At 35.3% G+C, this 72,089-nt stretch overlaps 3 protein-coding genes and 1 long non-coding RNA gene across 5 annotated transcripts; 2 read left to right on the top strand and 2 right to left on the bottom strand.

Moving 5' to 3' along the window:
* Positions 1 to 21,807: 21,807 nt before the first annotated feature.
* LOC122297230 lies at positions 21,808 to 24,403 on the bottom strand. Of its 2 annotated transcripts, XR_006238697.1 has the most exons (3): positions 24,281 to 24,403; positions 23,002 to 23,869; positions 21,859 to 22,895 (listed from the first exon to the last, which is right to left on the bottom strand). It is a non-coding gene; the product is annotated as an uncharacterized LOC122297230 (long non-coding RNA). The 2 variants fall into 2 exon arrangements; XR_006238696.1 differs by having other exon boundaries at positions 21,808 to 23,869.
* A 216-nt stretch (positions 24,404 to 24,619) lies between these two features.
* On the bottom strand, positions 24,620 to 29,426 carry LOC122297048 (disease resistance protein RUN1-like). The gene is made up of 6 exons (XM_043106836.1): positions 28,915 to 29,426; positions 26,810 to 27,920; positions 26,005 to 26,289; positions 24,955 to 25,914; positions 24,679 to 24,867; positions 24,620 to 24,631 (listed from the first exon to the last, which is right to left on the bottom strand). Exons 1-6 carry the CDS (start codon positions 29,424 to 29,426, stop codon positions 24,620 to 24,622), a joined length of 3,069 nt encoding a protein of 1,022 aa, XP_042962770.1.
* Positions 29,427 to 40,447: 11,021 nt separating this feature from the next.
* LOC122297049 (UPF0481 protein At3g47200-like) lies at positions 40,448 to 41,575 on the top strand. Its single transcript, XM_043106838.1, has 2 exons — positions 40,448 to 41,026; positions 41,141 to 41,575. Exons 1-2 carry the CDS (start codon positions 40,448 to 40,450, stop codon positions 41,573 to 41,575), a joined length of 1,014 nt encoding a protein of 337 aa, XP_042962772.1.
* An 11,107-nt stretch (positions 41,576 to 52,682) lies between these two features.
* On the top strand, positions 52,683 to 54,281 carry LOC122297050 (putative UPF0481 protein At3g02645). Its single transcript, XM_043106839.1, has 2 exons — positions 52,683 to 53,255; positions 53,352 to 54,281. The coding sequence occupies exons 1-2, from the start codon at positions 52,683 to 52,685 to the stop codon at positions 54,279 to 54,281; spliced, it is 1,503 nt and encodes a 500-aa protein (XP_042962773.1).
* Positions 54,282 to 72,089: the final 17,808 nt, after the last annotated feature.

A 72,089-nucleotide genomic window follows, 5' to 3' on the forward strand; every position in this document is an offset into this window, starting at 1 on the left:
TTATAACATAACATTCGAACATATAACCAAATGTTCGAACGTACTCACTATCAAATGAACATAACGTTTGAATGTTTATGTTCCAAACCTCCGAATGTATCACTTGCATTTGAATGCTACGTCGTTAATATTCGAATTTCCTAAAAATGATGTCGTTAATACTCTTACATAGTAAAATAATATTAATTTTGAAATTCAGACACTTTAAAATTAAAGAAAAATTATTAAAATTTTTAAAATTATTAATAATATTTATGAATAAATTGTGTAAAACTTATTAATTAAGAGGTTGTCATTTTATCATCGCTGAATTAAAAAATGTTGCCCAGATGACTAACACAAGAGGGGGTTAAAATAATTGTATTAAAAAAAATAATAATTATAAAATCAAATATATAATATAAAATATAAACAAAATATGAAATAGTCATAAATATAAAGAGTAAGGGTAAGAGAGAAGCAAACTCAGTATGTTAACGAGGTTTGGCCCCACTGCCTACGTGTGACGCCCCCAAATCCCCACGCCCGAACACGGGGGAATCGAGACGTCCGGATGGTGACAACCCGGGTCACCATCCTATCGACGGGTGCCAAGTGTGTGCAAGGCAACATATGTGCACAAAGAAACACGCAGCGGATAACAAAAGTCATAACTAAGTACCAGAATTTTTTCTTAACGTAAAACAAGCTGTTTAAAACATACATAAATAAAATATTACAAAAACACAAATACAGTTTTAAACCGAATATAAAGCATAGCATCAGCAACCCGGCGGAGCCGCATCCTCGGGCTCAGCCTCCTCCTCTTCGTCCTCCAACTCTGCATCAAAAGCAACGGAACCAAAATGGTACCGCAGGTAAGTAAAACCCAAACACTACCAGATAAAAACACATAGAACTCAAATAATATGCATGAAACATGCCCAATGCACAAAGCCCATAAAACACGATTTTTCCACACACGCCAAAAAACCCATTTGGCCCAAAAACACATCCTTTCTGAAAAACATGCCAAAAGTCACATTTGGCCTTTATCCGACTCCAAACCATTATCCATTTTATCCGTATGCACCATGACCTCCCCTAGGGGTCATCCGCACACCCTGGCTCCAGTGCCACACCGCAGAGTACCACCACGCATGTGACACCTAACGAGCGATGCCCAGTTCCGTGCTCCGCACGTTCGTAGCCAAGCATCCTCTAGCCCTAACCAGTGAAGGGCCACGGAGTCGGTGCGTAGAGCGATGCCCGGTTCCGCGCTCGGCGCGTTCGTAGCCAAGCAACCCCTAGCCCCCGCTCCCGTCGTCTAGCGACAACCCAGGGGACATCACTCAGTTTATTTCGCTCCCGAGTGACCAGAGGAGCTCCACCGAGATAATACCCCATCCCGGCTTGGGGTCGTGATACACACGCACCCGTAAGTCCACTTACGCCAATAAACAAGCTTTTCACACTTAAACAAAAACACACGTGCATGCACCATGTAATGCCATAACAATGCATAATAAAATAATCCAACAACATAAATCAAATAAACAGGCAACTCCGTCCTCCATCCATCCGACCCCCGAACTCCTCAGACTCAGTCCGGAATCAACCAACCAGCAGATAAAATAATTGAATGAGCAATACATATTTAAATCTGAAAATAGGGTTTGGAAAATACTTACAGCGCTATATGGTATTTTTAGAAAGCTTGCGGCGTTGCAAATGGCGGAAGAAAAGCAACGTAACAGTGTAATTTACACTGTTGTCGTGGGTAATAAATTACCCATTTTCGAACGGGGACAAACCAAGGCACGAAATTGATAGGGAATGATCTTGAGATATTTATGAAGCTAAAGGAAATAAGTTTTGGCCGTGGGTTGTGGTGGAAATGGCGGTCGAAGGCCAAAAAGGGGCTGAACGGAGTTGAGCTCGTGGGAGTTGCTCCGACAACGGATCGAGGCCGAAAATGAGTGGTTTAGGTCAGCAAGAGGTTGGGGAAGAAGCTGTGAAAAGATGGTGGCCGGAGGTGGGGCGACGGCCCCGGAATCAGTGAAAAACCGTATGGCTTGGAGGAGCTCGTGGTGGCTAACGGTGGCTCGGATGGAGGTGAAACTTGGTGGGGATGTTCACCGGTGAGAGGGGAAGAAAACTGGGTGAGTGGTGTAGGCCACGCCGCCGGCGAGCGGCGGTTCTGGGCTGCGAAAGCAACCGGCGACAGGGGCAAAAATAGAGCAGGTGCAGCGACTTCCGGCGGCTCTCGAAAGCTAACAGCTGGTCCGATGGCTCTGAAAATTGGTGGGGATGATCTCTGGTGGAAGGGGAAGAGAATGGTGGTGATGGTGCACCAAACGGTGGCCGGACGGCGGAGAACTGGCCTGTCAAAGTGGCGGCGACGGGAATGAGAAAAAGGGGCAGCTATGCGTACGTGGGAGAGAAAGGAGAAGAAAGAAGAAGAAAAGAAAGAAAAAGAAAGAAAAAAAAGGAAAAAGAAAAGGAAAAAGGGAAAAAGAAAAAGAGGAAAGAAAAGAAATGAGGTCCAATCCTCACTCCGGAGACCAAAAACCGATCCGCCGAAAACGATTTTAAAAACCGTAAAACGACTAAAATAAATTAAACACATCAAATAAATTAAAACTAATTTAAAATACATTAATTTAAAATAAATAAACCAATATATTAATTAAATTAAAAACAACCCTTCAGTGAAAATATACGTAAAAACGGGTCATCACATCCTCCCCCCTTAAAAACAAATTTCATCCTCGAAATTTGCAAGATCAACCACCAGCGCCAAAAAGATACAGGATACAACTCTGAATATAACTGAGAGATACATATCATCGACAACTCCCAATAAATCCAATGGTTATTATCTTCACACCATAAATTACTAATATCCACGACGTCTCTGCTTTACCTTCTAAACTTTCATCTCATTCCAACTTTGGTAACTTAATAGCCACTTCCAAAGTTAACCATCCATAAACCAAATTGCACGATCAAAAGATTAATCTCCCATTAAAACTTCGAATCACTACTAATCCTTCAAAATCAACACAAAATATTGAACTTCTAAGAATCTCCAAAAATCATGCTTTCGCGCGCACTCTGATAACTCACCAACATACATAAAGGCTATATCCTCAAAAATTAATATCATGAAGTACAAGCTCAATCCACTCCTAACCACAAGAAAACGTTTACCACATTTTCATAGAAAATCATATGCTTCCAAAAACCACAAATCTCCACTCATTCCTCAGTTGGCCATCGCTGCCCTAAACGAAAACCAACATTCCGCAAAAATACATCCATTGATTGATGATGGAAACCAGTACTAATCAACCTCCAGGCCCCAATTTGCAAACACATAACATTATCCCAAAATACACCTGTCTCTTCTAAAGATAAGGAACATCTCCAAAAAGCCTAAATCCTTCCCAGCCAACCAACGAGAGCGCCTATAACCTCTATCCGATATCCCACACTTCAAGCTCATTTCCTATATTTTGAATAACATCTAATCTTGCAATAACTAACTCACCATAAACTACCATTGACTTCACCTAGACATAATCGAAACGCTCTTGGTAACTCACCCACCTACTTGTACTCTCAAAAACTCTAGTTTTAGCACAACTAATTTCTTCATAGCACTTCATAAATAAATCTCAAGACAGGCCATACTGTTTAAATCTTCAATCCATCAAAAACTATTAAACAACACTCATGGATCCTACTGCTTTATTACTTCATACACCACACATGGTGACCTAACGATCTCTTTCAAGTTAAATAACCATATCCCCAATTCTCCCAATTGAATACTTGATCTCCAAAGAAAAGTATAGCCTCACCAATTTAAATTCCTATGACTTCAAGTCGCAATTAATTGTCAAGATGAATACAACAGTCGTTTCAAACCATCATTCCAATGGGTAACCCGATTTGACTGTACATTCCGTTCAACTTACCAAACGACCCAGAGCCAAAATCTCTTGAATTTAATATTATCACACAGATTCCTCTTCAACTCCTACCAAGCCAAAAATTGCTGAAACTAGGACCAGCACTCCCCGGAATCCATACGCACTTACCATTACTACTCATCGATCTCATGCACTCTTAGCCAACACCAAAAATCATTCAAACGTACAAGTGATCCATTATCACATTTCCATCACCTAGAATTATATCCTCAACTCAACAAGACTCATTCCTGAATCTACTCAACTTATATCCTTAAATCAGCAACTAGCCATTGCTTAAAGTTTGGTACCGAGAATGACCTTAAACTTGTTAAGAATCCATTCCCAAAAGTCTACGGATCGTATAGCCTCAAATTCAATCGTATTCAATACCAACACAAAATCTAATATTTCCAACACCCTGATGGACCTATATCTTTCGAATCAATAGAATCATTTCCTAAAATCTGCCACTACAACCTCGGGTTAACAATAATTATTTTCTAAACTAGCTCGATATCTTCAATCCTCGAAGAAATACACGAAATAGACCATTACCACTAATCCTCAAAGAAATCTACTCTAGAAAAATTTTCATATCAATAACTCAACTCTAATCAACCCCATTTTAATGGTTACAAACTAATCACTCACAGAGTAGATCAAGCTACAGCACTAAGTCTGTAAAACTAAGAACTCAAATCCAATTATAAATCAGTCCTTCAATTTTGCAATTCTAAAACCTTAAATCAAACAAGAATCATCTTCCGGAACATCTAAGATCAAAGAACTTACATCCCATAAAAGAAAAATCGACTCTCAAATCCTTTAAATTCTAAAACATTAATAGATAATAAATCATTTTTTTGAAATTCTCAAGATTGGTAGCTTTAATCAAAAACATTCACCTTAAAAGCTTGTAAAATCTAAAGCCCCAATTGTCACCAAATTATCCATCCGAATCATGAAATCTAAAACTCGAAATTTAATTATTTTCCCCCCAAGGCTTGTCGAACCTAACACCTTAACTACCATAAACTTATTTTCCTAAAATCTATAAGGCCCCAAACTTTAAAACTTTAATGAAATTTCATAAAATCTATCCTTGAAATTTGTTGAACTTACAAACTACTACGCTATAGACCATTTCATAAACTCCTCGGAACTAAAGAACTCAATTATTCTACTTCCCTAAAAGATCACCCAGATCATGCCATGACTTTAGCATTCTAAGTCTCCGTAACCTTGCCTCCAACAGTACCAAGAGTCACTGCATACATTCGAGCCCGAGCTAAATGCCTCTGGTTAGTTCTACCACTGCGATGAGCTCCACGACTTTCTTGAACTCGACTAGGGCACTCACAAGCAAAATGCCCCGTCTGACCGCATTCAAAACATTGATTACTACCCAGACGACACTCACCCTCATGAGCTTTATTACATTTGCCACAAACTGGAACTCGGCCTCCCATACGCACTCCCGAGGCTGTTTATGGTCGAGTCCCGGCCCGCTGAACAAACTTCTGAGGCGAACCCGAACTACTTCCTTCACCAGTAAAACTCCGCCTCTTTTGTCCTGAAGGGGAGCCCATATTCAGATTATTCTCTCGCTCTACAAGAGTGACCACATCCACTAAATCCTGAAAAGTGGATATCCGGTGGCTGACCACCATTTGGCATATATCAAAACGTAGACCCTCCTGGAAACGCTCTGCTTGCATCTCCTCCGAGGCGATGAGGTGGGGAGCAAATCGTCCAAGTTCTATAAATTTTCGGGCGTACTGTTCCACTGTCATGCCCCCCCCCCATTGGACCAAATCTGAGAACTCTCTCGCCTTTTGCTTTCTTACCGATGCGGGAAAGAAGCGGTCATTAAACTCCTTCTTGAAGCGCTGCCAGGTTACAGCGGCAAAAGACCCCAATCCTTAAACAAAATTCCCTTAAACACATCCTTAAAGTTCGCTGAACCTACACTCTCCTATCCTATAGCCTCGTTACATAAATTCTACAAAACCTTGACCTCAATCATCTTAAGCGACTTAAAGCTAATCCCTCTCCTCATTGCTACGTAAGTTCTTGCCTTACAAAGATTGCCTAAACCATGACATTCCCTTCAAACCTCAACATCATACAAGCAAACCACATCGCTAAAAAATTCAAGCCTACTACACTAAATGTTCTTGCCTAATAATAGTATCCTCGATTATACCGTCTTCCTGCCACAACACAACATTTGATCCCCTTTAAGAAAAACAAATAAAACCAACAACATAAAACCAAAAACCCAAACCAAACCACATAACAAGAAAACATAAAAAAGAAACCAGCATGCAATAACACAACTAAATAAATACATACAAGCAAACGAGCCCAAACAAATAAAACAATTAAAACATATCAAACAGCAACTTTACTTAAAATAAATTTTAAAACACAACTTTAAAAACATTCTGGTACTACTTACGGGACATGTGGTTTTACCCAGAGCCAAACTGCTCTGATACCACCTGTGACGCCCCCAAATCCCCACGCCCGAACACGGGGGAATCGAGACGTCCGGATGGTGACAACCCGGGTCACCATCCTATCGACGGGTGCCAAGTGTGTCCAAGGCAACATATGTGCACAAAGAAACACACAGCGGATAACGAAAGTCATAACTAAGTACCAGAATTTTTTCTTAACGTAATACAAGCTGTTTAAAACATACATAAATAAAATATTACAAAAACACAAATACAGTTTTAAACCGAATATAAAGCATAGCATCAGCAACCCGGCGGAGCCGCATCCTCGGGCTCAGCCTCCTCCTCTTCGTCCTCCAACTCTGCACCAAAAGCTATGGAACCAAAATGGTACCGTAGGTAAGTAAAACCCAAACACTACCAGATAAAAACACATAGAACTCAAATAATATGCATGAAACATGCCCAATGCACAGAGCCCATAAAACACGATTTTTCCACACACGCCAAAAAACCCATTTGGCCCAAAAACACATCCTTTCCGAAAAACACGCCAAAAGTCACATTTGGCCTTTATCCGACTCCAAACCATTATCCATTTTATCCGTATGCACCATGACCTCCCCTAGGGGTCATCTGCACACCCTGGCTTCAGTGCCACACCGCAGAGTACCACCACGCATGTGACACCTAACGAGCGATGCCCAGTTTCGTGCCCCGCACGTTCGTAGCCAAGCATCCTCTAGCCCTCACCAGCGAAGGGCCACGGAGTCAGTGCGTAGAGCGATGCCCAGTTCCGCGCCCGGCGCGTTCGTAGCCAAGCAACCCCTAGCCCCCGCTCCCGTCGTCTAGCGACAACCCAGGGGACATCACTCAGTTTATTCCACTCCCGAGTGACCAGAGGAGCTCCACCGAGATAATACCCCATCCCGGCTTGGGGTCGTGATACACACGCACCCGTAAGTCCACTTACGCCAATAAACAAGCTTTTCACACTTAAACAAAAACACACGTGCATGCACCATGTAATGCCATAACAATGCATAATAAAATAATCCAAAAACATAAATCAAATAAACAGGCAACTCCGTCCTCCATCCATCCGACCCCCGAACTCCTCGGACTCAGTCCGGAATCAACCAACCAGCAGATAAAATAATTGAATGAGCAATATATATTTAAATCTGAAAATAGAGTTTGGAAAATACTTACAGCGCTATATGGTATTTTTAGAAAGCTTGCGGCGTTGCAAATGGCGGAAGAAAAGCAACGTAACAGTGTAATTTACACTGTTGCCGTGGGTAATAAATTACCCATTTTTGAACGGGGACAAACCAAGGCACGAAATTGATAGGGAATGGTCTTTAGATATTTATGAAGCTAAAGGAAATAAGTTTTGGCCGTGGGTGGTGGTGGAAATGGCGGTCGAAGGCCAAAAAGTGGCTGAACGGAGTTGAGCTCGTGGGAGCTGCTCCGGCAACGGATCGAGGCCGAAAATGGGTGGTTTAGGTCGGCAAGAGGTAGGGGAAGAAGCTGTGAAAAGATGGTGGCCGGAGGTGGTGCGACGGCGCCGAAATCGGTGAAAAACCGTATGGCTTGGAGGAGCTCGTGGTGGCTAACGGTGGCTCGGATGGAGGTGAAACTTGGTGGGGATGTTCACCGGTGAGAGGGGAAGAAAACTGGGTGGGTGGTGTAGGCCACGCCACCGGCGAGCGGCGGTTCTGGGCTGCGAAAGCAACCGGCGACAGGGGCAAAAACAGAGCAGGTGCAGCGACTTCCGGCGGCTCTCGAAAGCTAACGGCTGGTCCGATGGCTCTGAAAATTGGTGGGGATGATCTCTGGTGGAAGGGGAAGAGAATGGTGGTGATGGTGCACCAAACGGTGGCCGGACGGCAGAGAACTGGCCGGTCAAAGTGGTGGCGACGGGAATTAGAAAAAGGGGCAGCTATGCGTACGTGGGAGAGAAAGGAGAAGAAAGAAGAAGAAAAGAAAGAAAAAGAAAGAAAAAAAAGGAAAAAGAAAAGGAAAAAGGGAAAAAGAAAAAGAGGAAAGAAAAGAAATGAGGTCCAGTCGTCACTCCGGAGACCAAAAACCGATCCGCCGAAAACGATATTAAAAACCGTAAAACAACTAAAATAAATTAAACACATCAAATAAATTAAAACCAATTTAAAATACATTAATTTAATATAAATAAACCAATATATTAATTAAATTAAAAACAACCCTTCAGTGAAAATACACGTAAAAACGGGTCATCACACTACGTCCTCACCTCAAGCTATCCCTTGAGGATTCCCAAATTCATTATTCAACTTCCTTCAGGTGGAGATAGAAACCTATTACACCTTTGAACAATACCGCTACAAAGGATCCGTGTAGAACACCCTTTACACTTGTAATCACCTTACACGTGGTGATTCAACTATTTCCCGTGTAGAATACTTTCTACACGCATAAGGGTTATACACACCATTTTTCTGATACAAGAGCTGATAGTAGGTAGGTTATCAGAAAACACTCCTCAATGAGTGAAATAAGAACAATACAACGCAAACTATATCTCTCAAAATGAACAAGGATTAAAGCTCAATGCTTAGAGAAGAGAGAATGAAAGCTTTGAATGAATGTTGTATGCTCTTGATGTTGTAAATGTGAAGCTATCAAATGATCTATTTATAGGCATATGAGACTTCATATTCAAATTTAAAAAGATTAATATGTCAAAGACAACATCATTCACTTTTTCAAAAAATTCAAATAAAAGGTTCTTCCTTTTCAATTGTCAAAGACAACGTTATTCATTTTTCAAAAACTTCAAATCTAAACTTTTACTTTTGGCATATGACAAAAGGAGCACACTTTCCTTATTCAAAAATTCAAACCTAATCTTTTACTTTTTGCATATGACAAAAGGAGCACACTTTACTTTTCAAATTTTTCAAACAAAATCATCTACCTTTTATATAAGTCTAAAAAAGCATCAATCACTTTTGAAAATATTCAAATAAAACATACACATGTGAAAGATGACAATCAATCATCTTTAATATATTCAAAGTTCAACCATTTAATCAAGGTATGCACATATGAAAGATGACAATCAATCATCTTTCAAAATTTTCAAATTTAATTTTCAAAATATTCATGCACATGTGGAAAATGTATTTTAATGCTTTATGATAAAATATTAATTTTGAGCTTTAATCCTAATTTTAAATTTAAGAGATTTACAACATTACACTATGACTTTAATGTGAACTTGTTCCCTTCTTGCTCATGCTTATTTCCTTGATGTGCTTGACTCCATTGTGTAGACAACTTGAGCTTGAGACTCCTATATTCTTTGAATTCATTTGTTATCATCAAAATCCATGTGTAGATATATAATTACACAAAACTTGAAACCTTGGGTTCAACAATCTCCCCCTTTTTGATGATGAAAAATACTTGATAGAACCTGAAACCTGTATTAATACTTAAGCTCCTCCTGAGAATGTGCGTTAGTTTTTCAAGCAAAAGTATGAATATAATTCTAAGCATATATAACAAGTTTAGCAATTCAGACAATATTAATGTTCTAGTCTAACACTTATCCCCCTCTTGGCATCATTAAAAAATATCCGCAACAGTAAATGAACTGAAGAAAACGGTGCGTTAGTAGATACTGTAGATAGTTGAAAAAAAAAAATTGGATCCGTCCGTAACCCGACAAGTGTGGCTGGAGATTTGAAAAAATCGTCTGATGTTGTTGACAAACGAAATTGAAGGCTCCGAGTTTCTAAAAAAAATATCATTTTCACCGATCGGGGAAAAAAAATCACATTGCTCTCTGACTTGGATGATAGCTCGTCTGATTCTTTATGCTATCTCTATAAAATCAGTCTTAAAGTTCATCTAATCTGCATCAAATTTTCTTCTCATCTCTATAACTCATCTGTATTCCTTCAACATTCTCGTTTTAAGCCTTCTATTCTATTCTCAATGGCTCATTCTTTTAACATTTCTCTAGATCCATCCATGAGGCATTCTGTACCTCAACCTCCTGTCCTTTCTGCAGCTGTCATTGGTGCCATGTTGCAGCAAGAAAATAATAATTTGGCTAATAAGTCAGATTCTGATGCTATCTATGACTTGGTGAGTCTTGGGACTCGCTACTCTTCCTCTATTGTTACTTTTCTCCAGCGGCTACAAGCCAAAAATTATAAAGTTGAAAAGCTCAAAGAAGAAATTTTTGTACTTCAACGAATTGTTCAAGAGTCTCACATAAGGGAATGAATCATTCGGCAAAAGAATAAACAGTTGAAATCTTTATTAGATTCTTCATTCCACTTGCCGGTTCCCATGGATAAGAATGACATGATATTGTATGAAGAGAATAAGCGTCTCAAACATGAGGTTATGAATCTCAAGTTTATGTAAAATTATTTAAAAAATCTATCTCTATTTTTATTGACTATGGTCTATCTTTTAAGAGATATTCATAGCATGCATCATACCTATTTCTCTTCTGATCATACATAATCTATCTTCTGGTAAAGGTTTTGTGAAATTATCTGCTAACTGATCGTGTGTGTTTGTGAACTCTAGTACTATATCGCCTTTCTGCACATGATCTCGAAGAAAATGATATCTTATTTCAATATGCTTAGTTCTAGAATGTTGTATTGGGTTCTTGAAAAATTTATAGCACATGTATTATCACATTTGATTGGAATGTGGTTATACATGAGTTTAAAATCTTTAAGTTGTTGATTCATGTAGAGAACTTGAGCACAACAACTACCCGCAGCAACATATTCTGCCTCAGTAGTAGATAGTGCAACAGAATTTTATTTTTTACTAAACCAGGAAACTAGTGCATGACCTAAGAAATGACATGTTCCACTAGTGCTTTTTCGATCTATTTTACATCCAACATAATCTGCATCTGTGTAGCTGATTAGATTGAAAGATGTGTGCTTAGGGTACTATAACCCTAAGTTAATTGTACCACTAAGATATCTAAGAATGCGCTTAACTGCAATTAAATGTGATTCTTTTGGAGATGATTGAAAGCGAGCACATAAGCACACACTAAACATAATATCTGGTCTACTGGCTATTAAATATAATAAGCTACCAATCATACCTCAATATATTTTTGAGTCAACTGGCTTACCGGATTCATCTTTATCAAGTTTAGTTGATGGGCTCATTGGTGTTCCAATTTCCTTAACACTTTCTATCCCAAACTTCTTCAGTAATTCCTTAATATATTTTGATTGATTGATGAATGTCCCACTTTTTGCTTGCTTAATTTGCAATCCGAGAAAGAATGTAAGTTCTCTCATCATGTTCATCTCAAATTCTTCCTGCATAGTCTTAGTAAAAACTTGACACATATTTTCATTAATAACACCGAATATTATATCATCAACATAAATCTGAATCAAAAGAATATCATTATTTTCATATTTATTGAAAAAAGTTACGTCGATTTTTCCTCTTGAAAAACTTTTTTCAATCAAGAAACCGCTGAGTCTCTCGTACCAAGCTCTAGGAGCTTGTTTGAGTCCATATAGTGCTTTTGTGAGTTTGAAAACATGATTTAGGGAAATATAATTTTCGTGCTTTTGTGAGTTTGAAAACATGATTTGGGGAAATATAATTTTCAAAACTTGGAGGTTGCTCAACATATACCTCTTCATTTATAAAACCATTTAAGAAAGCACTTTTAACATCCATTTGAAAAAGTTTGAAATCTTTATAACAAGCATATGCAAGTAGCATTCGAATAGCTTCTAATCTTGCGACTGATGCATATGTCTCATCATAATCGATTCCTTCTTCTTGATTAAAACCTTGGGTTACAAGTCGAGCCTTATTTCTAGTAATGATTCCGGACTCATCTTTATTGTTTCTAAAAACCCATTTTGTTCCAATAATAGTATGATTTTTTGGTCTAGGAATAAGTATCCAAACATCATTTCTTTCAAATTGATTCAACTCTTCTTGCATAGCTAGAATCCAAAATTCATCAAGAAGTGCTTCATCAATATTTTTGGGTTCAATCTGAGATAGAAGAGCAGTATGATTGCAAATATTTCTAAGAGATGATCGAGTACTTACCCCTCGTGAAGGTTCTCCCAAAATTTGTTCCACTGGATGATCTTTCACAAATTTCCACTGTTTGGTTGCATATTGTATTAAATTTTGATGATCTTTCCTGATGGCTCCATGTTGAACTTCCTCTATTGTGTTCTCTTTGTTGAGATTGAGATTTTCCGTGTTAGTTATACCTCATGTTTCCTCATCAATAGATTTCTTTTAGAGTGGAGAATTAGATTCATCAAATACTACATGTATAGATTCTTGTATAGTCAAAGTCTTTTTATTGAATACTCTATAAGCTTTACTATTAGTAGAATACCCGAGAAATATACCTTCACCAGATTTTGCATCAAACTTGCCTAAATTATCCCTATCATTCAAAATAAAACATTAGCATCCAAATACATGAAAGTAATCAATGTTGGGCTTTTTCTCACTCCAAAGCTCATAGGGGGTTTTATCTAACTTAAACCTTAACATAACTCTATTTATAACATAACATGCAATACTTACCGCTTTGGTCCAAAAATAACTAGGCAAGTTATTCTCATTGAGTATTGTTCTTGCCATCTCTTGAAGAGATCTAATTTTCCTCTCTACTACCCCATTTTGTTGAGGAGTTTGAGGAGCAGAAAAATTATGCACAAAACCATTTTCATCACAAAAAGATTCAATATTTTTATTAACAAACTCTTTTCCCCTATCACTAGTATAGCCCTTTTCATTTTGAATTCTCTTGCATAACTTGGTAATTCCATTATGTGCCTCATCTTTATGAGCAAGAAAGATGACCCAAGTATATCTAGAGAAATCATCAACAATAACAAATGCATAATATTTTCCTCCTAGACTTGCAACTCTATTTGGTCCAAAAAGATCCATGTGTATTAGTTGTAATGGTCTAATAGTGGAAATATGTTTCTTGGTTTTAAAAGAAGTTTTTGTTTGTTTACCAAATTGACATGCATCACAAATTTTGTCTTTAAGAAAAATTATTTTTGGTAAACCTCTCACAAGATCATTTTTTGAAAGTTTGGAAATAAGTTCCATGTTGACATGACCTAATCTTCTATGCCATAGCCAACTAGTTTATTTTGAGCTGAAAAGCAAATAACATCTTGTGAGGTAATTTCTTCAAAATTGATTGTATAAATATTATTGTTTCTAAAAGTAATAAAACAAATATTACAATCATGATCATTCAAAATAATGCACTTATCCATTTTGAAAGTAACTGCATGTAAATCCTTTATCACATAATTGACTTATGCTCAAAAGATTATGTTTTAGACCTTCAACAAATAGAATATCTTCAATTATGAGAAAAGATTCATTACCAATTTTACCTATTCCCACGATCTTCCCTTTCGAGTTGTTTTCAAATGTCACGTGTTCTTCTTCTTTAGATCTAAGATCAAAGAACTTAGTCTTGTCTCCCGTCATGTGTCTTGAACATCCACTATCTAAAAACTACTTGTTTTTGCTTGTGGATGACTTCATGCATACCTATAAAAACAATTAAAATGATTTTTCTTGGCACCCAAGTTCTTTGGGTCCTTTATTTATTAGTATTAGAAAAAATAAGATTTTTAGGTACCCATATGGCCCTAATAGTTATTGTATAATTTCTTCTAATAGGACAAATATGATAATTATGACCATTTCTATTACAGAAATTGTAAATAGCATGTGACATATATGAAGAACTTGAATGATTATAATAATATCTTTTTTTTTTTGACAAAATTATTTTTATGAAAAGAATTTTGAATATTGGTCTTTGATGTAGAAGGATTATCAAAAAAATTTTATAAAATTTGTATTTTTGTTTTGGCATATATCTCAAACCTGCCTTGTCAAAAACACATCTTTGACTACCAAGAAGTTTATCAAAATTTCTTTTTCCATTCGTAAAGTTTTCAACAATATTTTCTAAATCGGTTTTTTTCTTATTCAACTTAAGATTTTCATCTTTCAAAATGATACTTTCTTTTCTTAAAATATCAATTTTGTTTGTTAAAGAAGAATTTTTCTTTTTCAAAGCAGTATATTTGATACCCAATTTTTCAAATTCCTCATAAACCTCTTCTAAAACATTTTGCAATTCTTCATATGAAGGATCTTCAATATTATCAAGATTTGTTACCTCAATGTCATATTTAGCCATAAGACAAAGATTTGCTGATTATCCATTGCTTGCTTCACTATCTGAGGTACTTGAATCATCATCTCATGTAGCTTTCATTGCTTTCTTGCCCTTGTTTCGATCTTTCTTTAGCAGAGGACAATCTGACTTGATATGACCAGGCTTATTGCATTTATAACAAATTAAAGTGTCATTTTTACCTGAATCTTTCTTGGAAAACTTTTTGAACGATTTTTTCGGAGGAGTTTTATTTCTCTTTAAGAACCTCTGAATTCTTCTTGTTATCATTGCAACTTCTTCATTTTTGTCTTCATTTTCCTCATCATCATCACTTTCACTTTCATGAGGAACAGCTTTAAATGCCAAGCTCTTCTTTGGCTTTCCTTCTTCTTCTCCTCTTTTCAATGTTTACTCATGGGTGATAAGTGATCCGATGAGTTCATTTACTTCGAGTTTCTTTAAGTCTCTAGCTTCAAGAATCGCTGTCACTTTTGATTCCCAGCATTTTGGTAGAAAGTTGAGAATTTTTCTTACTATCTCCACCTTAGAATAAATTTTGCCAAGAGCTGTCAAGTTGTTTATGATGTTAGTAAAACGAGTGTGCATACTAGAAATAGATTCATCATCATTCATCTTAAACATTTCATATTCATGAGTAAGAATATAAATTTTTGATTCTTTGACTTGCGAAGTTCCTTCATAAGTAACTTCCAAGTTATCCCAAATTTCTTTTGCCTTAGCACAAGTCATTATTCTATTAAACTCATTTCCATTCAGAGCATTAAATAATAAATTCATAGCAGTTAAATTCAAAGTATAAAGTCTATCGTCTTCACGATCAAACTCTTCTTCTTCCTGTTTGACCTTTACTCCATCAACCACTTTTGTTGGAATATAAGGTCCATTTACAATGCATTTCCAGATTTCTCGACATTGAGCCTGAAGGAATATTCTCATTCTAACTTTCTAGAATAAGTAATTATCTCCACAAAAGAGTGGAGGCCGACTGCTAGATTGACCTTCACCAAATGAAGCTGAAATGTTAGCCATAAGATCTTAACTCAAAAGATAGTTAATCTTATAATAGAGCTCTTAGCTCTGATACCAATTGTTGCCCAGATGACTAACACAAGAGGGGGGTGAATTGAGTTGTATTAAAAAAAAATAACAATTATAAAATCAAATATATAATATAAAATATAAACAAAATATGAAATAGTAATAAATATAAAGAGTAAGGGTAAGAGAGAAACAAACTCAGTATGTTAACAAGATTCGGCCCCACTGCCTACGTCCTCGCCTCAAGCTACCCCTTGAGGATTCCCAAATTCATTATTCAACTTCCTTCAGGTGGAGATAGAAACCTATTACACATTTGAACAACCCACTACAAAGGATCCGTGTAGAACACCCTCTACACTTGCAATCACCTTACACGTGGTGATTCAACTATTCCCCGTGTAGAATACTTTCTACACGCACAAGGGTTATACACACATTTTTTCTGATACAAGAGCTGATAGTGGGTAGGTTATCAGAAAACACTCTTCAATGAGTGAAATAAGAACAATACAGCGCAAGCTATATCTCTCAAAATGAACAAGGATTAAGGCTCAATGCTTAGAGAAGAGAGAATGAAAGCTTTGAATGAATGTTGTATGCTCTTGATGTTTTAAATGTGAAGCTATCAAATGATCTATTTATAGGCATATGAGACTTCATATTCAAATTTAAAAAGATTCACATGTCAAAGACACCATCATTCACTTTTTAAAAAAATTCAAATAAAAAGTTATTCCTTTTCAATTGTCAAAGACAACATCATTCATTTTTCAAAAACTTCAAACCTAATCTTTTACTTTTGGCATATGACAAAAGGAGCACACTTTCCTTTTTCAAAAATTCAAACCTAATCTTTTACTTTTTGCATATGACAAAAGGAGCACACTTTACTTTTCAAAATTTTCAAACAAAATCATCTACCTTTTGTATAAGTCTAAAAAAAAGCATAAATCACTTGTAAAAATATTCAAATAAAACATGCACATGTGAAAGATGACAATCAATCATCTTTAGGACTGTTCATCAGGGCCGGATTTTATCCGGCCCGGCCCGGAACCCGGATAACCGGGTTCCCGGTTATGGGTTTCGGCCCGGATTTGAACCGGGCCGAAACCCGGATTTATATAACCGCTGTACCCGGTCCGGACCCGGGTATGATACCCGGGTTATAATACGGAACCCGGTTATACCCGGGTGTATATAAACTGAAAAAAACCCTAGCCGTGACTCTGGAATCCGTCCCCTACCTCTCTCGCGCCGAACCCTCTCTGAGTCTCCCCGAAACCATAGCTATCGTCCCTAGCCATCGTCCCTCTCTGATTCTCTCAGAAAATCTAGCCGTCATCTTCATCATCGTGCCTCGTCGTCATCCTCGTGCCGATATATGTAAGTAGATGCTTCTGTAATGCTACCGTCTTCATCCTAGATGCTTTTGTTGGTTGATTATATTTTATCTTGTTTTGGTCATTTCGTGCCTATAGTTTCTCGTCTATGGTTGCCCATTTTGAAAATTTAAATGGGTTTGTTTAGCTTAGACTGCCGACAACATTCTTCTCTGTTTTTTATCTTGATTCTTCTCTGTTTTTTTTTTCTTCTCTGTTTGTTGGAAATCGATCACGATTAATCTGGGTTCATTATTTAACTATATATTTATTTATTTAAGAAAAATCGAGCAAACTCTCTTATCTGATCACATATATATATGAACTGCTCATGCTCAGAACCCGTACCAACAATGGAAGTTTAGTTTTAGAAACCCATGCATTTAATTAAAAATTTTAAGCATAGCATTGCATGTTCTTGGGCCATCCTTAATGGCTTTGGTACCAGATGGGTGGATCATCTGGGGGCTCTGGCCTCTGAATGTAATGTCTTTGTCACTCACTATACATGTACTGAGTGTTCTGAATGTAATGTAATGTCTTTGTCACTCAAGAAATCGTGGTGTGCTGAAAACATAGTAATGTCTTGTGGGGTTGGTGGCAATGTCTTGTTCCTTCAGATGACTACTCTTAACCTTTTTCTTAGACCCCCTCATTCTCTCTTTGTTTCTTTGTCACAACCTCATCATTCTGAGGCCAATTGGCTGAGAAATTAATTCTAGTTGATTGTGAGATGTGGAACAAGGGTAGCTCTTAAGTCACCTTGTGCTGGAAAGTATCCTTCCAAATTATTCTTAGTAAGATTTAAAGTCTTGTAGAATGCTATTTTCATCAAACAAGTTATAACCAAAGTTTAAAATTTCCAGATTCCTTAAGCTTGAAAGCTTTTCAAATCCTGCAAAATATTTCTTAAGAAATAAATGAGTTTAATAATTCATGAGTATTACACAAGACAAGAAACCTTTTTTTGAATATGTATTACATTTATTGCACATGCAGAAATATGTATTACACAAGACAAGAAACCTTTTTTTGTTGTTGTTTTGAAATGGATATGTTTCAGCCAGTAATACAAAAGAAAGAACAAAATTTAGAACAGTACAGATTGGCCCTTAGATTTGTTTATATAATGTTCGATTATTTATTTGCTGTGTTTGATTTTTTATTCTACTGTGTTTGTTACTCAATAACAGATGGAAGAAGATTCTGTGAGTTGTAATGTCGGTACAACTCAAGGGGTTGGTAGTGACTCCTTTTCTCTTTCAGTTGATGTGGAGGAGCATGAGAATCTACCAACTCCTTCATCCACATATACACAACAGCCTACCCATTCCATCCCACCTTTACCCAAAAGATCCAAGAAAACACCTAGTAACCAGTCAGTGGTTTGGGAACATTTAGAGTAAGTGAAACTTTTCTTTGTTATGTTTATCTATTAATTAATTCTCAATACTGAAGATATTGATGATTAATAATTATTATATGTTGATGCGTGTCTGCTTTTCCTCCATGTTGAAAAAATACAGCTTGCAAATACAGCTTGTATCTTGGATCTGTCTTGATACAAATACAGTAAGTGAATCTGTCTTGATACAAATACAGCTTGCAAGATTTCTAATTCCTCCATGTTTCTAGACTAGTTTTAAGCTCTTGTGTCCATGTTTATGTTGTAATGACCTAACTTAATCATATCCAGGAACCCAACTATTCCAGCACGTGCATAAGTTTATGTTTATGCATAAATTCCTCCATGTTTCTAGACTAGTTTTAAGCTCTTGTGTCCATGTTTATGTTGTAAACTATATAGGAATTAATTTAAAAGTCACATGTTAAGATGATTTTCTCAAGCATTTTTCTTTGTTCTTGGCTTTACTACTGTACGTACACAGTCCATGGCTTTTGCATGTATATGGAATTAAGTGCCTGCCTTCTTTTGTTGAGATCATTTCCAGAATGATATCATAATATTTTCTTCATAATTTAGATTTGGTTGACATTCATTGCCAAATCTTCTGGCCCCCCTTCTGCAATTGAAAATCTGTTCATTGAAATTAGCAGGTCGAGCAATGGAAGATCTCAGGAGTTCTCTCTACAATGAATGTTTTGGCTGAAGGTTTTGTGGGCTAGTGGTGGCATTGATTCAAGCTAATAGGCTGTCCCTTTTCTTTTTTCTTTTTTTTTTCTTTTTTTGGGAGTTTATGCTTGTAAGGAGTAAGCACAGGTTTTTGGCTTGATTTGAGCTAACAGCTGATAGTTTTAGATGCATTTTTTTCTTTATTCTTTTTGTTCTTTTTCTGGAAAGGGGGGTTTAAAATTTACCCCTTTAATTGTCTGCATGTACAAGAAGTGTAAAGCTTAACATTTAGTTTTGTATGTTCTACAGGTGATGGGAAGTAGGATTTATCTTCCCAATTTTTCATTTTTAAGGCATTCTATAGCTCCCAGTTTATAACTGGATTTACAAAAAAAAAAAAAAAAAAAAAAAAAAAATCCGGTTTTAACCCGGAACCCGGATTCCGGGTTTTTAAAAACCCGGATACATCCGGGTTTCGGACCGGGTCTCACCCGGCTTGATCCGGCCCGGGTTCCGGCCCGGATTTGAGATCCGGGTTCCGGTCCGGGTGTACCCGGGTTCCCGGGTTGGAACCCGGATGAACAGCCCTAATCATCTTTAATATATTCAAAGTTCAACCCTTTAATCAAGGTATGCACATGTGAAAGATGACAATCAATCATCTTTTAAAATTTTAAAATTTAATTTTCAAAATATTCATGCACATGTGGAAAATATATTTTAATGCTTTATGATAAAATATTAATTTTGAGCTTTAATCCTAATTTCAAATTTAAGAGATTTACAACATTACACTATGACTTTAATGTGAACTTGTTCCCTTCTTGCTCATGCTTATTTCCTTGATGTGCTTGACTCTATTGTATAGACAACTTGAGTTTGAGACTCCTTTATTCTTTGAATTCATTTGTTATCATCAAAATCCATGTGTAGATATATAATTACACAAAACTTGAAACCTTGGGTTAAAAAAAAAAAAAAAAGACCTTGCAATCCAACTTTTTAATTATTTCTTTTTTACTTTCAACATACCGTCCAAGCTGTGCACCATGATTAGGGTCAGGATTGTGTTAGTCAAGAGTACCGTAAGGTCCATAATTATTGCATCCACTAAGGTCCCACACCATCACATGGTATGCTTTTACTTTGTAGCTTAGCGACTGTATCCAAAGTTGAATTTATCATAAGATCCTGCTAATTGGAACAACATCCATTATTTGTGTATCCAAAGTATGATACAAGGAACTACTTTCTTCCATTGTCCGTGTGCCTATCCAAAGTATGAGCTGCCTTTATACCTCGATCTCCTTTATAATTTACTCGTCTAGCTCTGGTGCACGTCGCTTAAAAGTTCATGTGCCCATGACATAGAGCAGTCCACGTGGATAATTGTTAGGGCCCAACATAACGTTTAATATGAAAAAGCTTATGGTAGACTTGAATGGAGATTTTTATGGATATATTTGGCCTTTGGTTTTTCTTTTATACACTGATGGCATTGTTATCTTCTTTAGTCAATCCAATAAATCCTTGAAGAGTTTATCTGAAGTATTTAGTAAGTGGAAGGAAAAAATGCTCTTGTTTCTAGGAAACATATTATGCTGGATGAAACTGGTTTCTAAGGGATAATTTGTTTCCTTCTACATATCTTGGTGTACCTATTCTCATTAAAAGGAACAATGGGGGAAAATTAGTCTTGATTAAACATGTTTGATCAAGCATGCCAATTCATTTGCTCTCGGTACTTCTGAATGTGCCCAAATCAATTTTGAGTTTTATTACCATGCTCTTCTCAGACTTTTTCTCATTTGGGATATAGAGAAGGTGAGGTAAAGAAAAAATGGGTTTCTTGGGAAAAAGTATGTTAGTCTATTGATGAGAGAGGATTGGGTGTGAGGGAAAAGAGAGCATTACACATGAAGTCAGCTTGAAATTTTATATATGGGAGCTTGACGGTCGTTATGGCCCGTCTTTTTCAGCTCCAAACACCTGAATCCTTCAAAGAAGCAGCAGCCATCAAATATTGATGGCTGAAAAATTTGATGTGGTTGGCAAGAAGGTTTGAAACTTAAGAGGTCATGCCTTCATCCGAGTGGAATTTGGTTAAATTACAGGACCATTTAGGATCAGATTTGGCATCTCAGATTAATGCTATACCTTATTGTCCTCGAAGGGGGGAAGATACACCTGTAAAGGCTAATCTAATTTCTTGGTATAGATGGGCATGGTGTCAAGTTTTACCCACCAAGATCTTCGGATATATTGAAACTAATCAGATTGCAGTTTTTTTAGCTATAGAAGGTGCTGAAGGGAATTCAGCGCTATGTTTGGATAGGTCTAATCCACCTCATGATGTATGGGGTGGTTGATTTTAGAAAGAGCTGATTTAGAAAATTTTAGATGTAAATAAGTCTGTTTCAATATTTTGTTGTTCTGTATATGTTGCTCTCCAACTCGATGGGAGTTTTTAAATGAGGTAAGTGGTATTTGGTTTTTCAACAAGTGTTTTTAGCGGAAACTTGCTGTAGTATGGCTATAGAAGAAAATTTTCAGGGCAGCACAATACTTGAATTCATCATGCAAGTAACAAACTAATGGCTATAAGCAAACAAACAAAGTGAAAAGCCTATAAGCTAATTAATAGCATGAAGATTCCCCAACTTTTGTCAAAATTGACAGCTAGATCCAAATTGTTCAACCTTATAAATAACCAGAGAGAGAGAGAGAGAGAGAGATGGATGACAGTGGCAGTAGTGTGGTGGTCTTAAGATTCAGCTCTTTTACACGTACATGTCATTCTGTAACGTTCTTGATAATCAAGAACTGCTGAATACCACCCAGATTAACTACTCACAACACACAAGGCTAGAAAAGTAACAAAGAATTGTGCAACACACAAATGGTTTAAACTCCAGATTCCATGATGAATTTGAACTGGGAATTTTCGAGGAACTCCCAACCTCCAAGACTCAAGATTCTTATTCATGTCAAACAAGTTGAAGCTCTAACTCCAAATCTACCTTTGGATCATCATAGTCCTCTCCACCTAATCTGGAAGTTTGATGCCCCAAGTTTAAGAATCTCTCTTTTCTCCTGTGATTGAATTCAAATAGTGTTAGAATAGATAGATTACTAAAGTCTACAAAAGAAGACGTCCTTGAAAATAAAGACATGTTACATCAGTGCACATGTTGTACAGGTCCCTAAACCCAAAAGTTCATATCAATAGAGTGAGTTCCCATAATCCCTACCAACCAACATGAGCAATAATGCCACTACATATGCAACCCCACGAGTAGATTCATGGAGATCTTGACATCATATATGAAGCAAAAATGAAGTCTTAAGACCAGAGAGAACAAACAAAAATGAAAGGAAAATCTCACCTGAGAATCCAAAGATTCCAAAGAAATAGTAGCAACAAGGGCCAGCAGACCACTTGGGCTGCAAATGCTAAACTTGGAAATGCTATATATGTTGAATGGAGCTGACAGGTTTTGGCAAATATGATAAAACCGAAGTTGCTTCTTCAAACTTCTGCACAAGTGCTTCCATGTTCACTAAACGCTACCCCATATGAAAATTCAGTGTCTACTCATTCCTTTCTGGTTCAAAAATGAAACCAAGTATAAACTCGAACTAAGGGAATGGACAAGAAAGTGATTTTTCTAACCTTGTTATTCTTTGTGGATCACCAAAGCAAAGCAAATAATCATCCTAGAAAAGCAGATTATTAAAATCTATGAAAGAAGTACTGTGTCTAAGGAAATAAAGAACTATTAGTACTCTATAGGAAAAAACCAGATAGTGCAGAATTAACCACCTTACTCGAAAATAAACCACCATTTGAGCAATAATATGCTTGACAATCAATGCAGTTGTCCTCTTTCTCCATCAACATGGGCAATACTGGCAATACACATGCAACCTGAGTTGATTAAGGGAATTTGAACATCAAATAGTAACCAAATGACCACCTTTATTTCATTGGCAAAGACTAAATTAGGTCTAAAACATCATATTTCATTGCAAAGTATAAATTAGTATAAACATATATGCTCCATCATACACAAAGTTTATGGGCCTTATACTTTGTCATATAGCCATCTGATCATTTTTTATCTTCAACTTTTTGATAAGCTCTGGTTGAAATGCAGAGTGTATGGATTGCAACACTGCACACCCGTCAACAAACAGCATCCAGGCAAGGGTCTCATCATCATACTTCATAACCACCTTTTCATTCAAGTACTGATTCAGTTGCTTGATGTTCTTCGTAATTTTCCAGAGCAAAAATTCACTCGACCTGCCACTTTTCTCGACGAATTTGCTTGCCATGATGGATAGGACCGAGTGATACCACCATTGGCTCAAAGCACTTTTTGAAATTTTTGTGTCCACGCAGCAAGGCCGGAACCTTTTGTATTTTTGGCGTAGTCTTCTCAACTGAATTTTGGGTAATATTGGCCCCTGCTTCCTGTAGTTTCTCAAGATTTTCTTTCCTCATCTTGGACGTGGAACTCGCTTCCTCTTCACTTTCAATGATCTGCCCCCGTCTACTTGTTTCACCTACTTCTTCTCTGACAAAACTAACCTTCCTGGAGAGTGACTTCTTCTCTAATAAATTTATATGGCAATTAAAGTGTTGTAAGACTCACTTTACTTTATGTATCTATACGTCTCCACCTGATCTAGAATTAAATAAGGGAATTAAATCCTACAAGCAATGGCAAAAAAAGGCAGTCTTTGAATCATCGTACGTCTCCACCTGATCTTTTCATAAACTTAAGTATAAAGCAACCCAAATAATTATCCTAGAAAATAACAAACAGATGATTAAAATCTACAGAACAAGTCCGCCATAGTGTCCCTAAACCAACTTTTATGTGCTTGGCGACAATTTCTAGTATAGATCTATGACAGAGAGCACACGATCTTATATTTTCTTTTTTTCCTTTTTTTTTTTTTGAAAAATTCTATTCTATACAGAGAGCACACGATCTTATATGTAGTGTAAAAAATTTCATATAGAATTATTCTTTCCCAAAAACACACCTGAATGATATCCCAACCAAAACACAGTATGAACCGGGGTGACTTACTTGGGTTATCATTAAGTCAATTGCTGTTGAGGACTGTTTGGAACGTTGGCTTCATCCATTTTTCTTTCTCTTTTTGCTCTCGTTTCATTCTTGTATACCACCTTGGCTCTACAACTTGTATAAAACGGCAACGGAACTAAGCGATAAGGAGCACCGACACAAAATTGGACTTGCAAGTTGTCCAAAACCTTTTGCTCAAAAGATTGTAAATTGGAGTACCCCACCCATATATTAGATCCAATTCGTCCCTTGTTCTCGTTCCTCCAATGCTGACTAGCCAATTCTACCCCTTTCTGAACACCGCATACATGATTTGAGCCCTTACTGGTAATCTTAACATCATGAGAAATTCTGCACCACACACCAGCATTAGTCAAAAAGCGTACGACATATAATACAATTCCACTAATATCCTCCAAATAGTGTGGCCCCTCAATATCTATTGCCCATTCTTCTGTTCCCCTCCGTCGGGCATCATCATCAGGCCCTTTCTCCGTCTCATTATCTAAAAACTCATGAACATATTTGAACAAGTTTGGAATCTCATGATTTTCCGGAAACAAAGCAGCGTCGTAATCATAGAGTCCCTGTTAAATGTCAAATATCATCATCATCATCAATTTAATTTTGAGTCAAGCATACTATTAAAAATGAGATCACACATACATACATACCTTCCACAATAAAGGATTTTCCACTTTATCATTCCATATATTCTCATTCATTTTGTCGCAGCCTTCCAATTGAATGGAACGTAGCGATCTGATGTGGTTTCCATTGAATTCCAATATTTTTGATACTTCTGAAAATCTTTCTAGTGACTTGCATCCAGTAACATCTACTTCTATTATATTTGGAGGAAGCTCTGCTATTTCTTCGAGTTTATGACAATTTGTCAAGTCAAGACCAGTTAGTCTAACGAATTCTTTGATGTTCGTGGGAAGGCTAACAATATCAGTCTCTGATAAAGCTAACGAATGCAAGCTGGTCGAGGAATTAAACATGGTAAAGAAACAATATAGTGGAAAGAAATTTGATTCTGAATGGGAACAACTAATTTGAAGATTCGATACTCGTAATGCAGTGCTTGAATTTGATATATTGCCTTCCATTGTTGTAGAATCATTAGGCAGATCAAGGGATTGTCCATCATCCCTCATCATCTTCTTTACAAAATTTGTAACTCCCTCAAAAGAAAGACAGCCTAAATATTGCAACTGGATCAAAGCAATTGGGAGACGCATAAGGTTTTTGCAATTATATAGATATAATCGCTCAAGTCCAACAAGGTTCCCGATGGATAAAGGTAGTTCTTCTACTGCAGTGCCAGATAGATCCAATTCACGTAAAGCTTCTATTTTACACTCGATTTCAGGAAGATCACGAAGGCTTGAGCAATCATCAAGATCAAGGCGGCACAAAGATCTCAACTTAAGGCTTCTTGGAAGAATTTGGAGTTTAGAGCATCCACCAAAACACAATGTAGAAAGATATTCCAAAGATCCAACGGAATCATGCACCTTAACTAATCTTGTACAATATTGGAGAGTCAATTCCTTCAAATTAGGGGTGCTTGAAAGATCCGGAATTTCTTTTAAGTAACTACAAGACTTGAAAGCCATGGTCCTCAAATTCTATAAAAGAAAAGAAAATAATGTTGAATGGAGTTTACTAAATAACTTGAAGAAAAAAAAAAAATTATTGATGAATATAATTGTACATACCTTGGGCCTGAATATGTTCCCTAATTCCTTGATGATGCTATCATGCATTCTAAAGACAATGAGATTCTTCCCTTGAAAATGATTTGGCAAATATGGTAAAGGAAAGTTATACCAATCAAGGACTCTTAACTCGTCAGAGAGATAATTAGGTCCACAAGAAAATCGTGCATTACGATTTATAAAGAGCCTGAGGCTTTTCATATTTCGAAATGCTTTAGGATGCAAGCTTATTTCCTCATCACCTTCAGGTAAATTTATTACCATGCCTTCAATTTCGTTTCGCCCCTAATATAAGAGAATGCATATATAAAAGTGTTAGCAAAATTAGTGCATATATAAAGTCATTCATAAGTTACATGAATTTGCTAAAGTTAATAATTTTTGAGCTGACGGTATATTATTTCACAAAACATACTACTCTCTCGTTATCTTTTCATGCTATTTTCCAATACTAAATATTCACATGTTAAAATATAAAAGACTGTCTTTTATTTCCCAACTTATGTAAGTAAATGAGTACTCTTTTTAACTTTTCATAAAACAAACGCCAGCTAGAAGAGACAGTAGACACTACATTAAAAAATATGAAACAAAAAAGCTGGACATTTACATATGGTACTTAATTTAGGGATTCATCTTAATAAATAAACGAATTCTATTTATAACTACAAATTCATTCCTAATAATTAAAAGGATTTTTTTCCACTAGGACAGGTATTAATTCATAAGTCAATATTTTCCGGTACATTTCTCTTTATAAAAAGGAAATAAATGTAAAATCCAATAATTTCTTTGTGACTCTTACCTTATCTTCTTCCAACACTTTACGAACATCCTTGTGAAACCACAATCTGCTGCGTTTGCTAGGATCTTTGGATGATTTTTCTCGTTCAATTTCTCGACCCATATCTTGTAGCAAGTCATGCATCCAAACATATCCATCATTATTCGGCATAATAGTAATAAGACACTTGTCTATAAGCCTCTGAATACCAAGAATCGGAAAAAAACCGCAACTATCAAATATTTCCATGACCTTAGCCAAAGGTTCTCCTTTGAAGAAAAATGCAATATCAAGGAACATGTCTTTCTCATTATCTTCCAAACTATCATAACTTATTTGAAGTACTCTCTGAATGTTTTGGTTGGGAATGCTTTTATACTTGTCTAATGCACTTTTCCATTGATGTATACTTCGGCCTTTTAGATCCGAACCTAGCACTGTTAAAGCTAGTGGAAGACCTTGAGCATAGTTTGTTACTTGTTTGGAGAGATCAACAAAATCCTTCAACGGTTCTTTTTTCTCGAAAGCATACAAGCTGAATAGTTGAAGAGCTTCATTGTCTTCCAAATTCATCACCTCGTATTTTGAATCAACTTTAGAGTTATGTAGTATATGTTGATCTCTTGTTGTTATGATGACTCTACTTCCATAACCAAACCAAGCACGATCTCTAGCTAACTTTTCTAGTTGGACCAAGTCATCCACATCATCAAGAATTAGTAGAATCCTTTTAGATTGAAGTCTATGCCAAATTACACTGACTCCTCTATCGACATCATTAATATCGAATTTTGTTCCTAAAATCTCCGAAAGAAGTGTATTTTGTAGCTGAATCAGACCTCCTACTTGTTTTGAAGTTTCTCTAATATTTCTCAAGAAACAACTTCCTTCAAATTGAGAAGAAATTTGATTATAAATATCGTTTGCAATAGTTGTCTTACCAATTCCACCGGTTCCGAATATCCCTACCACACGTATAATATCATTCCTTTCGATACTTAAACGCTGATAAATGCCTCGTATACGAGATTCTATCCCAATTGGATGCTTGGCAACGCTTAAAGGCATTCGCTTTACTATTTTTTGGTTCACCCACATAATGATTTTTTGGATAAATTCGGACTCATCATCCCTATCAATAAAAAAGAAAAAAAAATTAAAGAGTCAGCCATTTCACACTAGGTAGATGACATATATTCAATGAACAGTACTACTTTGCCACCTGAGTAGCACCGCTCAAAGTGACCGCTAGTCACTTTTTTTCATATTTTTTTAATAGATTTAATTATTTTAAAAAATATATATATATACTAATATACTTAAAATCACTTTCTTAATCATTAAGTAAAAAAATATTTAGACTAATTTTGTATGTATTTATAACAAACTTTTTAACTAAAATTTTTCCCATTAATCTGAAATGTATAATTTAAAAGTATTTGTGAGTGTTTATATTTAGAAACAAATTGAAACTAAAAACCACTACTTATATTTTAAAGCTGTTTTTTATTTATTATTATTATTTCTTGTCATCAGTCCAAATCTTATTCTTCATATATATCACCCAAATAATAAACAATTCCCACCCTTTCCTTAGTTATTTTTTTCCAACTCAAATTCCATATATATTCCTCTATTCCTTAGCTTTTGCTTGCAATTAATCAAAAGACGTTACAAAGGGCAAAAAAGAAGAAAATCTATATATATATATATATATTTATCTGTTTCATGTTCTTCTATTTCTTCAATAAACTTTATGTGAAACTAATGTGGCAGTGGTAGTTGATACTAAATCCTTGTATCAGAAAGGATTTCTAAATTAATTTTACTATGTTTTGCATAAAAAGTTCAATTCCAAAAATAATCATAAACACAAAATATTCAGAATAATCCCATAATAAGAAAGGATTTCTACAATCTGACCATGTTTTGCATATAATTATTCAATGCAAAAAATAATCCCAAATATCAAATAGTTTTCTCTTTGTATGGTATTTTATCTTCACCCGTTCCCCCCATTTCAAATCTTGGATTTGTCTGATCAATTTTCTCCTTAAATATCCCAAATATATATAGCATCATATACGCATACACATGATGACAAAGTACATGTAGGCAAAGCTTACCGGAAGTTCGCTAATGGAAAACCAGACAAATCGGCTACTAATTTCAAAGCTGCCTTCCATTTCAGCATCTTTGCATTATCCTTGAGCTTATCTCCAAGTTTATTAAAGGATTCCCCAAAAATTCCTTTTTGATGCCGTACTTCTGATGGATCCACATGGTAAAAAATTGGTAGAAGAATTTGTTGCATTCTTTCCTTGCAATCAAGAATCTTCAATAGCTCATCTAAGCACCATCTAGATTCTGCATAGTTTTTAGAGAATACAATGATCGAAATCTGTGACTCTTCAATAGCTTTGAAAAGTGCAGGTGAAATTTTCTCTCCTCTTTCAAGATTGTTGTCTATATAAGTCTTGATTCCACTTTGACGCAAAGCATGATTTAGATGAGAAATAAAATTATGGCGAACATCTTCACCTCTAAAGCTCAAGAATACATCATGATTCCATGGAGAGATGGAAAGAGATGAAGAAGAGGAAGAAGCTCCTACTTGAAAGGCCATGAAATAAGTCATGCTCTCAAACTCTCAGTATCCACGATTACTAGTATTTACCAAGGGGTCCAATTATAGAATATAGATCAGTAGTGTTATGGCAAATAAATAGTGATAGAGAAGTGGGTGGAAACTTCGTGGCAATAACTTCGTGTCATGATCAGCTATATATACTTTATAATTTTTCCAGCCAGCAAATAGAATTCCAGTATTGGAATTGTTAATTACATATATATCAAGAATAGGATATATCCCTATCTCCTACCTACCTTAACATTTAACATGATTAATTTGATCTTTGTGGACAGGATCAAAACTTTAAAAATCAAGCCAACTAACACTAGCTACCTGCTGCTTTTTACTACAATTAACAAAGACTTAGAATAATTATAACTGAATTTTAAAACCACGAGCCCTAAGAGGTTGTTTGGATGTTGAGATGGCCGGTTTCATCTCATCTCTTCATATATTTTTTAATTTTAAATTTTTAAATTTTTCATCTAATAATTATCTAATCATTACAATTTTTCCAAACTTTCAAACAAAACACAAAAAACCATTCAATTTTTTCAAATTTCAAAACAAAAATTATATTTTAACAATATTTTAACTTTATAATATTTTTATTTAACTTTTTTTCTTTTTTTCTAAAATCTCATAATTCAAACCAATTCACTATTATTCACAGATTTTTTCATCTAATCATCTTATTCATGAAACATCCCCTAAAACTCTTGGGGACAATTGCATGCATGGTATATATCTTCCTAGCTTAAAACATAGCACTGTTGAGAAACCTATAACCTCCTTTTTTTTTAAGCCTTTAGCAACATATAAGTACCTCCTTGTTTTTTTTTTTTTTTTTACTCCTATTGGTTCTTTCTCTTTTTACTTTTTTCAAACAAATATGTGTGAATACGTAGAACCATAGTTGTCATATTGTGTCATGATTACTTCGATCTACTGTTGATCAATATCACTTAAAAACCTTATATATAATTGTGAGATCATGACTAGATAACATATTACAATTATATCTTTAATATTTATTGTCTCAATTGGGCATATTATATATAATATGTAAACATATAATGAAAGCAATGTCGACGCATTTCGAATAGTCATTTGAAACGGTCCTCCTTGGACTAGTTCGGAAGAAAGTTAAAATTAATCACTTATAAATATTATAAGAAAACTGTTTATTTGTAGCTAATTAATTCTTATTAAAATGATTATTTTTTATTAAAATGAATCTATTTTTATTACAAATAATTATTCGCATTGTAATTAGTTGCTTGTCATAAATGCTCATTCTTATTGTAGAATTAATCTGTGTAGCATTTGATCTTGCTTTTCACTATTAATCAATAGCCAATAAAATATTTGATTTGGGTCGGTATTTTTATTTTAAAAGGAGTTTTTATTATTTTAAACAGATCTTAAGATATATATCCGTAATTAATTACATGCAGGAGGAGGACGAAATTAATGGTACGGAAGAAATATTCTTTCATAATTATTAATTATACCCCTTTTTTTCTAATCATTAATTGTTAATTACACCCCTAATTAACTAACATATATAGATAATGGTTAATTCTAATTTCGCAGAAAGAGAATTTAAAACTACACACACGCAAGAGACCAAATTAACTAACTCCAAGTGTACGTACGTGAAAGCACAAAAGACAAAATTATGTAAATGTGGATTAATTCAAGCGTCTCTCGCCCTGTTGTTGGAGGTAAACTTGGTCATATATAATTTTTTAAGCAAGCATAGAGATTATTAGCAAGTAATTAAAGAGCGAAGACATGGATGTATCTCGTCCTTTTTTTTTTTGGTCAACTTATAAAGCATAGAGATAATTAGCAAGTAAAGAGAGAAGACATGAATAAAAGGAAACCCTAATATATATGTGGTTTTAAATGATGAGCAAATACGACCTCTCCTGAATTGAAGCTGCCTCCACTTGCTGAAATTTTGGGTTTTTAAGATCAAAGGAGGGGGAGAGTGGAAGAGCTATCACAGAAATCAATCCCAACAAACATGTTAATGGCGATTGCATGGCACGTACGCACATGACCCTCATGATTTATTTCATTTTATCTCTACTTTGTAATTATCTCTGTACATGCATCATGATTAGCTTTGATCAATTTCTAGTACGTATATATATTGTTAGACTTTTGGTTTTCCTAGGAAACCTTTGTCTTCTCTAAAGTGGTTCACTTCATCTAGGATGATACATTTCATCTATCAAGCATAGGTAATTGCCCTTCATAAATAAAGTGGTGACATTTGCTATTTTTTTATGGATGAAATAATGAGGGTAGCCTAAAGGTTGTAGGAGTAATAAATGAGGGTCCCTAGTCTTGCCTATATAAAGGGGCTTGTATTTTCTATTAGAACCACTCAAAAAGTTTTAAGGCAAAAGACTAGAAGTCTCTTCCCTACAAAATCTCTAGTCTCTTTTGTAGATTTGAAGTTTTCTAGTTATCAAGCACAAATGGCAGGAGGTAAAAGATCCTATAGATCTTTTTTATTCATTACAGCTTTTTCTTACATTTGGTATCAGAGCGGTTGCCTTTCAGCCTTGTGTTTGAATTATTAGTATTTCTTTTTGTTCGTATAATGGGCTTTTGAAATCTAGTTTTGTTTTTTGTCATAATCTATGTCGTGAGAGAAAAGCTGGGTCATGATTTCAAACTTTTGTGGGCTCAATTTCAAGTTCAATTCATATTGTTGGGCTTTTGGGCTAATTTATAGTTTTTTTTTTTAAGGAGATGTCCAGTTATATTTCTTTTAATAGTGAAGGTAATGCCACAGCATCCTTATTATTTAAAAGAATACATATTAAAAAAAAATTGGATTCTCATTGTAATTAAATCATAGGTTTTAAGGGTTTATCCATACAGGGAAATCTTTAATTTTTGTGATTTAATTAGTATAAGAAAATGATTTTCGGTATTAACAGTTAAAGTTATCTTCTACCTACAGGTGTAGATAGTTTTATTTGTTAATATTTGGAATAATTTGTCTTATAAATAAAGATGAGTAAATTTATGTTATTATGCAACATTTTCCTATAGAAAGGTTAAAATTTACTTGAATTCATAGCATTAAAGTTTTTCTTAGTTTTGCAGCTGTTGTACCACAATCCTTAGCGGATGGTGTTTATTTTATTCCAATGCTTGATGGCACTAATTTTTCTGACTGGAAAGATTCGGTTCAATTTACCTTGGGGAAAATGGACCTTGACTATGCACTCCGTGCGAAGCAACCACCTGCTGCCACGGATACGGATGCACAGGAAGTTATTGAAAATCGCCAATGGTGGGAGCGATCTAATCGCCTAAGTCTAATGCTCATAAAGTCTCGCATGAGTAAGAGCATTAGAGGTTCTATTGGCGATTGCGCTACAATTAAGGAATTAATACAAGCAATTGAAGAACAGTTTATTCGCTCTGACAAGGCTTTAGCTTGCACTCTTATCAAGCAATTCACTACTAAAGCCTTTGACAGTACTAAGGGTATGCGTGCATACATTATAGAAATGAGAGACATTATTTCTCAACTTAAGGGCTTAAAGATAGAGATATCTGAGCCATTCTTAGTCCATTTCATCCTTGACTCACTGCCATTTGAGTATGGACCTTTCAAGATCTCTTATAATACACATAAGGAAAACTGGTCAGTTACGGATCTTCTGACCATGTATGTGCAAGAAGAGGAAAAGATGAAGCATGATCGACCTGAAAGTGCAAATATGGTAGTGAATGATAAAGTTAAGACCGAGAAGGGCCAAAGTGGACCTCAAAAGAAAAGGAAGCATAATGTGCCATCAAAATCCAATGGATTTAATGGCAAAAAGGTGACCTACTTCTTTTGCAGAAAGAAGGAATCGTACGCTAATGGATATGGTAAGGAGCATGATTAGTAAATCTAATATGCAACTTTCCTTGTGGAGTGAAGCTCTTAAAACTGCAGTGTATATATTGAATAGGATTCCATCCAAATCTGTCTCTAAGACACCTTTCGAGTTGTGGAAAGGGTGGAAACCTAGTTTAAATCATATACACATATGGGGTTGTCCTGCTGAAGTTAGGATTTATAATCCTAACATAAAGAAGTTAGATCCAAGGACAACTAGCGGTTTTTTTATTGGGTATTCAAATAACTCCAAAGGATATAGATTTTATTGTCCCAATAATAGCCCTCGAATTGTTGAATCTAAAAATGTAAAATTTCTTGAGAATGTTGAACCTAGTGGGAGTGTGAATCCTCAAGAGGTCACTTTTGAGGAAACACCTGAACATGCTACTTTGCCTTCTTTTGGAGAAAGAATGGTTGTCTTAAGGCAAAATAGATTGCAAGATCATGTAATGACACCAATTCAAGTACAACATGTTCCCGTAAATGAGGTTCAATCTGAAGTTATTCTACATTTATAGTCTGAGCCAATTGAGTCATCTCCAAATGATAAAGTAATGGCTCTAAGAAGATCCTCAAGAATACGTAGGCCTGCTATTCCAGATGATTACATTGTATACCTAACTGAGTCGGATTTTGACATTGGACTTCCGGAAGACCCAATTACGTTTTCATAAGCCATGAGTGGAGATAAATCTACATTTTGGTTGGATGCCATGAAAAATGAGTTAGAATCCATTTATAAGAACCAAGTCTGGGATCTCGTCGAATTACCAGAAGGGGCGGCTACAGTTGGCTGCAAATGGGTTTTTAAAACCAAATGAGATTCTTCTGGTAATGTCGAACGATATAAGGCTAGACTTGTTGCTAAAGGATTCACTCAGAAGGAAGGCATTGATTATCATGAGAAGGATTCGTTGAGGATAATCATGGCTTTAGTAGCTCATTTTGATTTAGAGTTACATCAAATGGATGTGAAAACGGTTTTTCTTAATGGGGATTTTGATGAAGTGGTATACATGAAATAACCTGAGGGTTTCAGTAACGACAGTCAGAAAGTATGTAAATTGAAGAAGTCTCTTTATGGACTAAAACAAGCTTCCCGTCAATGGTATTTAAAGTTTCACAAGATTATTATCTCATACGGTTTTATCAAGAATCTTGTTGATCAATGTATATACTTTAAAGTCAGTGGGAGCAAATACATTTTCTTAGTCCTATATGTAGACGATATGTAACAACCCGCTAGAAATTTAAAGGTGAAATTTCTATTAACTTTAAGAATCTCGAAAAGATCCTATAAGTTTTCATGAATCTATTAATCGTATAGTTAATGTTATTACTCACTGTGGTATCAGGAGTGTGTTTTTGATTATTGGAGATAGTTAGAAAGTTTTATTTGGACACATGGAAAGATTTTAGCCACCTTACTCTTCCAAGTCTACTCCACATTTGGAAAATATCTTAAGCTGCTTTTTGTAGATATTATTGGATAGAATATTATGAGATAATTTTTTATAGATATTTTGGGTAGGAGAAAACTACACTCAACTCTCAACTCCAGCCTTATCATCTTCCTTATCTCATCCATAAGTATCTCCAGCCATCACCCATGAACTTATCTTCATTTACACGTTCCTTTAAAAGAATATCAAACACTTTCTCTCGGACAGCTTTTAGGAGTTCTTTTGCACGCCCATTTCGAAGCTTTTGTAAGTGTTTTATCATAAAGTCTCCTTCATAGAAGTTGTTCCGTTTTGAGTCTAGTTTACATAGATATCTTAATTGTGCCATTTGAAGATCATTTAGTTAGTCAAATATTATGTAAACTATAAAAAGGTCATTCTGAGAGATAAACTGGATAATATGTTATAGTTTGGAGTTTTTGACCAAGCTAATGGATAGATATTGGTTCGAAATTTTTATGGAGTATTGTTAACATGTATATATGACTATTGGTTGAGGATGTTTGTATGCTTAAAGGTTTTGATGAAAGATTTTCTTAGATTTAGAAACTTAGAAACTGGAAGAAGAAAAACAGTTTCTGTTTTGAGAAAGTTTAACTCTTTGATGGTCTAAACTTATTCTAATGACTTTGATAATTTTATTGGAGGATTCTAAACATCTTATATACATGTTATATTATTATTTTGGAGATATTTGATGTTATTTTCAAAGATATGAAATTTTATACAAAGAGATATTCAGATAAGTTAAAGTGTGGATGTTCTTGGCTAAATTTATGTTTTGGTTAATTTCTAACCATGTGATCTTAAATTAGAAGCTTATATATGTTTTAGGACATCTTTTTAAACCATGTGATGGTTTGGTTTGAAGATCACATATTTATAACTCATAGATCAAAAGGTTGATCAAAACAAGTTAGAAAACAAAAATCAATGGAAATAGCATATGAGAATTTCGGCCCTATGGAGTTTTAATATTTGTGATTAGTTTTAAATTTTTCTAAATTGATATTTGAATTGAGGATAAAATTTACATGAGGTATGTAAATTTTGGTGACATCTGGAGTTAGTATGCAAAATCCTTAAGTTATGGGTAAAACGGTCATTTTCCTACATGCAGAGAGTAAAATGGAAATTTTACTCTTTAAGTTAGTATTTTTCATATTTTAATTTATTAGTGATTTAATGCTAACTTTTAGAATCACTAATTACAGTTCCTCGTGATGGCGCTTAAGGTTTTATAAGAAACGCAGAGATCGAGGTAAGTTAGCTTTTAACTTACTAGTAGTCTACTGTGTATGTGTGCTAAGTAAAAGAACTACAGTGTATGTATGTATGTTATCATATATGTCATGCCATGCCAAGTTATCACGTAATTTTCTATTATACAGAATTTATTTTGTCATCAATTTTTATCTGTTACATAATATATTCTGTCATGTATTACTGTACATTACAAGTATGACATGTTAAATATGTTGTCTATTATATGTTATGCCATGTTACGAAATGTTTCTATCTCAAGTTGGTCATGTATTTCAAGTTATGTTCAAATCACGTTATGTTACGTCAGGGCTTCAATCATTTTGTATTCCAGTCATGCTTCATCTTGAGTACATTCAGTTTGTGTAGAATACATGGGGCCACAACAACTGTGGAGTATGTATTTAACTGCATTGTGATGTGTAGAATACATGAGGCCACAACAACTGTGGAATATGTATATATACGTAGAATACATGGGGCTACAACAACTGTGGGGTATGTATTTTTCATGTTAAGTCAAGTTTGCGTAGAATACATGGGGCCACAACAACTGTGGAGTATGTATTTACACGTAGAATACATGGGACCACAACAACTGTGGAGTATGTATTTTTCATGTTAATTCAAGTTTCAGAGCAAGTTCATGCTAAGTCAAGTTTCAGATCAAGTTCATGTCAAGTCAAGTTCAGTTCATGTTTCAGTTTAAGTTATGTCAATTATGCTATGTTGTACGCTAAGTTATGCTTTAATTACTTATGAATTTGATTATGCATTTATGCTTTTTTTGTCATCCATGCATCATTAGCCTATGTGAAAGTTTTTTGTTAACTTGCTGAGATTTGTAATCAAATCTCACTGTGGTAGTCCCAACTACCAGTCCCCCCGAATGGGAGATCTGGTTACAGGACCTGAAGGAGGATCAGGAGCTGACCAACTAGACACAGTCGACTGAACGACGGTACGTCGTTAATATTAATATAGTAGTTAAATTACTACTTGTACAATGGAGTTGCATCTCCAGTACTTTTGGATCATAACTATTTTGGACTAGTGCTGTAATTTTAGTTATTCAATGGATCTTTATATATGAAGTATGTTTTAAGTATTTGGGATATTTTCAGTTTGGTGCATAGTATTCTAAAAAAAAATTATCTGCTGCGAATATTACATAATGTTAGATGCATGTTAGAAATATTGCATCTTATATGTCATGAACGGGGGCAGGTAACCTTGTGTTACATGTCTCGACGCTTCAAATGCCCGCCCGATCCCAAATGGAATTTGGGGGCGTCACACGATATTCTTCTTGCAAGCAGTGATTTGGGATTGTTACTTGAGACTAAATAATTTCTCTCCCAAAACTTTGAAATGAAGGATATAGGTGAAACCTCTTATGTCATTGGCATAGAGATTCACAGAGACAGGAAACAAAGAGTCTTAAGATTGTCTCAAAAGGCTTACATTGAAAAAGTTTTACAGAGATTCGATATGAAAGATTGTAAAGCCTCTGTAGCTCCCATAATCAAAGGTGATAAATTTCATAAAGGACAATCACCTGAAAATGCATTGGAACAAGAGCAAATGAAAAGTGTACCTTATGCATCTGCAGTGGGTAGCTTGATGTATGCTCAAGTTTGTACCCGTCCAGACATATGTCTAACAGTTGGATTATTGGGTTGCTATCAAAGTAACCTAGGACTTCAACATTAGATAGCTGCAAAGAAGGTGATGCGGTATTTGCAAGGAACCAAGAATTACATGCTAACCTACAGGCATACAGAAAATTTGCAAGTGGTTGGCTATTTAGATTCGGATTTTGCCGATTGTGTAGACACCAGAAAGTCTACTTCTGGATATATCTTTCTTCTTGCTGAAGGAGCTATACCTTGGAAGAGTACGAAGCAATCTATAGTTGCTACGTCTACTATGGAGGCAGAATTTATTGCATGCTATGAAGCAACGACACAAGCCATATGGTTGAAGAATTTTATTTATGGTTTTAAAATTGTCGATTCCATTCAAAGACCAATAAAGATTCTTTGTGATAATACCGCTGCAGTGTTCTTCTCAAAGAACAATAAGATCGGAAGCAGAAGCAAGCATCTCGACATAAAGTATTTAAGTGTGAGAGAGAGCATCAAATATAATGTGGTGTATATTGAGCATACCAGTACAGATTTGATGTTAGCTGATCCAATGACCAAAGGTTTACCGATAAAACAATTTCACGGTCATGTGGATCGTATGGGCCTAACTAAAGTATAATCTCTCATGTTACTATATAGAATAAAGTTGAATTCAGTTTTAGTTTTGCGCATAAAGTAACGAATTCGTCATATCATTGGGTGATTAAGTTGGACCCGAATGATTTTTAATAGTTGTTCATAAAGTATTTTTAAGGGATACTATGTATTGTGACACATGAAGGGAAATGTTCACTATAAAGAGCAATACCACCATGGTTCGTATATAGGATACCTTAACAGAATTAAGGGCATTATTTTGGCCATTTCGATTTTACCTATTAAGTGAATCAAGTGGGAGAATGTTAAACTTTTGGTTTCCTAGAAAACCTTTGTCTTTCCTAAAGTGGTTCACTTCATCTAAGATGATACACTTCATCTATCAAGCATAGGTAATTGCCCTTCATAAATAAAGTGGTGACCCTTGCTATTTTTTGATGGATGAAATAATGAGGGTAGCCTAAAGGTTGTAGGAGTAATAAATGAGGGTCCCTAGTCTTGCCTATATAAAGGGGCTTGTGTTTTCCATTAGAACCACCCAAAAAGTTCTAAGGCAAAAAACTAGAAGTCCCTTCGCTACAAAATCTCTAGTCTCTTTTGTAGATTTGAAGCTTTCCAGTTATCAAGCACAAATGGCCTGAGGTAAAAGATCCTATAGATCTTTTTTATTCATTACAGCTTTTTCTTACATATATATATATATATTGCATTATGGTTAGTACCACTCGACATGATATTGCTTGAAGTAAAACACAAAACATCCTTTTTTTAGCTCGAAATATGGTAAGTACCAATTACTAGATGCTAGCTTATTCATAAGTACTAATTAAGCAATTATAATTATAACTACAAATTGGATCAGATTTGCAGTGTTAATTTCTTCTACATGAAGCATATATATTGATGTGACATGAGCACCAAAGAGATTCAAGAATTAATTTTCCTCTTAGAATGGTTGAAAATCATTTACCGGCTGTTTTTCCACTATGGGGATCTCTCATATTCAAGTAGAGAGTGATTGCTTACTTTTAATTCAATCATTGTAACAAAATAATATGATGAATTCTCTACTTGGAAATCTATTTACCAAAGTACAGAGGTTGTCAAATTGTTTTGCTAGCTGTTCTTTTCTCCGTGTGTATAGGGAGGATAATAGAGCAGCACATAAGCGTGCTCGTTATGCTTGGCGTGTTGAAAACATTGAGATGTGGTGGGATATTATTCCAGACTTTCTTTCTCAAATCTTATGGTTTGACAAATATTGTCTGTAATTGGTTTATATCCAATAAAGATGTCTGTTTTTATCAATATATATATTGGCAACATTTGACAGTCAATATATATATAGCTAATGATCCGATGTACATACGTACGTAGTACAACCTTAATATAAGTAGCTTATACCTATTCAAATTATTTCTAACTGTTTTTACTATTTAAAGTTAGAATTAAGTGAGGCTAGTTATAAGTTGATGTCTGGTTGATAATATATATATATATAATATTATATGGAACCAATATTTGAAATTAGGGTTCATAATTATATATATAGAGGGCTAAGCTATGATATTTTTCATAATATTTATATAATTAAAGATAATAATTTCAATTTATTTAAATATAATCTATGAGGCATTTAAATATACGTAAATGCTCCTTTCAAATATATACTTAATTAAATATGAATGGATGTTTTTTCTTCTAATTTTCGATCGACTATGTATATTTAATGGAAAATACTAGTGTGTCCCATGAATTTGCCCCCTCATTTTGACTGATTATGTATTTTAATTTTTTATTATTATTTTTACTTAATGGTTAAGAAAGTGAATATTAGTGTATTGGTGTATTTATTTTAAAATATATAAATATATTAAAAAAATATGGAGAAGAAAAAGGAAAAAAGAAATTATACATCCGGTACTTCCTGGCCATGCATTGTGGATCTCAACCTCAAATATTTACATTGATCACGATCATTAAGTTTCTATATATCTTCTCAATTAGAATCTCAGCACATTGTGATCATTATAATTAGTTCTTTATTTATTGTACTGATAAGACAACTATTGCGAACTAAGTTTCAGAATTTTCGTAATAATTAAGAAGAATTGAAAGCGCTAGCTATTGAAAGAAATGGAAGATGAGGGAGAGGAATTTGAAACTAGCAACCAACAATCAAATGATGGGAGTACTTCAGATGTAGATTTCAACCTAACTTTTGGCAATATTGATCATAAAGAAGCAGTTGCTAATTCTAGCATTGGTAAAGAAGAGGATGACAATCCAAATCATGAAGAGAGACAATCAAAAACAGTTGTTCTTGAGCATGCTATCCAAATCAATGATAATGAGAGACAAAAGCCTGTTATCATCAGTGGATTAGGATGGTCGACATTGAAGATTCCTCCACCTATGTTCAAAGTTGACAAAGAAGCTTACATCCACAAGATTGTCTCCATTGGTCCATTTCATCATAATGAACCAAGTCTAAGAGCCATGCAAACTCAAAAACGGCAATTTCTCGATCGCCTAGTTCAAAACCAAATAGGGCAACTTATCCATGAAGAAAGTCTCAAAAATGCCATGAGAGAATTGGAAGAAAAGACCAAAAAATTCTATGTAGATGACTTTCAGACTATAGAACGAGATGAATTTGTGCAGATGATGCTTCTTGACGGTTGCTTCATTGTAGAACTCTTGCGTTTCTATGAGGTATTAATTAGTTATACATTCTAATTAAGTTGTTTTTTTGCTCTAATTTTCCCTTAGCAATTACGATCACACGAAGGCAAATTGATCACAATTATACATCTTTACTTCTTGCAGAAAAATCGTGAAGGGGAGCCCCTTTTCAAAACACGTTGGATGCAAACAAATATCTCTCGTGATTTACTTTTGCTTGAGAACCAACTCCCTATGTTTGTGCTACAGAAGATTTTTGAACTTACTCCCAGCTTGACGGGGGAGGCAACTCTGAATACGCTTGCTCTCAAGTTTTTTGAACCCTTGAGACCTGGGAAGGAGAAATTTGAAGAAGGGACATTGAACAAGCATGCGAATAGTGAGTATATACATCTATTAGCTTTGTTTCACTCTACCTTAATTTCAGGGGATAAAACATACCCACAACAGCTTGCAAAGAGTGAAAAGGAAAAAACACATCTTAGGCTTCCTGGGAAAGGTTGGGTGCATAATGCCAAAACACTTAGCTATGCTGGTATTAAGTTCCAAGAAAAATCTGGTGGCATTCTCGACATATAGCTTACAGGCAAGACGTTAGAGATTCCGACTATGGTCATCGATGATAGCACTAGCCCTATGTTGAGGAACTTGATAGCCTATGAACAAAACAACTACGATGTAGCTCCATATTTTTGCTGTCTTGCATTGTTCTTGGATAGCATAGTGGATACGGTCCAGGATGTCAAGATTCTTTGTGATGCTGGGATTATCAAACATGCAATGGGTAGAGATGAGGAGGTGGTGAATCTTTTCAACAGACTCACTAAAGAGCTGGTGTTTGATATTAATGAAGAGTATTGCTACATGGCCAAGGAAATCAAAAGGATCAACCATCATTGTCGAGAACACGACATTAGAGTTTGAATTTGCAGTTTTCTTATCAAGTTGAATTCCAACAAATTAATCAACACATGCTTGTATGTCTTGATCACAGTCTTTGTAATCATGATACAATCACAGCCTAATTCTTCAAATGTCAACTCCTCAAGTACTCCGCATTCACCTCCACCTTTGTCTTCTTGATGAAAGTTTATCTGATGGACCGATGATTGAGCCATGTTTGCACATCATTTAGCTTAGTTTTGGCTTTACAATAAAACTAGGAGTCAGATTCTAATGTAGCAATGCTTTTTTTTTTCTTTTATGCTCTATTATTGTTCCATTGCATATGTCTGTACTATGTATTATGTTAAACTATGTGTATTATGTTTGAGTTTCAAATCAAATAAATCCTTCTTGGAATCAGAAGTTGTTGGGTTCACTCCCAATCCAAGTTATATATAGAATGTGACCTCCATAAATTTTATTATTTATAAAAATGAAAAATGTCTTCCCTCAAATAATCAAATCCATATATGAAATGAATGAGTATCGATAGATCATCCATTGCATGTTATCACAAGCAATTTGTAAAAGTACTCAAAGTAAAAGATATAAGTATGATGAAATGATCTGCTCCCTTGATGAAGAAAGTTAATTTCATTGTATATTATTGTCTTTACAATTTGGGATTGACAAATTATCATCTACTTCTTGAACATTCTTATCATTTTTTTCTCGGTTCAATACGAAAATTCTGCTCAAGTGATCCAACTTGATGGGAACAATTGAAGGGTATGTAAGGAAAATGAAGAATTAATGTACCAATATTGTGCAGAGTGTTGGTCTCAAATGATCATCTTGGATGGTTTTCTTGTAAGGTTGAAATACCAATTGAGTATTACATGTACAGTACACCCGAGAGAACCTGAACATATGGAGTTGCAACCTTACCAAGATTAATTGAATCCATTCAAGTATTAATGTTTCATTCTGTAAACACTCACACATATATATTAATTCCAGAGACTTGAGTTATTACCATTTATATCGAATCCAATAACTATAACATACCATGACGACACCTATATATCCTTAAACCACCAATTTGCACCTGCTGGCAGAGCGGTGAAGGCTGGGATTGGAATGTATTAGTATGTGGGCTTAAAATTATATGCAGTCCCATACAAATAAGCACATAAATTAGCAATGCAAAACAAACTCAAAATTACTCCCAAAATAAATAGCAAAAATATTGGACCTTCAGCATTTTAAACCAAACAGATATCTTAAATCCAAAATTTTACACTCAGATCATCCCATACCAAAAACAACCACCAACTACTGATGCATCCAGCTGTCTGCCATAATGCAAATTAACATTGGTCTCTAGTCTCATGCCATGAAATCCAGCTAATAAAGAATTAAGCAAAAATCCGAACGAATTATTGTCATTACATTTCCTAGTCCCTATATAGCAAAATAAACCATAGAAAAGTAAACACCATAAAACATCTTTAAAGCGTCACATTCTCTCTCCTCGACAATGTTCTTCAAAGTGCTTTTCTGAGCAAAGGATATTGTTGATCTTCAATTCAGCTTAACCGAAGAGAACAAGCAATGCACAAACTAGAATGATGAAAGAAACCTGACTGTGCCTGTCGCCAACATGATTGCTACAACCATGAAGAGTGAATATCCCAAATAAAGTGTGGCCGAGATAGGTCCACTCAAATTCTTCAGGTCGAATACGAGATAGTTTACAGAGTACAAGAAGATGTATATGGCAACATAACCAGAAGCAAAAAATGACTTCCACCACCATTTCTAGTCTCTACACAGAGATGCATGTAGGTCAGCATAGGCCTTTAGCCCTACGCTCTTTCATCTCCTGTTGGCTAACTTTATGGACTGGGACTATGGCTTTGGGATGGTTTTGGTGGTTATATGTGGTTTGAGAGGGTTGGGAAGATTTGAGGTAGGCTGGTTCATGTGGGTTAATGTAATGTATGGGGTTCTGTGTTTGGGCTTTTTATGGAGAGAAATCTTTTCTTCCTAATTTTGGCAAGTCCATAAGCTGTGAGCATATCAATAGGGTTAAATATTTTAACTGTCAACCTTATATCATCCTTAAGGCCACTGAGAAAGCAATTATGTAATACTCAAATAGCCTATGTAGCCTATTGCACAAAGTTTCAAAATAAGATTTGTAATCTACAATAGTACCCGTCTATCTCAACTTAGTCAATTGTTCCATGGAATCATCATAAGTAGTTGGACCAAATCTAACTATTAAGGCTCTAATAAATGCATTCTAATTTGTCACCCTCCTAGATTCTTCTAAGTCTTGAAACCAAACTAGTGCTTTTCCTTCCATGTGAAGGGACACTAAACGTAGTTTATTCTGAGGAAGAATATTATGATAGGTAAAAAAATGGTTTACATTATATAGTCACCCATGGGGGTTGTCCTTGTGAAATATTGGAAAGTCCAAACAAATGGGTCTTGGTTGGATGTTGACATTGTGAGGTATGAGTAGTGACCCTCTATTTCCCTACTGCTCATTGTTTTCTTGGTGACTAGAGGAGCCTCCTGACAAAGTTGTCTTAACACTGTGCAAGTCTACCACCACAGTAGAGAACGACGTCAACACTGTCTCCATTTGGCATTGCATAGCCAACATCTCCACTCCGATTGTACTAAATTGGCTATTGGTGTTCTTGATATGTTGTTCTGTTGCTTTTGTTTGGCCATTGAGTCCTTCCTGTAAATCTTTCATGCGAAGGTTTTTAGCCATTGCAAACAGCGTAGGAAAGGGGCTCTGGGTTCTACATGTAATAGATCAAACTAGGATGAAAAGGGAAATTCAACAAATGGATGAAAATATCATATGTAGGGGTGTCAATTGTGTTAATGGGTCATGTTCGTGTCATGTCAAAACTTGTATAGTATACTATATAGCTCAACCCTAACCCGACCTGTTAAACTTATAATGTCAAAATCTCAAACCCTAACATGATCCATTAACATAACAGATTGTGTCTTGTCAACCCATTTTGACCTATTAGTAAATATTACGAAATAGGTTAACACGACACAATACGACTCGTTTCAAACTGTTTATGTAAATGGGTTGAATAGACCCGAAATTAACGTGGTTTGACCTGATTAAATTTAACATAATTTTATATAAATTTTAAAATCACAATATTTATAAAAATTATAAAGCTAACTATAAGTCCAAAATTAGAATCTAAACAATAAAAATATCGAAATTGAAATTCTAACAATTTTACTTTTAGGTATAAGGGCATAATTGTAACTTTAACTTTCTTAATGTTTCATAACGGGTTACAACAAGTTGACCCGTTATCAACCCGTTATGCAATCGTGTCTTAACGGGTCAACCTGCTTTGACCCAAACCCGTTAAAACTAAACCCTAACCCGCTATTATCGTATCGTGTTCATGTTGGATTAACGGGTTATGTAACATATTGACACCCCTAGTTCGTTCGGGTATAGACTAAAAGGAAATAAAGTAGCATAAAAGTAAATCTTGGATTAGGCCCTTGGCCCATTTGAAGCCCATACGCATCCACTCCAACTTCTAATAATGCTGGCCCTTACTTACGGCCCACGCACATACAAGTCTTAAACCTTTTGGAAGATCCCTAAGGATTCTGACATCTCCATCTCAACACTACACAGCTCTCATATGTCGCTTGCAATGTTGAAGTGTAACAAAGAAGTCCACTCTCCAATCCTATGGTATTTAGATAATACAAAGAAGAAATGATGATATACTTACATCATCAATATATATATGGGTGTATCACACTTTGAATAAGATGAAAATAATATAGAAATCATGTGATGAATCTACATGATGGTATTTGGTAAATAAATAAAAAAAATGTCGTCTGTTTTAATGTTTGCGACAATGATGGTTGTAATAATATTTGAACAAAAGATTAGATGAACAATGCAAAGACATGATCATGTGCATGCATGCATGGGGGAAGAAATTAAGTAAGTTAATTTCTAACTGATCTACAACTGAAATTGGAATCTTTGAAAATCCTAAAGCCATCTCCTCCTATAGATAGATAGATAGATATACGATCTTCCTTGTATACATATATTAATCCTCCTATTGCCTGTTGGCATTGAATTTGTGGTACATTAATGAGATCAGAGACTAAAAAAAGGTACCTTCTAACTTGATATGGTCCATTGCCTAGCTTTAAGCTATACTTCTCCATTGAGTTGTGATCTCAACTCGATGTGTATGAGGGGTTTTATTAATGGCACTTACATGATTAAGATTTTTAACCCTAATTTTTTTTGCATTTGACTGAGTATGTCGATCATATGCGAGCGGCAACTATGATGCATTAACAAAGGGAACATTTGTGGCACCCCTAATTCCCACATGTAAAAAGGAGGGAATCGTGACACTGGGATGATGACAACATGTTATCTAGCGGAGCCAACATTGATGATTGAGCCCTGCATTCGCACATCATTTAGCTTAGTATTAGTTTTTCAATAAAACTGGGAGTATTCACAATGATCTCATTTAGCAGTGTTTTTTCTTTTCTTTCTTTTTTTTTTAAAAATAAAAATCAAGTCATGTATGCTATTTTGTTGTTCCATTGCATATGTCAATACTATGTGTATTATGTTTGAATTTTAAATCGAATAAATCCATCTTGGAATTAGAAGTTGTTGGGATTTGCTCACAATCCATATTATAGATTGTGACGTCCATAAAGTTTCTAATTTATAAAGAAAGGAAAATGTCTTTCTTTAATTTTCTCTCTCTCACACACACACACATATCACGAATACGTGTGACAAAAATCATTTCCTTGAAAGTAAAAGGTACATGCAGTTCGATTACAATGAATTCCTCCCTTGATGGAGGTACTTTTACTGTATAATTAAGAGAAATGATATTTACAATTTTAGGGTATACAAATTCCACAACACCTTTTAAAAAAAGTGGATAAATATGAGACTTACTTGAAAAATATTTTCCAATGAAAAAAGTTTTATAAATTATTGTGAAAAATGTTGTATGTAAATCATTTTCCGGACTTATATGGATCTAACAATATTGGTATATTAAATATAAGTCTTTACAATTTGGGATTGACAAATTATCAACACTTCTTGTACATTCTTTCCATTTTTTTCTTGGTTCACTATGGAATTCCCGTCCATGTGATCCAGCTTGATGGAAAGAGGCCAGTCGAATAGATAATTCAGAGTGTGCATGGAAATTGAAGAATGTAAGCATCATTATAAATTATATGCGCCTGCAGTACTGTTAAGTCTCAAATGATCATATCTTGTATGATTAATTTTCTTGTAAAGGTGGTAGAAATAACACATGCCCATTAACTAGGGGTGGCAATATATCACACGACCCGTTAACCCAACACGAACATGACACGATAATAGCGGGTTAGGGTTTAGCCTTAATGGGTTCGGGTCAAAACGGGTTGACCCGTTAAGACACGATTGCTTAACGGGTTGATAACGGGTTAACCCGTTATAACCCGTTATGACACGTTAAAAAAGTTAAAGTTACAATTATACCCTTATATCTAAAAATAAAATTGTTAGAATTTCAATTCGATATTTTTATTATTTGGATTGTAGTTTTGGACTTATAATTAGTTTTATAATTTTCATAGATATTGTAATTTTAGCATTTATATAAAATTATGCTAAATTTAATCAGGTTAAAAAGGTTAATTTTAGGCCTATTCAATCTATTTATATAAATAGTTTAAAATGAGTTGTATTGTGTCGTATTAACCTATTTTGTAATATTTTCTTAATTTATTTGTTTACTTATAAAAAAAACATATTTCATAATATTTATTAATGGGTCAAAACGGATTGACACGACACGACCCGTTATGTTAATGGGTCGTGTTAGGGTTTGAGATTTTGACACGATAAGTTTAATGGGTCGGGTTAGGGTTGACCTATATGACCCGTTAACACGATTTGACACGACACGAACACGACCCGTTAACACGATTTGACACCCCTACCATTAACATATTTGAGACTTATTGGGAATTAATGTGTTAAAGTCTCAAATAACACATTCCCAAAAATTATTGGGAATTAATGGTACTAGGATGGTACAGGATTTTTTGAAGATGTCCTAGCCTTTATATTGGCTGATTTATTTGAGCAAAAATTAGCTATGAATTGTGTGGTGGGCATACAATGTTTCAACTCGGAGCAGAATTTTGGAAAACTGGTATAAAAAACTTTCTTTTTCCCAAAAACTAGTTGTAAATTAGTACACTATACATGCATTAATTAATTGCTATCTAACTTAACTGCGTTAAGGTAATTAAATAACACGACCACTGCTGATCAGTATTAATGCAAGTTGGTCATGTCCAGCTCTCATTGACAATTTGGCTGAATTTGTTTGATTCTTTATGTCCTTTTTTTTATCAGTCTCATTGCTTTCAGATTCCCTATTCTCATATATATATATATATATATTGGCCTGGTTTCAGTGATAGTGTCCCAGCAAGTTTTGTGTGAATTTTTCCACCAATTAAGTTTCATGATACAGCCGTAGTCTATCTGTACGTGTTGCAACTTGCAGGTCAATGATTCAGGGAATAGTGTTACAGCACAGAAAAAGAGAGATATATATATATATATATTTATATATGCGTGATGGTATTCTGAAAAAAAAAAAAAAAAAAAAAAAAAAAAAAAAAAAAAAACTAAAGAAACGATGAACGTACTTGTCGATAGATAAGTACGAGATCAAGTCCACTCTCCAATCCTATGGTATGTAGATAATACAAAGAAGAAATGGTGATATGCTTACAGCATCTATATATATATATATATGCGTGTATCACACTTTAATTTGAATAAGATAAAAAAAAAAAAAAAAAAAAAAAAAAAAAAAAAAAAAAAACTAAAGAAATCATGTGACGAATGTTCGTGATGGTATTCGGGAAATAAAAAAATCGTCGTCTGTTTTTAATGTTAGTGACAAAGATGGTTGTAAAAATATTTGAACAAAAGATCAGATGGATAATGCAAAGAAATGATCATGTGAAGCATGCATGGGGGAAGAAATTAAGAAGTTAATTTCAAACTGACCTACGACTGAAATTGGAATCTTTGAAAATCCTAAAGCCCTCCACCTATAGATAGATATATGATCTCGCTTGTGTGTGTGTATATACATACACTAATATATTAATTTCATTAATAAAATACGATGTGTATATAAGATGCTTCATATATAGAAGATACAAGCCAACTAGATTATTGGGATGATCATATATATATATATATTATTCAACATGTTTTCTTATATACTTTATAATTTTTCCAGCCAGCAAATAGAATTCCAGTATTGGAATTGTTAATTACATATATATCCCTCCTACCTACCTTAACATTTAACATGATTAATTTGATCCTTGTGAACAGGATCGAAACTTTAAAAATAAAGTCAACTAACACTAGCTACCTGCTGCTTTTGACTACAATTAACAAAGAATAATTATTACTAATTTTAAAACCATGCACCCTAAGAGGTTGTTTGGATGTTGAGATGGCTTGCTTTCATCTCATCTCATCATATCTCAACATCTAAATACCATTAAAACATATATTTTTGAATTTCAAATTTTTAAATTTTCCATCTTATAATTATCTAATCATGACAATTTTTTCAAATTTTCAAATAAAACATAAAAAACCATTCAATTTTTTCAAATTTCAAAACAAAAATTATATTTTAACAATATTTTAACTTTATAATATTTTTATTTAACTTTTTTTCTCTTTTTCTAAAATCTCATAATTCAAACCATTTCACTACTATTCACAGATTTTTTCATCTAATCATCTCATTCACGAAACATCCCCTAAAACTCTTGGGGACAATTGCATGCATGGTATATATCTTCCTAGCTTAAAACTTAGCACTGTTGAGAAACCTATAACCTCCTTTTTTTTTAAGCCTTTAGTAACATATAATACACTACAAGAATATCATATTGCATATAATACAACATATATAATTGCGAGATCATGACTCGATAACATATTACTATTATATCTTTAATTATTGTCTCAATTGAGCATATTATATATAATATTTAAGCATCTAATGAAAGCAATGTCGACGCATTTTGAATAGTCATTTGAAACGGTCCTCGTTGGACTAGTTCCGAAGAAAGTTAAAATTAAGCACTTATAAATATTATAAGAAAATTGTTTATTTCTGGTTAATTAATTCTTATTAAAATGATTATTTTTTATTAAAATGAATCTATTTTCATTACAAATAGTTATTCTCATTGTAATTAGTTGCTTGTCATGAATGCTCATTTTTATTGTAGAATTAATCTGTGTATCATTTGATCTTGCTTTTCATTATTAATCAATAGCCAATAAAATATTTGATTTGGGTCGGTATTTTTATTTTAAAAGGAGTTTTTATTATTTTAAACGAATTTTAAGATATATGTCCGTAATTAATTACATGCAGGAGGAGGACGAAATTAATGGTACGGAAGAAATATTCTTTCATAATTATTAATTATACCCCTAATTAACTAACATATATAGATAATGGTCAACATATATAGCGAAGAAATGGATGTCTCTCGTCCTTTTGTTTTAGGTCAACTTATAAAGCATCGAGATAATTAGCAAGTAAAGTGAGAAGACATGAATAAAAAGATACCCTTATAATATATATGTGGTTCTAAATGACGAGCAAATACGACCTCCCCTGAATCGAAGCTCCTTCCACTTGCTGAAATTTTGGGTCTTTAAGATCAAAGGGGGGAGAGTGGGAGAGCTATCACAGAGATCAATCCCAACAAACGTTAATGGCGATTGCATATATGGTACGTACGCACATGATCTTCTGATCTTAATTAAGTTCAGCAGTAAGCTACTTGCTTTAATCTCATGATTTATTTTATTTAATCTCCGCTCAGTAATTATATCTGCACATATATACATCATGATTAGCTTTGATCAATTTTGTTCTACTATTCTTTCTCTTTGATCATCACCAATCTCTGAAAAAACGTCGTACCTCAGGTCTGTTATCTCTGCAGGTTCAATCGATCGCCCTTTGTTCTACTAATTGATCCATGTTTCAAAATCTCCATGCATGAATGAATTGTACATTTTTAAAGAATATATATATATATATATTATATATTATGAACATTGTACGTACGTACTTTGTTTGCTATTTTTGTCTTCTTATAATTATGTAAACTTGATGTCCATGCATTATCCAATATAATTATTATTATTATTATTTTATTAGTTCTTTTTTTTTTGGACATATTTTATTAGTTCTTAGTAATAACTAATAGTTGGCTATATTCAGATGTCGTACTACATGCATGGTTAGAAGGTAATTAAATTATATAAGCGAATTTCCAGAAAACAGACCAACCAGAATGATCTGCACTTGACGGACAGTTCGATCGGTGGTTGGTTTCTGGAGGTACGTACGTACTGATGCTTGTTAATTTGTTCTTAATTACCTCAGCAAGTTGTTATGTCGAGGGTCAGTACCACTCCACATCATGATATTTTGCTTGATGTAAAATAGAATACATCCTTTTTTTCAGCTCGGTTGATAATTTTGATGTTTGGGCTGATACATACATATATATATATGGAACCAATATTTGAAATTAGGGTTCATAATTTTATACAGAGAGGGCTACACTACGATATTTTTAATAATATTATGAAATCATAAATTTTATACCACGTGGATGGTGTGTAGTGTAAAAGTTTTAAAATAAAATAATTCTAAATATATATATATATCTTATATATTAACTACTCATCTAATTAAACTTTTGAAACCAAATTATGGTCTATAACATATATATAATTAAACATAATAATTTCAATTTATTTAAATATAATCAATGATACATTTAAATATACGTAAATTCCCATTTCAAATATATAGTTAATTAAATATGAATGAATGTTTTTTCTTCCAATTTTCTACTGAGTAGGTATATTTAATGGAAAATGCTAGTGTACCCCCACGAATTTGCCCTTGCCTCATTTTGACCGCTCATGTTTTTTATTTTTTTAATTATTTTTTTATTTAATGGTAAAGAAAGTGAATATTAGTGTATTGATGTATTTTTTTATTTTTAAAAAATATTTAAATATGTTTAAAAATTATGATGAAGAAAAAGAAAAAAAAATAGAAAATGGCATTTAGCCTGTAGGGCATGTGGTTGGGCAATAGAGTAGAATTACTCATATTTAATTAGGCATCATTTGGTTATATAAATAAGATGAGATCGGATAAAGTTAAAAGTTGAATAAAATATTGTTGGAATATATTTTTTATTTTGAGATTTAAAAAGGTTGAATTGTTTATAATATTTTGTGTGAAAATTTAAGAAAAATTTAATGATTAGATGAAATGAAATGATTTGTGTAACTAAACGAGGTCGAATTAGATAAAAAATTTTACTTTCTGATTAAAACTCATTCCACAACATTTTATTTGAGTAAATTATATATCTAGTACTTCTCGGCCTAGCATTGTGGATCTCAACCTCATGTATTTACATCGATCACGATCATTAAGTTTCTATATATTGTCTTAATCAAAATCTCAGCACATTGTGATTATAAGTTCTCTATTTATGGTACTACTGATCAGACAACTATTGTGAACTAAGTTTCAACATTTTCGTAATAATGAAGAAGAACTGAAAGTGCTAGCTGTTGAAAGAAATGGAAAATGAGGGACAGGAATTTGAAACCAGCAACCAACAATCAAATTATGGCAGTACTTCAGATGTAGTTTTCAACCCAACTTTTAGCAATATTGGTCAAGAAGAAGTAGCTGTTAATTCTGGCATTGGTAGAGAAGAGGATGACAATCCAAATTATGAAGAGAGACAATTAGTTATTCCTGAGCATGCTATCCAAATCAACGATAATGAGAGACAAGAGCCTGTTATCATCAATGGATCAGGATGGTCGACATTGAAGATTCCTGTACCTATGTTCAAAGTCGACAAAGAGCCTTACGTCCCCATGATTGTCTCCATTGGTCCCTTTCATCATAATGAACCAAGTCTACGAGCTATGCAAACTCAAAAGCAGCGGTTTCTGGATCACCTGATTCGAAACCGAACATGGCAACCTATCCTTGAAGAAAGCCTTAAAAATGCCATGAGAAAATTGGAGAAAAAGACCAGAGAATTCTATGCATATGACTTTCAGGCTATAGAACCTGATGATTTTGTGCAGATGATGGTCCTCGACGGTTGCTTCATTGTAGAACTCCTGCGTTTCTATGAGGTATTAATTAGTTATACATTCTAATTTTCCTTTAGTAATTATGATCACATGAAGGCATGCACACTGATCACAATTATATTTCTTGACTTCTTGCAGAAAAAATATGTGGGGGGGCCCTTTTTCAAAACACGTTGGACGCGGACAAATATCTCTCGTGATTTACTTTTGCTTGAGAACCAACTCCCTATGTTTGTGCTGAAGGAGATTTTTGAACTTACTGCCTTGATGGGCGAGGCAACTCTGATTACGCTTGCTCTTAGGTTTTTTGAACCCTTGAGACCTGGGAAGGACAAATTTGATGAAGGGATGTTGAACAAGCATGCCAATGGTGGGTATATACATCTATTAGCTTTGTTTCACTCTACCTTGATTTCAGGGAATAACATATACCCACAGCAGCCTGCAAAGAGTGATCTTAGGCTTCCTGGGAAAGGTTGGGTGCATAATGCCAAAACACTTAGTTATGCTGGTATTAAGTTCAAAAAAACATCTGGTAGCATTCTCAACATAAATCTTACACACAAGACGTTAAATATTCCAACTATGGTCATCGATGATAGCACTAGCCCTATGTTCAAGAACTTGATAGCCTATGAACAAAACAACTGCGATGTAGCTCCATATTTTTGCTGTCTTGCATTGTTCTTAGATAGCATAGTGGATACGGTCCAAGATGTCAAGATTCTTTGTGATGCTGGGATTATCGAACATGCAATGGGTAGAGACGAGGAGGTGGCAAATCTTTTCAACAAACTTACTAAAGGGCTAGTGTTCAATATTAATGAAGAGTATTGCTACATGACCAAGGAAATCAAAAATATCAACCGTCATTATGAACACTACAAAATCAGAGTTCGAGTTCGTCATCTTCTCACCAAGCTGAATTTCACTAGATCACTCAGATTACTCAACACATGCTTTTCCATCTTGATCACAGTCTTCGTAATTATGATACAGTTAAAATCTGATAATTCAAATGTCAACTCCTCAAATACTCTGGATTCACCTCCACCCTTGTCTTCTTGATGAAAGCGTATCTGATGGAGTGATGATTGAGCCATGTTTGCACATCATTTAGCTTAGTATTGGCTTTTCAATAAAACTGGGAGTCCTCAGATTGTCATGAGCAGTTTTTTTTTTAAATTTATTTTATGCTCTGTTGTTGTTCCATTGCATATGTCTGTACTATGTATATTATGTAAAACTTACATATGTTTGTACTACGTGTATTATGTTAAACTATGTGTATTAAGTTTGAGTTTCAAATTGAATAAATCCATCTTGGAATCAGAATTGTTGTTGGGATTCGCTCACAATCCAAGTTATATATAGATTGTGACCTCCATAAATTTTCTAATATGTCTGAACTATGTGTATTATGTTTGAGTTTCAAATCGAATAAATCCATCTTGGAATTAGAAGTTGTTGGGATTCGCTCACAATCCAAGTTATATATAGATTGTGACCATAAATTTTGTAATTTATAAAAAATGAAAATGTCTTCCTTCAAATAATGAAATCCATATATGGAATGAATGTGTATGGATAGATCATCCATTGCAATGGGTTGTGATCACAAGCAATTTGTAAAAGTACTCAAAAGTAAAAGATATAAGTATGATGAAATGGTCTCCTCCCTTGATGGAGAAGGTTACTTTCATTGTATATTACCGTCTTTACAATTTGGGATTGAAAAATTATCATCTACTTCTTGAACAACATTCTTATCATTTTTTTTTCTCGTTTCAATATGGAAATTATGCACAAGTGATCCAGCTTGATGGAAATGTAACAATATTGTGCGAAGTGTTGGTCTCAAATGATCATCTTGGATGGTTTTCTTGTAAGGTGGAAATCCAATTGAGTATTATATGTACAGTACCTACGAGAGAACCTGCACATATGGAGTTGCAACCTTACCAAGATTAATTGGATATGTTCAAGTATTAATGTTTCAATTTGTAAACACTCACACACACATATTAATTCCAGAGACTTGATTATTACTGTTTATATCGAATCCAATACTTATAACATTTCTATTATCTAAGCCCAAACGTGATTGACATAACATGCCAAGTAAATTAAGAAAGAGATGCGGAGAAAATGAGATCCATAAGATGACACACCCAAAATAAAACATATACCATGACATCACCTATATATGCTTAAACCACCAATTTGCATCGGCAGGCATTGCACGAGGGCAGGGATTGGAATGGTATTCGTCTGTGGGGTTAAAATTATATGCATTCCTATACAAATAAGCAGAAAAATCAGCAACGCAAAACAAAGTCAAAATAAACAGCAAAAATATTGTACCTTTAGCATTTTAAACCAAACAGATATCTTAAATCCAAAATTTTACACTAAGATCATCCCATACCAACATCCACCACCAACTTAAGCATAGAGATAATTAGCAAGTAAAGAGCGAAGACATGAATGAAAAGATACCCTAATAATAGATGGTTCTAAATGACGAGAAAGTACGACCTGCCCTGAATAGAAGCTCCCTCCACTTGCTGAAATTTCGGGTTTTTAAGATCAAAGAGGGGGAGAGTGGGAGAGCTATCATAGAGATCAATCCCAGCAAACGTTAATGGCGATTGCATGGTACGTATACGTACATCATGATCCTCTACTTTAATCTCATGATTTATTTCATTTCATCTCCACTTAGTAATTATATTTGCACATGATATCTACATCATGGTTAGCTTTGATCAATTTCTAGTACATATATTCTGCATGCCTCGCTTGCAAGTTTGCAACCCGAATTTTGTTCTGTGACACCCCATTTTTATGTGTATTTTCACTGAAGGAATATTTTAATTTAATTAATATAATAGTTCTTTTATTTTAAATTATCAGATTTTAATTGGATTTTAATTGCTATTGAATTTAAATTGCTGTTTAATTTATTTTAGCTTGTCTTTAGATTTAAAATTAAATAGTTTATTTTTATTAGTTAATTATTATATTTTAGCTTTACGTTGTGTTTAAAATATTTTCTTAGTTTTATTGCTTTTAAACTTATTTTCGTTGGATCAGTTGTTGGACTCCAGAGGTGAGGATTGGACCTCATTTCTTTTCTTTTCTTTTTCTTTTTCCCTTTTTCCTTTTCTTTTCTTCTTTTCTTTCTTTTCTTCTTTTTTTTCTTCTTCTTTTTCTTCCCGTTTTCCCCCTCTCCTCGTGCGCAGCTCCTCTCTTTTCTCCTTCCCGTCACCACCGCTTTGACCGCCCAGTTCTCCGCCGTCCGGCCACCGTTTAGTGCACCGCCACCACCATTCTCTTCCCCTTCCACCAGAGATCATCTCCACCAATTTTCAGAGCCATCAGACCAGTCGTTAGCCTTCGAGAGCCGTCGGAAGTCGCTACACCTGCTCTGTTTTTGCCCCTATCACCGGTTGCTTTCGCAGCCCAGAACCGCCGCTCGTCGATGGCGTGGCCTACACCACCCACCCAGTTTTCTTCACCTCTCACCGGTGAACATCCCCACCAAGTTTCACCTACATCTGAGCCACCGTTAGCCACCACGAGCTCCTCCAAGCCATACGGTTTATCACCGTTTCCGGTGCCGTCCCACCACCTCCGGCCACCATCTCTTCACAGCTTCCTCCCCTACCTCTTGCCGACCTAAACCACCCATTTTCGGCCTCGATCCGTTGCCGGAGCAGCTCCCACGAGCTCAACTCTGTTCAGCCCCTTTTTGGCCTTCGACCGCCATTTCCACCACCACCCACGGCCAAAACTCATTTTCCTTAACTTCATAAATATCTCAAGGCCATTCCCTATCAATTCCGAGCCTTGGTTTGTCCCCGTTCAAAAGTGGGTATTTTACAACCCACGGCCACAGTGTAAATTACACTGTTACGTTGCTTTTCCTCCGCCGTTTGCAACACCGCGAGCTTTCAAAAAATACCATATAGCGCTGTAAGTATTTTTCAAACTTTACTTTTAGATTTAAATATATTTTTCTCTTACAATAAATTATTGCTGCTGGTTGGTTAATTCCGGACTGAGTCCGACAAGTTCGGGGGTCGGATGGATTGATGACGGAGTGCTTGGTTTTGGTTGTTTGTGATTGCTTGATTTATTTGAGCCATGAGGCGTGAGTTTCATTTTGTCTATATATGCATTTTATTTATTTGAGAAAATCCCGTTTTATTGGCGTAAATGGTTTTTGGGTGCGTATGTTACACGAGCCTAAGCCGGGATGGGTTATTATCTCGGTGGAGCTCCTCTGGTCACTCGGGAGTGGATAATACTGAGTGACATCCCCTGGATTGTCGCAGGGCGACGACCGGATCGCACGATATGGTAATGCTGTCGTGCCGACTCCGTGGTCCCTAGACTGGCGGGGACTAGAGGATGGCCTGGCCAGGTACAATCGAGGCGCGAGTCTGGGTATCGCTCGTTTAGGTGTCACATGCGTAGTCGTTACCTGCGGTGTGGCACAGAGTCAGGGTATGCGGGTGATCCCTAGGGGAGATCATGGTGCATGCATAACCGGATTGTTTTTATGGTTTAGGGATGTGGACCATTTTCTGGGAAAATGGCGATGCTTGGTTTCCGAGGTTTTTGATCCATTTTCTGGAAAAATTGTGGTTTGGGCCATTATCTGGGATAATGGCGAGGCTTGGTTTTAAGGATATGTTTTTGGGTCAAATGGGTTTTTGGCGTGCGTGGTAAAATTATGGTTTTACGAGACATGTGCATTGGCTTTTCTTGCATACCTGTTGTTTGAGTTCTATATGTTTTTATCTAGTAGTATTTGGATTTTACTTACCTGCGGTACCATTTTTGGTTCCGTAGATTTTGGTGCAGAGTACGAGGAGGAGGAGGAGGCTGAGCCCGAGGATGCGGCTCCGCCGGAGTTCTGAGTTGGTTTATGTTTTGTATTTGGCTTTTGAACTGTATTTGTGTTATGTAATATTTTATTTATGTATGTTTTAAACAGCTTGTATTATATTAAGAAAAATTCTGGTACTTAGTTATATGACTTTCGTTATCCGCTGCGTTTCCTTTTGCACATTTGTTGCTCTTACACACACTTGGCACTCATCTTAGGGTGGTGACCCGGGTTGTCATCATCCGGACATCTCGATTTCTCCGTGTCCGTGCGTGGGGATTTGGAGGCGTCACAGGTGGTATCAGAGCGGTTCGATTCTGGGTAAAACCATATGTCCTATAGGTGGAGTACCAGAAAGTTTTAAAAGCTGGTGTTAAAATTATTTTAATTTATTTAAGTTGAATTGTTTTTCTTTAACTTGATTCGATTTTATTTGATTTGAATTTATTTTATTTAATTCCATTTGATTTGGTTTGGTTTGGTTTGATTTTATTTGAATTGCAAGTATGTTGTTTATTTGTTTTATTTATTTTGTTTTAAGTTGTTTTGTTTTGATTTGTCCGGGGTTAAAGTGGGGTTAAGGATTGTGCTATGGCAGGAGGACGGTACTATTGAGAATGTCGTTGATAGGAAAAAAAATACTTAGTGAAGTAGGGTTGAATTTTATAGAGGTGGGTTACTTTTATAATATTGTGGCTAGAAGGGAACGACATGGATTAGGCAATTTCTTGGGAGTAGGAATGTAAGTTACAACTAAGGAGGGGAGTTAGCTTTAAGTCACTTAAGATGGTTGAGATCTTAGGTTTTGTAGAATTTATGTAATGAGGCTATAGAATAGGAGAGTGTAGGTTCAACGAACTTTAAGGATTGGTTTAAGATAATTTTATCTAAGGTTTGAGGCCTTATAGATTTTAGGAAATAAGATTTTGGTAATTAAGGTTTTAGTTTTGACAAGCTTTGGGGAAAATAATTAAATTTCAAGTTTTAAATTTCGCTGATTCGGATGAACAATTTGGTGGCAATTGGGGTTTTAAAATTTACAAGTTTTAAGGTGAATGTTTTGGATTAAAGCCATCAATCTCGAGGATTTCAGAAAATGATTTATTATCCGTTAATGTATTAGATTTTAAAAGTTTTGGGAGCCGATTGTTCTATTATGGGGTGTAAGCTCATTGATCTTAGAAATTTTAGAAATTATTCTTATTTGATTTAAGGTTTTAGAATTGCAGAGTTGAAGGACCAATTTATAATAAGAGTTGAGTTCTTAATTTTACAGACTTGGGGTGCTAGCTTGATCCACTCTGGAGAGTGATTAGTTTGCAACCATTAAAATGGGGTTGATCAGAGTTTAGTTAATAATATGAAATTTTTCTGGGGAACATTTCTTTGAGAATGGAAGGTAATGATTTAGCTCATATACTTCTTTGAGGATTGTAGATATTGACTTAGTTCAAAAAATGACTATTGTTAACTCGAGGTTGTAGTAATCGATTTTAGGAAATGATTTTTGTCGGTTCGGAAGAAATAGATCCATTGAGGTTTTGGAAGCAATAGTTTAATTGTTGGTATTGAATTCGATTGAAGTTGAGAACCTATGTTCTAGAGACTTTTGGGAACGGATTATTAGCAGGTTTAAGGTCATTTTCAGTACAAAGCTTTAAGCGATAACTATTTGCTGATGTTAAGGGTATAAGTTAAGCAGATATAGGAATGATTCATGTTGATTTGCGGATATAAGTCCAGATGATGGAAATAGTAGTAATGGATTACTTGTACGTTGGAATGACTATTGGTTTCGGCTAAGGACGTATGAGATTGACACGTGATAGTGGTGAATCGATTGGAGCGTTCAGTCGAAGCGTGTTAGTCAATGGAATGTGGGTTGGCAATAATTGTTATAGCTCGAGGTTATAGTGACAAGTTTTAGGATTGATTCATACCGAGTTGAGGATAATAGATAATGCAGGTTTTGGGAAATGAAATTTTGTTTATTTTGAGGATAAGGTACGAATGTTGGAAATGGAAGTGATGGATCACTTATACGTTAGAATGATTATTGATCTTAGCTAAGGGTACATGAGATCCATTTATAGTGGTGGTGAAGGTGTATGGATTTCGGAGAGTACAAATCCTAGTCTCTTTTTGGCTTGAGAGAAGTGGCTTTGGTGAGTACTGAAGTGGATTACATGTGATAGTATTAAATTCAATAGATTTTAACTTTGAGTTCTTAGTGAGTTGATCGGAGTGTACAGTTGAAGTGGGTTACCAATTGGAGTGATGGTTGGCATTTATTGTTGAGACTATCTTCAAGAATTAATTGTGACTTGAGGTCACACAGGAATTTAAATTTTGAGGCTATACTTTCCTTTGGAGTTTGAGTGTCCAGTTGGGAGAATTATATACATTTTATTTAACTTGAAGAGAGATTGTTGAGTCGCCATGTGTAGTGGATAATAAAATCTTGAAAGTGGAAGTTTGGGAATCAACGGTAATTAGCCTAAACAGGTAAGTAAGGTAATAAGCAGTAGAAGTCAGGAGGGTAGTGCCATAGTTTTGATGGATTGGAGGCTTGAATAGCATGGCCTATCTTGAGATTTAATTTTGTACGCAATTGAAGGAAATAGTCGTGCTAATATTAGGGTTATGAGAATAGAAGTAGGTAAGTGAGTTTATAAGAAGGGTTTATTAAGGTTATCGTGAATTTAATCGTGGTTCGTAGTGAATTTAGTTATCTCTAAATTAGACGATATTCAGAATTTAGGTGATGATCTTGAAAGTGTAAGTTGTTAGGTAGGAGTTATAGGTGCTTTATTAGTTGGTCGGGACGGATTCGAGCCCTATGTTCTTTATCTTAGATGAGATTGGCGTATTTTGAGATAATGATACTTGTTTTTAATTTGGAAGGTTGCAATTGATTGATATCGTCTTCTTTGTTGATGATCATGGGTGTCGTTGCGGAATTTTGATTTAGTTAAGGTAGCTAGAGATAATTGAGGAAATAGGAGTGATAATTCATGATTAGGTGTGCTGATTTTGAGTAATTAGTGATGACTTAAAATTTTGAGAAGGTGCTTGTAATTGGAGAGTAATATTTTGTTTGGGCAAATTATGTTTATTGATGGTTTATTTTGGAAGTGACTATTAGGTTACCAAGATATGGTATACAATGAAAGTTTCGATGATATAGCATGAAGGTTGATTGAGGTTAATACAATTCATTCTAAGAAGTAATAATTTTTAGAATTTTCTTGGGTGTGGTTTTGAAGTTCTTGACGATATGGTGATTCCGGTTTACGTGGCTGCTTTAGGAGTTCTAGACGTGATGCGTCGCTGGGAGACTAGTACGAATATGATGGAATTGCTTTAGGAGTATAATTGGAGAGATCTTTAATCATACTTGTGTGGAAATGGCTGATGGTATGATTTTCTCAAGTATACTCTGAGTTGCGTAGTGTATCCTACTTGGGCGCTGATATTGATCTCACAAATTTCGAGGACGAAATTTATTTTAAGGGGGGGAGGATGTGACACCCCGTTTTTATGTGTATTTTCACTGAAGGAATATTTTAATTTAATTAATATAATAGTTCTTTTATTTTAAATTATCGGATTTTAATTGGATTTTAATTGCTGTTGAATTTAAATTGTTGTTTAATTTATTTTAGCTTGTCTTTAGATTTAAAATTAAATAGTTTGTTTTTATTAGTTAATTATTATATTTTAGCTTTACGTTGTGTTTAAAATATTTTCTTAGTTTTATTGCTTTTAAACTTATTTTCGTTGGATCAGTTGTTGGACTCCAGAGGTGAGGATTGGACCTCATTTCTTTTCTTTTCTTTTTCTTTTTCCCTTTTTCCTTTTCTTTTCTTCTTTTCTTTCTTTTCTTCTTTTTTTTCTTCTTCTTTTTCTTCCCGTTTTCCCCCTCTCCCCGTGCGCAGCTCCTCTCTTTTCTCCTTCCCGTCGCCGCTGCTTTGACCGCCCAGTTCTCCGTCGTCCGGCCACCGTTTAGTGCATCGCCACCACCATTCTCTTCCCCTTCCACCAGAGATCATCCCCACCAATTTTCAGAGCCATCGGACCAGCCATTAGCCTTCGAGAGCCGCCGGAAGTCGCTACAACTGCTCTGTTTTTGCCCCTGTCGCCGGTTACTTTCGCAGCCCAGAACTGCCGCTCGCCGGCGGCGTGGCCTACACCACCCACCCAGTTTTCTTCCCCTCTCACTGGTGAACATCCCCACCAAGTTTCACCTACATCCGAGCTACCGTTAGCCACTACGAGCTCCTCCAAGCCATACGGTTTTTCACCGTTTTCGACGCCGTCGCACCACCTCCGGCCACCATCTCTTCACAGTTTCCTCCCCTACCTCTTGCCGACCTAAACCACCCATTTCCGGCCTCGATCCGTTACCAGAGCAGCTCCCACGAGCTCAACTCCGTTCAGCCCCTTTTTGGCCTTCAACCGCCATTTCCACCACCACCCACCACCAAAACTCATTTTCCTTAACTTCATAAATATCTCAAGGCCATTCCCTATCAATTCTGAGCCTTGGTTTGTCCCCGTTCAAAAGTGGGTATTTTACAACCCACGGCCACAGTGTAAATTACACTGTTACGTTGCTTTTCCTCCGCCGTTTGCAACGCCGCGAGCTTTCAAAAAATACCATATAGTGCTGTAAGTATTTTCCAAACTCTACTTTTAGATTTAAATATATTTTTCTCTTACAATAAATTATTGCTGCTGGTTGGTTGATTCCTGACTGAGTCCGAGAAGTTCGGGGGTCGGATGGATTGAGGACGGAGTGCTTGGTTTTGGTAGTTTGTGATTGCTTGATTTATTTGAGCCATGAGGCGTGAGTTGCATTTTGTGTATATGTGCATTTTATTTATTTGAGAAAATCCCGTTTTATTGGCGTAAATGGTTTTTTGGTGCGTGTGTTACACGAGCCCAAGCCGGGATGGGTTATTATCTCGGTGGAGCTCATCTGGTCACTCGGGAGTGGATAATACTGAGTGACATCCCCTGGGTTGTCACAGGGCGACGACCGGATCGCACGATACAGTAACGCTGTCGTGTCGACTCCGTGGACCCTAGAGTGGCGGGGACTAGAGGATGGCCTGGCCAGGTACGCGCGAGGCGCGAGTCTGGACATCGCTCGTTTAGGTGTCACATGCGTAGTCGTTACCTGCGGTGTGACACAGAGCCAGGGTATGCGGGTGATCCCTAGGGGAGATCATGGTGCATGCATAACCGGATTGTTTTTATGGTTTTCAGATGTGGGCCATTTTCTGGAAAAATGGCGATGCTTGGTTTCCGAGGTTTTTGATCCATTTTCTGGAAAAATGGTGGTTTGGGCCATTATCTGGGATAATGGCGAGGCTTGGTTTTAAGGATATGTTTTTGGGCCAAATGGGTTTTTGGCGTGCGTGGTAAAATTATGGTTTTACGAGACATGTGCATTGGCTTTTCTTGCATACCTGTTGTTTGAGTTCTATATGTTTTTATCTAGTAGTATTCGGATTTTACTTACCTGCGGTACCATTTTTGGTTCCGTAGATTTTGGTGCAGAGTACGAGGAGGAGGAGGAGGCTGAGCCCGAGGATGCGGCTCCGCCGGAGTTCTGAGTTGGTTTATGTTTTGTATTTGGCTTTTGAACTGTATTTGTGTTATGTAATATTTTATTTATGTATGTTTTAAACAGCTTGTATTATATTAAGAAAAATTCTGGTACTTAGTTATATGACTTTCGTTATCCGCTACGTTTCCTTTTGCACATTTGTTGCTCTTACACACACTTGGCACTCGTCTTGGGGTGGTGACCCGGATTGTCATCATCCGGACGTCTCGATTTTCCCGTGTCCGTGCATGAGGATTTGGGGGCGTCACATATTCTACTATTCTTTCTCTTTGATCATCAACAATCTCTGAAAGAATGTCTTACTTCCGGTCTCTTATGTCTACATGCAGGGTCAATCGATCGCCCTTAGTTCTACTAATTGATCGATCACTACAAGAAATGAGGGTTTTACCCAAGAAGGATTATGGTGGCTAAATGCATGGTATCCATGGGAAATACTTTGTTCCCACGAACTTGTGTCTTGGGACATTCATGAAATAAAATTGGTGGGATAAGATTTTTTCCCCACGACAGTTTAAACTTGTGGGTAAAAGTAAGCTTTTCCCACAAGAACTTACGCGGGCAAACCTTTGGTACTCGTGGCAAATAATCCTACATCTTTGTGAACGCTTGTAGGATTTAGTAGTATTTGCCACAAAATCAATTTGTGAGTGCTGGAATTTCCATGAAGATCGTGGGTGGGAATTACAATTTCAATGTACTTTTTGCCCCACCAAAATTGGTCAGTATTGGAAATATCCATGAGAGGCACTAGTAGGTAAAACTTATGTTCCTCCCTATAAAAATGTGTATGTCCAAACCACAACTCGTGGGTAAAAGTCATTTCTTTACGCACTCGAAGGTGTTATAAGGAAAAAGTTTGTTGTAGGTGTCCCCACTTTTTTCCATGCCGTTCTGTGGTCGGTTTTGATCATTTCCCACAAAGACCACCTGTGTGTAAATCTAATGTTCCTTCTTGTAGAAACCTATATTTCCATAAGTCCATCTCGTGGGTAAAAGATTTTTCTCACGAAAGCTGTCATCAGATAAAGGTTTTGAACAATACATCTTTTTCCATGAATTAATACCATCACTATTTGAGGCATCTCATTTTTTCTCCATCCACCAATGAACATCCCATTGTGATTTCATAAATAACTTCAAATAATGCAAATCATACATATAACAAAATTTATATAACATAATGGACCATTAATTACTATGAATTTTTAACTCTTTAACCTCATTCCAATATGTTACAAGTCAACCATATACAAGGAAATACATCATGATAGAAATGGGAAGTACAATAGGGAATGTTACATGCATACTCATGTATTTTTCATAATATATGTTATGAAAAATATACTACAATTCTCTACAACATATTTTTCTAGTAGCTACTTGTATACAAAGATACTGCACTAGATACAGTTTTGAAGAAATCCACCCTACTGAGACAAGGTCCAATTCATCTCCTCAAAGTTTGAAACCACATAGCCTTTTCATTCACATATATCTGGAAAAACAAAAGTCATACATTAATCTTATAGGTTTGACTAGTTTGTATAGTACCAGGACACACATACAATTCATTCAATCATAAAGATTCCCATATTAAATCTGCCCAAAACACATGATGCTAGAAGGGAACATGGATTTGGCTGTAATGAAAATATCCCACCAAACATGTATATTTAAGCCTCACATTTGTTGCACGTGCTAACTTAGTCCAAACTACTCCTGGTCATTGATAGTGAAGAATCTATCATTGAATCTGCAACTCATTTCTTAACAATATATATGTACATATATACATACATTTGGAAAATATGTGAGTGCAAATTTAAAAATGTATTAGCTTTTGAAATCTGTGTTTAGTTCTTCAACTACCTTTCTGTAAGCCTCCCTCCTTTTCTTTACATAAAAACGTTCCCCTCATTTCCACACGTTTCTCCCCCTTAAGTTCCAGAAGAAGGGTGCCTTTAGCTCTAGAGTCCACCGCCAATCGAAGTCCACCCAAACGAAAATAGCACCGGCCTCAAAACCTCAGCCTCTTGTTTTTTTTTTTTTTCCATAAACTAGCTCCCCTCTCAACATGCCTCTGTCCTTCCCACCAAAAGTTCTTTTATGTTCAAAATCGTATCCATTTTGTGTCTTTTTCATTGCCCAAGTCCACCGCATACTTCCCTCCCTTTGTCTTATCTTTTGCTATCCTCTTTTTGTCATAGCTGAAACAGCTATTTTTATCTTGTTAAAAAAAGTTTTGCTACATATGCGTGAGTCTCTCTTCTACATGTTTCTTTATATTTCCTCTCAATTAGCATGTGCTTTTGGTCAAAAGTTTCAATTGCATCCCATGTGAGTTTTATTTAAACTGAAAAAGAGAGAGAGAGAGAGAGAGAGAGAGAGAGAGAGAGAGAGAGAGAGAAGAAATAACACTCAAAAATAAATTAAAAGGAAAAATAGATTATCAAAAATATGTTATATATGTGAGGAAATATTGTCCAATTAAATCATAATTATAAAATTAAGCATAAACATGATATTAATCAATTAAAAATCACTTGTATTTATGCTTATTAACCATTTTTCCATCTAAAACCAATAATAATGTCATGAAATGATTAAAATATATTGGTTCTAAATATATGAAATATGCAATATTTCAGCTCAATCATTGGCTTAGATGCCTAGTGCAATAAACATAGGTTTACAATTGGGCCTATAATAAAATATGCTAAAAGGCTTAGCTAAGCATGGGTTGTCACAAGGGGCTTTTGTAGGGTGCATTTGTTTTAAGGCAAGTGTAATTTCATCAGCTGTGAATGCCTTTGCGAGCTCATAATTCATGTCACTTGAGACTCTGTGCTCAATACCTTCCAAAATCTCCAAGTAACCCCTTGACTTAGTTGTTGAAAAAGAGAGTTGAAATATTCCACAACCAATTGGTCTCTTTGATCCCCTTCCTACCATTCACCTCTCTCATCTTTTAGCTTTCTAATAAAATTCTTCTCCATTCTCTGTGAATTTTTGGAATGAAGAATCTAGAATTCTGATCACTTTCTTCAACTAAAGTGCCTTAGACCTTTGCCTACACATAACTTCTTCTCTTTCAAGCCACACTTGAACATCTTCCCTTGCACAATAAAAGTGAGCAGTGTTAACCCCAGTTGGATCTGAATCTTACAACTATTTTAATCTATTTCTTGCTTTTGCTAGTTAGTGCTGAACATTCCCCAATGTAGCTCTATTCCAAACCTCAAATTTCTCACTACAACATTTAATCAATCCCATTCAAGATTGCCAAGACTCTTCAATAATTTGTGTGCATTTATCCTCAGACACCCACATAGCTTCAAACCTAAAGGGTTTCTTTTTCCCTTCAACAAGCTCCCCCTCCGTGTTTATCCATAATGGCAAATGATCAGAATAAGTAGCAATGCCATGAGTAACTACTACTTGTGGGAAAATCTGAGTCCAGTTATAATTAGCCAAAAACCTATCCAGCCTCTCACTGATACACCTGCCATCTCTTTTATTACTCCACGTGAATTTAGGACCTCTAAACCCCAAATCCATTAAGACACAGTCACTTAAAATATCCTTAAAAGCCAGCATCAGTTCTTAGATCGTGATCTACCACTCGATTTTTCTGATTGATCTAAAACTTCATTCAAATCCCCACAAATCAATCATGCTTTCCCATCCACTCGTGATAATGATCTGATCAAGTCCCAAGTTTGCATTCTACATGCAGTATCAGGGTGGCCATAAACACCCATAAGATACCATTCATTTGACTTATCAGTATTATCTCTATTCAACGCATCTATATGAAATTTTGAGAAAGTAATTACAGAAAAATTTATTTATTTCTTCCACAACATAACAGTATATCCACCTTTACCTTCACAATCTACAGAAAGACAATTAACAAACCGAAATCGATACTTACATTTTTCCATTGCTCTTGCCCTCAATTTGGTCTCTTGGAGGAACAAGATATTGATAGCTTTCTTCTTGATGATATCTTGAAGGGCACAAATTCCCTATGAGTTCCTAAGCCCATGAGAATTCCAATTGAAGATTTTCATGGCTGCCGGCAAAGCTAGAATCTTGCCTCCACTGATATTGTAGGTCGTTTCTCCAAGGCCACTTCATCTCTTACCCCCACAATCGCAACAAATTTATGAACTTTGAACTACTTATCTTCCTTCACTAACTCATTACTTCACTTCTTCCTCTTCACAGCACAATCATGGTGCCCATATCCCAATTTTCCATAGCAGAAGTCTAGTAACCTTTCATGAGTAAAATGAATCCAGTATGGATCCTTGGAGCCAATACAGATTTTTTTCATCTCAGCAAAGGCTTTTGAAAATCAAGACATACGTGCACCCTCATAAACTCCCCCCACGCTATCTCAAGGATAGCTTTTTCGACTCAGCCAATAGCACTTTCAATTAGATTACCTATATACTCATTTCTAGCCATAAGAGGCAACTCATGAATCCTTACCCAAAATAAAGCCTCCATCAATTAGATTTGCTGGACTTCTTGTGACCCATCAAAATCTTTTACCAATACTAGTTGCTTATCAAAAGACTAAGGCCCCTCCTAGATCACCTTCGCCTTATCCCTAATATCTTCAAATTCTGCAAGTGTAAATATTGATCCCAAATCTTGGAACTTTAGAGACTTCACTGGATACCAAATCTTCTTCAGAGTCTACTTAAAAGTGTTTCTATTATAATGATGATCCGTCAACAACTTCAAAATCCAACACTTTTCTACTCTAACCATATTATCTCATAGTAACTCAGTTTCCACATGGATTACCTCCTGCTCTTGCTCAGTTAGAGATTGCTTCTCACAAATCCGCTCTACCTCTTCATCTATAGTAGCACTTTTTTAAACGTCAAAAGGTCTGGCTATAAAAGCCTTTGTACATAGACAAGAAGATACCCTACTCTAAAGAGAAAACGAGAAAGGGGAATTTCTTTTGTGACTGGCATGTACTTAAATGGAAAGTAAAAGCAATTTAGACTTATGGAAGCCACTAAAATTCATTGAAGAGATACAATTCATATGACATTTACAAAGGACATAATTGGAATTGGTGCTGAGAGAGTGAAGAGAGAGAATGAGAAAGTGAGAGAAAGGGAACAGTGCATAGAGACTTACCAAAGGAAACAGAGGGCCTCGTGACTCACTGGGAGGAGTTCAGGGTGTGAAGAATATTTATAGATGAGCTATGGTAGAAAGATCAATCGGTCACCTCTGTGACACAATGGAGGAGAGTTGAGGTGAGGACCACAATGGTTGTTTGGCTCGGCTTCACCTAGCATGGTGGTGGTGGTGTTCTAAGGTGAGAAAATCACTTTGTGTGTCTCAGTTGTTGGTGGTAGTGGTGTTTGGTTTATAGTGGCTTGGTTGAAATTTTGTGAGTATTCGATTTGAATTTTTTCACTGAGGGAGGTGATATATAGACACGAGAGTGTTCAATCCAAAGTCGATCATGGGCTTCCATGGGACAATTTATGAGGAAACTAAAAAAGGTGGATGAAGGAGATTTTGATTTGGTGGGAGTTTAGTGGTTATTCTGTAATATGAAGGAACCACATTGAAGCAATTGTGATTGATAAGGATAATGGTTCTAAATGATTATATATGTGGCGAGATTGGAATTGGGAATTTGAGATCAAGATAAACATGTAAAATTGGTCCAATATCTAAGAGTTTAAGAGACGGTAGAGTTTAGGATAAAAATTGGCAATAAAGGTTTTAGGGAACTCAGATAGTGGGTTAAGATTAAAAAAGGTGGCACTACGGCCACCTAGAATCCCCTTAGAGAGATTCTCTCAACAAGGCAAACTGCCTTTTTTTTCATACTTTTTTTTTTCTATCCTTAAATTTTTAAAAAAAAATTCACAACATCATTAAAAAAAATTACTTACTTAATCATTAAGTAAAAAAAAAAAAAACTATCGGTAGAAATGCTTGGGACCTATTATCAGGATCCGAAGCATTTCTCAACATTTTGGCCATATAGACATTTTCCCACATGTTTGGCACATTGAATAAGGTTTTCCTTCTAGTGATGGTAGGGGTGGCAATATGTTATACGACCCCTTAACCCAACACGAACACGATACGATAATAGTGGTTTAGGGTTTAGTCTTAATGGGTTCGGGTTAAAATGGATTGACCCATTAAGACACGATTGCTTAACGGGTTGATAACGAATCAACCCGTTATGACACGTTATAACCTGTTATGACACGTTAAGAAAGTTAAAGTTACAATTATACCCTTATACGTAAAAGTAAAATTGTTAGAATTTCAATTTTGATATTTTTATTGTTTGAATTGTAATTTTAAACTTGTAGTTAGCTTTATAATTTTTATAAATATTGTGATTTTAAAATTTATATAAAATTATGCTAATTTAATCAGGTCAAATTGTTTAATTTCGGATATATTCAACCAATTTACACAAACAGTTTGAAACGGGTCGTATTGTGTCGTGTTAACCTATTTTCTAATATTTACTAATGGGTCAAAACGGGTTGACACGACACGACCCGTTATGTTAATGGGTCGTGTTAGGGTTTGAAATTTTGACACGATAAGCTTAACGGGTCGGGTTAGAATTTAGCTATATAGTATAATATACATACTTTGACACGACCTGTTAACACAATTTGACACCCCTGAGTAATGGTCCTTGACGGTTCTCACTATGAGGCCTCTTGTCCCTATGTGACACTGATTTGTGTCTATGTATGGTCAATTAGTAAATAGTGTTTTGGTTTTTTAGCTAAAGAGAGATGGACTAAGATAAAAGGCTTTCTAGTAGGGGTGATGCCTGCATTGGTAAGGGCGAGGTCGACCCTTTTTCGAACCGACTACAATAGTGCCCATGATCCATAGGGCCCACAAATGATCTTTCGGCCAAAAAGCAACCAAAAACATATATGTGGACTCAAATTGTAAATTTAAATCTTTGAATATGACTATAATTTAAAAATTAATAACAAAATTTTTAAATTTGTTAAAGCATACATTGTGCAAGTAAGAAAGTAGCCTAATGAGGCCTTTATAAAGGAGGCCAAAGCAATACAAGAGTCTTATTTAGGCAAAGTGAGACTCTCGTATTGCGAAAGCAAGGTATTAAATAAAAACTATATTTAACACATATTATTATATTTATGCATAATAAAACTAAAAACAAATATTTATAAATATGTATAAACATATATATATATATAGCAAGGGGGGGTGCAGGGCCAACCTGCCCCTTGGCCTCGCTAGTATTGTTCCATGTAGGGTATATGGGCAGGTAGGATTGTGGGCCCTCGCTGCCCATCCCTACTTTTTAAAAATATGGCTATTTGGATAGACAAATTATCTCTCAGTATCAGAGTATTTAAAATGATTTGTGATGCTTTCTTTAACTAAATCAGTCCTAAATCTAACATACATCTTAAAAAGAGGTGCTACAAAGAGTTTGAACGTATTAGTAAATATCAATTTGAATTGGAGTGACGTTTCATTATCAATTAAATGGTTTTGAGACTTTGCCAGTTCGAATGGCAGCTGGACATGTGTTTGAACAGTAATTGTAAAGTCCAAAATTTTTTGTTAAGTGGGCACTTTTTTTTGTGTGTAGCAGGCCCAGCCCAATTGATAACCCCACTGCCCGACTGGTAGCCCAACTGAGGAATAAAACCAAGAGGCTCAACCTCATACCTAACTATATGATGTCGTTTAGGGGCCTAAGGGTTAAAAGCCCTATCTTTACATAATTATTATCCAAACAAAATTTTAATACAACTTATCCAAACTTTCTAATAAAACATAAAAATTAATATAATTTTATCAAATTTTAAAAAAAATTAAAAATTTATATTTAAATAATTTGTAAACTTTATAATATTTTAATTAAACTTTATAATATTTTCATTATCATATACTATATATGATAGGAAACTGCATCCAATAAACACATGATCATTGATGTGGGTTCCCTACCATATATATATATATAATTTATTTATATTGAGCTCATAATTCATCTTGTGTAGACATATATTATCATGTAGCTAAAACGTAATATATATTCTAAATTGTTTGAATTGTAAATTGTTGTCTATAAATTATCATGCATATCATCCATTGCGATGGGTTGTGAACACAAGCAATTTGTAAAAGTACTCAAAAGTAAAAGATATAAGTATGATGAAATGATCTCCTCCCTTGATGGAGAAAGTTACTTTCATTGTATATTACTGTCTTTACAATTTGGGATTGACAAATTATCATCTACTTCTTGAACATTATTATCATTTTTTTCTTTGTT

Source organism: Carya illinoinensis, chromosome 15 (assembly GCF_018687715.1).
Source record: "Carya illinoinensis cultivar Pawnee chromosome 15, C.illinoinensisPawnee_v1, whole genome shotgun sequence".
Classification (NCBI taxonomy): Eukaryota; Viridiplantae; Streptophyta; class Magnoliopsida; order Fagales; family Juglandaceae; genus Carya; species Carya illinoinensis.

What these genes read in the sequence shown, in the direction of transcription:
- LOC122297048 (XM_043106836.1), bottom strand. Translation starts at nt 29,426, where the DNA reads ATGACTTATTTCATGGCCTTTCAAGTAGGAGCTTCTTCCTCTTCTTCA. An exon ending in AAGTGTTGGAAGAAGATAAG is followed by an intron (nt 26,290 to 26,809) that starts GTAAGAGTCACA and finishes CTCTTATATTAG; the next exon opens with GGGCGAAACGAAATTGAAGG. An exon ending in AAAATCCTTTATTGTGGAAG is followed by an intron (nt 24,868 to 24,954) that starts GTATGTATGTAT and finishes GACATTTAACAG; the next exon opens with GGACTCTATGATTACGACGC.
- LOC122297049 (XM_043106838.1), top strand. Translation starts at nt 40,448, where the DNA reads ATGGAAGATGAGGGAGAGGAATTTGAAACTAGCAACCAACAATCAAAT. An exon ending in AACTCTTGCGTTTCTATGAG is followed by an intron (nt 41,027 to 41,140) that starts GTATTAATTAGT and finishes TACTTCTTGCAG; the next exon opens with AAAAATCGTGAAGGGGAGCC.
- LOC122297050 (XM_043106839.1), top strand. Translation starts at nt 52,683, where the DNA reads ATGGAAAATGAGGGACAGGAATTTGAAACCAGCAACCAACAATCAAAT. An exon ending in AACTCCTGCGTTTCTATGAG is followed by an intron (nt 53,256 to 53,351) that starts GTATTAATTAGT and finishes GACTTCTTGCAG; the next exon opens with AAAAAATATGTGGGGGGGCC.